General features: G+C 44.9%; 1 protein-coding gene across 1 annotated transcript; it reads right to left on the reverse strand.

The window, feature by feature from the left end:
* Nucleotides 1–4,391: 4,391 nt before the first annotated feature.
* On the reverse strand, nt 4,392–43,250 carry HRH3 (histamine receptor H3). Its single transcript, XM_054981424.1, has 3 exons — nt 43,001–43,250; nt 21,994–22,160; nt 4,392–5,276 (listed from the first exon to the last, which is right to left on the reverse strand). The coding sequence occupies exons 1-3, from the start codon at nt 43,248–43,250 to the stop codon at nt 4,392–4,394; spliced, it is 1,302 nt and encodes a 433-aa protein (XP_054837399.1).
* Between the last annotated feature and the right edge of the window lie 28,839 nt (nt 43,251–72,089).

Raw genomic sequence — 72,089 nt, forward strand, 5'->3', positions numbered from 1 at the left:
GATCAATCAGTTTCCTAGGCAACAGGGGATGATTTCCTGCAGACCTTCTGCTAACCTGGAAGTGACCTTCTGCTGATCCAAAAGTGGTGATATGCTGGCCCAGAAGTGATATTTTCACAAACCAAAATGAACTGATTTGTGAACTGGGGCAGGTTCGTGAAAGTTCACGGTTTGTGGTTCATGAACCACGAACCACCTGGTTTGTTTTTTTTCTGGTTCATGCCCATCTCTAATGTTGAGTCATGTTTACATGACATGATTTTGCACTTTTTACTTGGGATTGAGCTATGACTATTTGTCCAGAAATATTGCATCAGTTGTGTGCCCATTCAAGTAGATATTGTGCTAATTTGCATCTTTGATACTATTTTTTTTGTCATGTACATAAGAAAAAAATAAAACAAAATTCTAATCTACGGACATGCAAATAAAATAAAAAATATTGTATTTGCAGTACAGATGCCATTACATTTTTAAAGAGTATTCTGGTATCCTTTCAAACAAGACCTTGCACATTAAAATTGATCAATTGGTTCATGAGATATTTAAAGATAAATAATGTGGTGGCCATTTTGATGATGTTATCACAGCCAACCTAATAATTTCTCCGAGTGTCTCCGACCTAATTTCAAAGCAGAATTAATATCTGGCTATGCCGTAAAATTTTATGCTGTTATCCAGAAGTAAAATATTTTTACACTATTTGCTGCTTGTTCCACACATTAAAAAGCTTATACTGTAATACATGCATTATTCTTGAAAGTGTCTTAAGACTCTCCCGCTGTTTATGAGACTAGGTTTTATTCTCCACTGCAACATTTTTTAAAAATAATAAATATACTTTATTTTGAGGTATGGTATGACCTGAGACCTCCTCAGATCTCAGAAGCTGAGCAGGGTCAATACTTGGATGGGGACTGCCAAGGAGGACTCTTGCAGAGGAAGGCAATGGCAAACCAGCGAGTGGCAAGACTCTAATCTGGAGAATTGGGTTTGATTCCCCACTCCTCTGCTTGACCTTCGGTCAATCACAGCTCTCTCAGCTCCACCCACCTCACAGGGTGATTATCGTGAGGATAATAATAACACACTCTGAAACTGCACTGAGTGGCCGTTAAGTTGTCTTGAAGGGTGGTATATAAATCAAATGTTGTTTTTGTTATCATTATTATTATTAACCTCTTCTTCTCACTTGCCTTGAAATCCCCTTCCCAAGGTCATTCTAAGTCAGTTGCAGCTTAATAGTACATGCATACCTATTCCTTATTTTATTGATATTGATACTGATATTTTTAATTACTTTACTGCTTTGCACATTTTCACAGTGCGGGATACAAATACTGAAAATAAATCAGTACTATCTGTTCTGAAGACCCCTGCCTGCCCTGCTAGATAGTTGTTGTTGTTATTGTTGTTGTTTTAATCATACAGTGTTGCATGCTTCTCGGACTTTTGAAGCAATTCACCAGGTAATTCTGGAATGCTACAAAGTAGACCCCTTTGAGCTTCTTAACACTGCCATTGTGAAATACTCACCATCTCTAAATTAAAAAGTTTGACAATGATGCTTTAAAAAAACATTTAACATTGATTTTTTAAAAAAAAAAATTAAAAAATAGAAATAGGAAATCTTATTTAAGTTTTCAACTAGCCTGGATAGGCTTCCACAATCCTAACATTTTTGCATTTATAAAGCATTCTCAGTGTTCAAAGCATTGTAAATGCGTTATCATAATACTCCTCACAACGTCATTGTTTAGGAAGGCTGGTATTATGACTTCCATATTGCAGAGGGGGTACTGAGCTGGGGACGGGGCGGAGGGGGGGAATTGCCTAAGGCCACCTAGTTACTTCGTTGACAGACATTAAATCTGAATTAATGACTGTCTAGACCTCAGCTCCATTGCTTAGCCAGCCTGCTATTTATCCTTGCTGCCTGTTTACTGCAAAAACATGGTGTGTGTGTGAGAGACTTTATATTTTATGTTACTCTCATGCTAAATCTGTCAGATAAATGAGGCTCTACCAGAGGCCATACTGCAGCATCACAGGGTGTAATGTTGACGGCCGCTTCTCGCCCACAAAAGCATCGTTGCGAGAGGACAATATGCAGTGTGAGTGGAAGGGTGAGTGGTGCTTAATCCTTCCCCTGTCGGCACCTACAGACTATTTTGCCACATTCTGTGCTGAATCCCCATCTGTGGAGATGCATAGCAAGCCATTTAGGTCTGGCTACCAGAGCCTCTGGTTTGAAATTTTTGATGACTTACTGGATAATAATTCCACAGCACGTGCCATGCAGCAAAAATACACTCAAGTCTAGTGAGGCCTTAAAGACGAACACAATTACTTTTCAACTTTCATGAATTAGAAACCACTTCTTCCAATGCAATGAGTTGCCTCCTTACTGGGCAGTTGTACAATGTAAGAGGATGATGGGGGGGATATTGAGATGGGGGGCATGAAAGGTAAGAAGTGCAGTAAAATCTAATCATGAAACATTCAAATCTGATCAAGAAAAGCACAGAAACCATTTGCTAGTTACGCTAAGCGATTTAACACTGATAACGGATGGGGAATCTCAAGTTTTGCTATGATAAAATGTCTGTAGAGACTCAAGTGACGAATCCTAAGTATTTGTTCAACCGAGAGGAAAATGACGTGGAATTTTGACCCTAGAGTTTGTCTTTTCTTTCTCATAAAAACTGCATATTGAGCATCCAGTCATTGAGTCTGAAGAAGTAGACTGAGGCATTTGCTCATTTTGTCAGTTTCTAAGAGCCAAGCTACAAGAGACGAATTACACGAGGAGGAGCACATGAAGAAAGTCGCAATGTTAGTGTCGCGCACAGGGCTGGGCACAGCAGGCAGGAGGCTCACTGGTACTGCAGGGCGGAACACAACAGGCAGGAGGTCAGTAGTCCAGAAGTCAGGTCAGGTGTCAGAGCCAATACGTCAGTCAGAGAGAGGAGCAGGCAGAAGAGTAGTCAGAAAGCAGGCCGGGGTCAAAATCCAATCCAACAGCAGGGCAGGGCACAAGGCAAGGCAAGAGCGTCCAGGCGTAGAGCTCTGGTAGCAGGGAGTGGCGAGCTGAGTTGCTTCCACGCTTGGTTTCCTCGGCGTCTTCCTTTTATGCTGTCCTAATGAGGAACAGCTGTTGCCTCTCTCTCTAACAATTCAGTTCGGTGTTGCGCCTGTAAACGGGCACTCCTTCGCCTATCCAACAGAGCTGACTTATCTCTATGTTTCCTCCTTTCAGCTGGCCCCAGGTGCTCAGGTTTCGCTTTTGCCCTGGGGGAGTCTTTGTCTCTTACAGCCTCTGTGGAGGTTTCTGGCTGTTCCTCATCCCTGACAGTCTCTGCAGAAGCTCCAGGCTGTTCTTGCTGAATTCCCCCTGGAGCAGAAGCAGTGGTTTCTGACTGCTCTTCCTCTCCAATAGCTTCTGCAGGGGCTTCTGGCTCTAGAGAAGACCCTTCTGGCCCCTCCTGCTCATCTTCTGAGGAGGACTCTGAAGCAATAGGTAAAGTGGCCAGTCGAGGCTGGGGCTGACTCATGACAGTTAGCTGGGAAGCTGACTTTTAAAAAAGATCGGAAGGCTTTGTCAATTTCCCCTCTCTACAGAGCCAGCAAATGCTGCTCCTCAGAGGGTTTGCTAATTTCCTCTTTGCCTCCCAAAGACTCTATCAGTTTCACCTCCCCTTCTAGGAGACAAAGAGGAGATTAACAAACCCTCTGAGGAGCGATCTTTGCTGGCTCTGCAGAGAGGGGAAATTGACAAAGCCTTCCCATCAGTTTTAAAACTCAGCTTCCCGGCTAACATTGCGACTCCCTTCACGTGCTCCTCCTTGTGTAATTCATCTCTTGCAGTGCCATATGACTCCTGTTGATTTTTTAAAAGTGTCTTAGTGTGATACTTCTACTCAAGGGTGCCTTGAAGGATCGTTTGGGCCAACCTAGTTGGGGTACGCATCGTGGAAAGGTTTTAAGGGGCATAGTTCAGTGCTAGATCATGGATGCATGTAGAACATCCCTGGTTCTGTCCGTGGTTAAAGAATCTGGGCTGGGAGGGCTAAAAATGGCCTCTCTGAGACATCTTGGCAAGCTATTTAATCAATAAGAGATTCTCTTGCTTTCATTTCCCCCCCTGCTAAGCATCAGTATCGGTTTAGCTGTGAATGTTCAAGCGCTCCTCGTGTATGTGAAAGTAGAGATCAGAGCTTGAAACAGCATGTCTGCCTGGAACCCTTTGATCATAACGCTTACATCCCGCACCAGCATCCCACCATTAAAAACCCAGCCCCCCCCCCGAAGCTTCTCTCGTCCTCATATTTCAAACTCCCATGAAAGGAGCTGTCCCTTCTAACTTACAAATGAATCTTTTCAAGTGACTTTCAACATTTTTGGAAAGAACTGTGTGGCTGAATCTTTAATTTCTTGGGGCACAGGAGTTTAACAAAAGCTCTCCTGAAGCTGTAGTGGCACAGCGGGTACAGGACGGGGTTGATGGCAGAATTGACCCACAAGAGCCAGAAGGAGGTCTCATACCAGAATTCGGGGATGCAATGGCCATGGCAAGCCGCTCGGATGATCATAAGAAGCGTGTACGGTGCCCAACAGAGGCCAAAAATGCCCACAATAACGGCGAGTGATTTGGCTACTTTCTTGTCCCGGGTAAGCCTAAAACGTTGCGTAACATTCTGGGAGACAACCTTCATCCGTTTCTCTAAGGAGAGGGTGGATGTGGAATTCTTATCGCTCCTTTTGGAAGAGGCTTTCACTTTGTTGCTCTGAGGCCCTGCACTCTCTGTGCTGGACGCCTGGGAGTGTTTTACATTCTCACGGGCGTTTTCCTTTTGCAGGTCCCATTTTGGAACATCCAAGGTTTCTGCCGGCGTTCTCTGTTCCCACTTACAGCATTTCAGGGAGAGCTTTGTTTCTGGACTCGTTTCCATCTCCTCCATGAAGTTTTGGCTCTGGTTTTCGTGAAGCACATCCAAGCGGATTTTGGTACGTTTCTGGATGTTGAGATAAATGCTCAGGTTGAAAAACATCACGCTAAGGAAAGGGGTGAAAAACTCGATAGTGGAGGCTGTGATAAGGAAATACCAGTTGTAGAAAAACTCGGCGTAGCATTCCCCGTCAGGTATGATGCTTCCACCAGATATGTATTCCCAGCTAATAATGGCAGGTCCATACAGCAGGAAGGCCAAAAGCCACACCATTGTCATCTTGAACACAGCTTGCTTGGTGTCCCCTTGCTGGGCTCTGTATGAAACCTGCAAAGGAGGGAAAAGGAAATACTTCCATCAGCTATGGCCATAAGGCATGGAGATACAAACACCCAGAGATGAAACAGCATTTAGCCAAATGTCATTCTTATGACTTTGGCGTTTCTGAGTTAGATCTTCTCTTGCCACATACTCAAATGTTCACTGGCCCCTCATTTTTTTTCCCGAACTCTGGTCAGCTCACCATTTCAGGAGAATGTCCTGGAACTTGTTTGGAAATGAAGAACGTGGATGAAAACAGAGGTGTGACGGAATGGGCTTTTAACGACAACCACCTTTGATTTATATACCGCCCTTCAGGACAACTTAATGCCACACTCAGAGCGGTTTACAAAGTATGTTATTATTATCCTCACAACAATCACTTTGTGAGATGGGTGGGACTAGAAGAACTGTGACTGACCCAAGATCACCCAGCTGGCTTCAAGCAGGCAGGGCCAGCTCCAACGTCGCTGGCACCTGAGGCAGCTTAAGGGCTGCCTCTGTGCGCACACACACTGGACTGTGTGATGACATCACTGCGTGTGATGTCATCACGTAGGGCTGGGCGTGTGCACGGGGGGGTGCCTTCCAGCTCTCCCGTTCAGTTGCTCTGTGGGCCAGGCGCAGCCAGCCACCCTGGCCACCAGCTGCGCCTGGCCCACAGAGCAACTGAACGGGAGGCTGCCCGCTCAGCTGCCCCATGCTGCCGCTGCCAGTATGCGCTCCTGGTTGGCAGCAGTGGTATCAGCTTTGTGGCATGTGCCCCTGCCCCTGGGCCAGATCTATGGGGGGCAGGGGGTAGTCTGCCCCAGTGCCGCCAGGGAGGGGGCGCCGGGAGCAGCTCCCAGCTGCCGGAGCATGCAGGCAGCAGCACGGGCAGCCTCACAGCCCCCGCGCTGCTTTTGCCTGCCCTGGAGGGCAGGGGGTGCGCAGCAAGCCAGCCGCCCCCTGTCCTGCGGGGAGGCAAATGCTGTGGGCAGCCTCGCAGCCCCCTGCACTGCCTTTTGCCTGCCCTGGAGGGCAGGGGGTGCCCGGCAAACTGGCCACCCCCTGTCCTCTCCTGCGGGGCAGGTGAAAGCAGTGCGGGCGGCTGCGAGGCCACCCGCGCCATTCACCTGCAGGGAGGCGAATGGTGCGGATGGCCTCGCAGCCTCCCACACTGCTTTCACCTGCCCTGGAGGGCAGGGGGTGGGCAGCAAGCTGGCTGCCCCCGGTCCTGCGGAGCAGGCAAAAGCAGTGCGGGGGGCTGCGAGGCCCCCCACGCCATTCGCCTGCGGGGAGGCGAATGGGTCGGGCAGCTTCTCAACCACGCATGCTGCTTCCATCCGCCCTGCGTGATGATGTCACCAAAGTGACGTCATCACACAGTGCGGGCGAGGCAGTCAGCCAAGGGTTGCCCTGGGTGTGGGCAACCCTAGATCGGGCGCTGCTGGCGCCCTCTCTGGTGCCTTAGCACCCCGAGGCAGCTGCTGGGCTGGCTTCAATGAGCGGGCCGCCCCTGAGCAGAGGAGTGGGGAATCAAACCCAGCTCTCCAGATTAGAGTCATGCTGCTCTTAACCACTACACCAAACTGACTTTCTTAAATGAAAGGTTTACTAAGTGCAGTACCTAAAGAGTGGAAAGAGTTTTTTAAAAACTGCCTGAAGGGAGAATGATTGACAGGCTGTTCCCCCTCTCTGTGATTGGCCAGTGAGAAGGTAACAGTTGGTGCTGACTGAATTGTAAAAAGAGTTGAAGTTTGGAGTCTGAAAAGGAGGGGCCATCTGTGTGAAGAAAAAGGAAAAGTTTCTCATAACTGGGACAGCTTTAGGTTTAAAGAAGACTTTAGTTAAAGTACTTAAGTACGCCCAGAGTCTTAAAGGGGTGTGTGTGACTCTGAGGAGGATCCTAGACCTAGTGTAAAGGGAAAAGAGTGCTGTACTGAAGTCAGAACACTTAAGCGGAAAATTGAAATCTATGAAGGAACCTTGTTAAGGTAACCTAAGTTTGAAACTACCAGTCTCTCATTTTTAAGATCTGTAACTACTTACTCTAATCTTTAAGAAGATTATTGTGCCTAATGCTTGTGAAGTATTCTGTTCTACAATCAAAAGTTACCTCAGCTTTACTTTCCCTGCCTACCTATATACCAACCCTGCCTGTTTAATAAATCTGCTGTTTCCTTTTGAACTTTACCCAGGCTCTAGTGCCTTTTTGTTTAAAGAAGGCTTGGGCTCTCCCTTCTCCCCTTCCAAATATTTCAGGCTGGGATATAAGCCAGAAATATATATATTTTAAAGTGTGGGACAAGAGGAACTTAAGATTATACCCAGAGACATGCTACCAGCCGCAGCAAGCAATCTTCACCGTTTTGGAGGGAAAATACGTCTTCCAATGAAGGGAGTGAGTGGGGCTTACATCATTAACAAGGCCATACTTTGTTAATAAATAAATATGCTGAGATTGCTTATGTCATAAGGGGCATCTCAACGAAAGGTCCATTGCTTTTGAAAAACATGATATTAATTTTTATGGCACTTTTAGAGCATACACAGGCAGACTTGCATAGGACCAGATCAGAGGGTGACAGGCTAACATCCTGAGCTTAGAAATCCATGCTTCTTTCTACCTGGCAAGGCTGGAAAGCCATTCTCTGGATTTGAATACGTTTATGGGATTATGTTCCTCAAGTCCTGTCAATGGCTGCTTGTACATATGGCTTGGCTTAATAAAGTCCTGGAAGCTGCTTTCACACACATTGAATTAATGCACTTTCAATCCACTTTCAATGCAATTTAGCAATGGTTTGCAAATAGATTTTCCTCTTTCACATAGTAAAATCCACTTGCAATTGGACTGAAAGTGCATTATTCAGTGTGTGTGAAAAGAGGTAAGTCTAGCAATTATTTTCAGCACTAATAGGTACAAATGGAGGTTTAGATTCCCTGGAGTTTTTCTGCAGGTGGAAGGATTTCTGATTTTTGAACTAGTCTTGTTCTTGAAGGGGACCCCAGGAGCAGGATGTGGAGGGACATTTCAGGCTGGCACAGGAAAGGAAAGGTGAGAAAATTGTGCTCGGTGATCATAAATCCTTCTGTCCATGGGAAAAGCTCCAGGGGATCTAAGCCATAATCTTTATATTCAGAGGCAGTGATTTCTGGATGCTGGAGGCAGGCAACTGGAAAGGGCTATCATTCCTTCTTGAACTTCCCAAGAGTATCCAGTTGACTTTATTTATTTACTATTCTTCATTTATACTCAGCTTTTCCTCCCAGCGAGGATTCAAAGCAGTTCAAATCATTCTTCTTTCCTCTGTTTTATCCGTACAACCACCCTGAAAGGTAGTGGTGGAGAGAGCCCTCAAATCATAGCTGATTTATGGCAACCCCTGATGGGATTTTCAAGGCAAGAGACTAACAGAGGTGGCTTGCCATTGCCTGCCTCTGCAACTCTAGTCTTTAGTCGGTTCCACACGTTTTTAAAGTGTGAGGCCCACGCATGGAATGCTGGGAGTTTTCCCCCAGGGATCCAGATGGCTCCGTTTGCAAAACAGTTGTGGGTTGTTTGGCTTCTGTTTTTTCGGCACCTTTTCTGGGAACGCACTTTCCGCAGTCACAGTAAAGGCGCTAAAAAAACTGGAAGCCAAATGGCCCACAGACGTTTTGCAAATGGAGATGTTGTCAGCGTTCCGTGAGTGGGCTGTCCCTTTAAGGGCCTGTGGAAACAGCCTTCATTGGAAGTCTCCCATCCAATTACTAACCAAGGCAGACCCTGCTTAACTTCTGAGATCTGATGAGAGCAGGCTTACCTGGGCTACCCAGGTCAGGGAACCCTGAAAGTTAGCTTGCTTGCTTGCTTGCTTGCTTGCTTGCTTGCTTGCTTGCTTGCTTGCTTGCTATCTATCTATCTATCTATCTATCTATCTATCTATCTATCTATCTATCTATCTATCTATCTATCTATCTATCTATCTATCTATCTATCTATCTATCTATCATTGCCTTTCTTCCCAATGGGGACTAAAGATGGGCATGAACCAGAAAAAAAATGAACCATGTGATTCGTGGTTTGTCAAATTTAATGAACTATGAACTTTCACAAACCTGCCCCCGGTTCGCGAACTGGTTCATTTGGTTCATGAAAACGTTACATCCAGGTCAGAAAATCGTCACTTCTGGGTCAGCAGAAGGTCACTTCCGGGCCAGCAGAAGGTCTGCAGAAAGTCCATCCCCTGTTGCCTAGGAAACTGATCGGCATCAGGCTGTCCGCAGTGACAAACCAAAAAACGAACCAAATGAACCAGCCTAAAGTTCGTGGCAGTTCGTCAGGAATGGGATCTGACAAACCACTGGTTCGCAAACCACAAACTGGCCTGGTTCATCATGAATTTTGGTTCGCATTTTGGTTCGTGCCCCTCTCTTGTGGGGACCCAAAGTGGCTCACCTTTCTCCTCCAGTTTATCCTCACAACAACCTTGTGAGATAGGTTAGGCTGAAAGGTCACCCAGCAACTTTCCATGGCAGAGTGGGGATTTGAACCTGAGTCTCCCAGATCTTATTCAGACACTCTAACCACTTCACCACGCTGGCTCTAGCCATGTCCAACTGTAACACATGTTAGGATCCTGAACCACAAATAGGCTGATAGTAGTCTAATGGTTTATAAGCAAAGTTATTTGTATTTTGTATTTCAGGAATGTTAAAATTTGGGAGCGTGGAATCTGCTTCAAGGACACCTGTGCTCTTCACTCTGATTTTCCCTTTGATGCATTTGCATAAAAGCAATATTAATTATATCACTGATGTAAAAAGCTTTTAGCCTCTGTATCTATAGCACGCTACTTATTGACATTTGGAGTTTTTTTGTAGTACTCTCGATTAGCTCATTAGTTCCTGTGTTGAAATGTATGATGTTAAATACAAAATATTAAAGGAGCCCTAGAGAGCCTGCCTTGGTCATTAAAGCATCATTTCATAAGGGGCAGCTTCTAAGGTTGCCAGCAGTCCTGGAGAAAAAAATGTCCCGTTCCTTTAACAAGGGCTTAATTGGATGTTATTTACTTCCATCCCATGGAAAGTTTCAACTGCCCATTTCCATGCATTAAACCTCTGTTAAAGGGAGAGTGCACCCCCCCCCCAGACCAGTTGGTAATCTGAGAAGCTCCTCTCACCCCCCCCCCTTCTTGTTTCCTTTGTTGGACTCATTTACAATTAGCCAAACAGCATGGCATAGCATTTCCTAGGTTGCCCCACTATCGTTCTGGAATGTTTGGAAAATCAAATTCTCTGCATGAAGAAATCTCACTTGTCAGGAACGAAGGTTCACCCTAACTATTTTCCTGGCCTGTCATTGCCTTCCACACAAGGAGACACGTATCCTGCCACTTTTGTTGCCAGGAATCTCCTTAGACTCCGTAGAAGTCTTCAAACGATGCTGGCACAATACATGCCACCGTTTTTTATTTCCACGAGGGAAGCATTCGAAGAGGCAGCCACTCACCTGTAGCCCATAATAATGCTGCCCAGGGGAAAACTTGGCCACAGCTGTCTCTTGCATGTATAAAATGGAAAAAAATGAGAACAAGGGATTTAATACAGCAGTGGGCATTAAAAAATGGCAATTCTGTACCTGATTCTTGAGTAATTATTGCATGCAGCAATAGGCAGCTCAATCCTAAGGGGGATGGAGAAAGAGAATAGGGACCGAACTAAGGCTAGCGCCGGTGGAACTGTCTCCTGCATGGGCGTAAATGCCTTTCCGCTGGTGGCGGCACCATGCGTGCTAATGCTGGCGGGCTGCCGCTGGGAGCGGGTGGATGGAGGTGGAGAAGCGGCGCAGGGCCCCGCGCTGGCGCAGGAGGGGGCAGGGCAGAGGGCGGGGCCAGAGTTAGTTTGCTCCCTAAGACCTTCCAGAAGCGGGAATGCCCACAGCGGCGCAAAAGAGCTATACCATGAAAAAACAAGGCATAGCCCATAGGCGCCCATTGAACACGGAAAACTCAGCCCCCTCTCCGAGCGCCCAGCCCCACCCCCACGGCCTGAAGGAGCATAGGATGGGAACTATCACGGGAGCAAATCTGTGTGCGCTTCCGGCGTGGACGAGCCTCCCTCCTCGCACCCAATCACCTGCAGACGCACCCTACAAAGCATCTGCCCGTGCTGCCCATGACCTCAGGTAAGTTAGCATGTGGCTGAAAGCTTTGCCCATTTGCTTTCTGCCATGGGTACTTTGAACATGAGGCGGGAGAGAGGGTACCCATAGTGGCAGGCACTGAGTGCACTTTGGGGACTCAGTGAGAAACGTGGGAGAAGTTTGCACTCGCTCAAGGGAAGAAGGGCAAAGTCCAGACTGTCTGGCTAACAATAACCACTCAAGTTTCCTTGCAGGTTATCTGACTCTGAAGTTCCATCTCAGTAAGGAGCGAGGAAGCACTTACAGGTAAGAGGAAGATGGGGCGCTTTCTAACCCAGCTCGCTGATTTGTGCTGGCTGCCCCATCACTTGGTTAGCCTTGGTGGGGGAGAGGATGGTGGCGGCAGCCCCTGCCTGCCCCAGAGGCAGATGCCCAGAAAACTACTCCTGACCGGGTGTTTGTAACTACCTGCTCACTTTCTCCCTTAAAGGTAAAATCACCCCAAGGCAGAGCGCTTCTTTGCCAGAGGGTCTTGCATCAGCTGGTCACCAGCTGCACCTGTGGAGCTCCCGCTGCTGCTCTCTACTATGTGCATTTTCTCAGATGTTGGAGTGTGGGCTTTGGCTCGGCTGAGTTACTTGCTGCACATGTGTGTCTTTCCCTTGCAGGCACTTCGCAACTGTCCGGGAGACAACCAAGCATGTCTGCTTCAACCCCTCCCCCAATCCTCTGCAAGTGTCGTTCAGATCCAGCCCAGGAAGTGATATCTCGAGGCAGTCAGCATCTCTGCCTCATCCCTGGGAGCACAGAATGAGGGCTGCTCAAAATGTGTTGGCTACCGAGGGATGGTGACACTTTTCCCAGTTTGTTGAAAAACAACAAACTTCTGTGTTTGCATGCCTAACTGATATTGTCATTAGCCCCTCACTCAACACCCTGTCACACACGCCCACTCACACATCCCCACAAATGTATCAAGTGGCACCCCGTCCAGCCTCCCTGCCCCCTTCTTCCTCTCAATGTGGGGTGGAAATTGAACTGTGGCCCATGAATGTCTGCGGGGTGGGGGGGTGGGGAGAGGCACTGAGGACTTTCATTCTCTGATAGGCTGAGCTGCTGGCATCTGATAAGCCAGGAAGATGGTCGCTGCAGGTGGAAAGCCACTGCCAGGGGGTGGGGGATGTGTTTGCAGAAGCAGGGATGGACTTGGTGTGGGGAGGGTCTGTCAGTTCACTCTAGGGGGGCATCTCCCCAGTACTGGGACATGGCTGTCAAGGTCCAGCCCCCATTCTCGCTTTGTAGAGATGCAGTGATGTGTTCAAGTTGCGCAACAGCAAGTCTAAGCATGCTTTTCATTCCCCTCGTTTCCAAACGGCCACCCAACCTCCCATGTGGTTCCCAAAGGGCATTCCTGTCACTTATTGATGGCCCCACCTCCCCCACCTGCTTGTCCAGAACCTGGGGACTACTTAGGGTTGCCAGTCTCCAGGTGGTAGCTGGAGAGCTCCCAGAATTACAACTGATCTCCAGGCAACAGAGATCAGCTCCCTACTATCTGGCCCTACTTTTCAGGGAGGGGGAACCTTTTTCTTTGGGTGGTGGGAGTGTGCCGCTGGTTGCCCCTCGCCTGAATGTCAGTGTGGCCATTGGCTGGTGTGAGCAGGGTTGTCAGAAACGGTAGGCGGGACCTCCCAGGGGCCGCTGCATCTCACCTTACCACGCTCGGGTGCCAGCAGGACTATCCTGCAAAAGTCCATAGGGTGCTGTGCAGCGCCACCCCATTTACACCGGCGCACAAGCGATGGCGCTGCCTGGGGGGTTAGGATTGGGCTGTAAATCTGAATGCAGGCAGGAATAGTTGGGTCCTTCGTTTACTACACCTGAGTGGTTCCTAATAGTCACTGGTGAGTTCTTCCAGATGTAGCAAAGGTACATTCAAATATAGTTTCAATCATCCCAACCGCAGGTGTGAAAACTACCTTCTACTAATTTTAACATTTCTAAATGCTGTCTCATTGGATCTCAAGGACAGTAAGAAAATGAGGAGTCCCAAGAGCCTGGAATATTGATCCAAAATAATAAAGGGTTACCATCTGTAGTTTTTATCAAGGCTGGAAGCCGTAGATCCGTGCATTCAGGGGATTTTTTAAAAAAGACCCACATTCTGGCCCTCCAAGGCTTTTGATCTTGCTTTTTGTTTCCCATGAACCCTGCCTTCCAGATTACAAAGTGGGTAGGGAAAGGACAGAAGCCAGGGGGAGATTAAAAGTGACGGACAGCAATTTTCACCTAGCTGTGAATAATTTCCACCTTGTGAATAATTGTTTAATTGTTTAAACTTTAATTATACATTTCCAAAACACACACACCAGTACATGAGGAAAGATACTAACCATACGAGACAAGCTTATTTTGAGCACCAACTCTAGCACACTTCCTGGAGAAAAGGAACGTGGTGCTTACCCTAAGGCGAGGTGTTCTGATATGGATGATACTGTGAGCCGACTGCATGCTTATCTCTTCATACTGGGGAGTTTAAACTCACCGTTGAAGAATACTGGCTGACTGGAGAGGAGGTAAATGCAGCAGTCAGATGCCCTTTAGGTGTTCTGACAACACTGGTGATTCTTATCCCTGGGCATTTCTTATGTGGACAGTGTTTCCATGATCAGACCGTGTGGATGGTGCTGATAATTTAGTTTTTTCCCACATTGGCTCAGCTCAGACACAATGCAAAACTATGGTTTAATTAAATTAACTATGGTTAGTAAGATGTATTAATTATTATTTATTCACTTTATTTATACCCTGTCCTGGTGTAGTGGTAAGAGCATGGGACTAATCACAGCTCTTTCACAGCTCTCTCAGTCCCACCCACCTCACAGGGTATTTTGTTGTGGGGATAATAATAACATTGTAAACCGCTCTGAGTGGGCGTTAAGTTGTCCTGAAGGGCGGTATATAAATCGAATGTTATTAATGTTATTATTTCTCCCCAATGGGCACCCCACGTAGCTTACCTCATTCTCTTCTCCCCATTTTATCCTCACAACAACCTTGTGACGCAGGTTAGGCTGAAAGTGTGTGACTGGCCCAAGGTCAGCCAGTGAGCTTCTATGGCAGAATGGAGATTCGAACCTGGGTCTCCCAGATTCCAGTCCAACATTCTAATCATTAGGCCATGCTGGCCACTCTACTAACCAGAATCCAAACCAGAATACAAACACGTGGTTTGGCATCAATTTATTAACCATAGTTAGTCTTAACCATGATTTCATGTGACGTCTGGGTTTAATTGTTGTTGTTTTTTTAATCTCAGAGTTTGAAGAGACCACCTGGGTCATCTAGTCCAACTCCCTGCCAATGCAGGCACTGCAACTATGAGCAGAACTACAAGTGACAAAAGGCACAGATTGGACACTTGTCAGCTTCCCTCAAGTTTTGATGGGAAACGTAGGCAGCTTGGCGGAATGTTGGACAAGTGACAGTTGAAAAGTCCAATGGACAGCAGTCAGAGAGCCAAGCTGCAAGACCAGGATGCCTACATTTCCCATCAAAACTTGAGGGAAGCTGACAAGTGTCCAATCTGTGCCTTTTGTCACTTGTAGTTCTGCCATATAATATCTCAAATAGGTTTCCGATTGATGCTTTAAAACCTCCACGATTAACCACCTCACAAGGGAAACTGTTCCACTGTTGAACTCACCATACCATTAGGAAATTCTTCGAATTTAATCAAATCCCTCCAGCACCACTGTTTGGTGCAGTGGTTAAGAGCAGCAGAACTCTAATCTGGAGAATCGGGTTTGATTCCCCATTCCTCCTCTTGAAGCCAGTTGGGTGACCTTGGGTCAGTCACAGCTTCTCAGAGCTCTCTCAGTCCTACCCACTTCACAGGGTGATTGTTGTGGGGATAACAACAACAGGTTTTGTAAATCGCTCTGAGTGGGAGTTAAGTTGTCCTGAAGGGCAGTATATAAATCAAATGTTGTTATTGCTATTTTTATTATTTTCACTCCCCAGTCACAGAGATGCATGGCCAGAGGGAAGGTGCCTGGCCCAGAGGAAACCAGCAATTGAGAGATCATCTGCAAGCCTGATTCTGGTTTCAGACTAACCATGGTTAAAATAAACCACGGTTTTGTGTTCTGTTCAAGCTGAGCCGTAGGCTGCATTGCTTGATTCTAGTTCTCTGCAACAGGTTCAGCTGACTGACCCCCAAATATTACCCTGCTATGCTGGAGATGCTTGCAGATAAACAACTCGAGGGAATATCTACAAGACACCCTGGATTCTATTATCTGAGCAATCACCACTTACACTTGCCAGTCTTTGCCGGCTGGAGCGCATACGTACATTTGCCTGAGGGAAATAATAAAGATGGCTTTCCCGATTCTGATTCGAGCAAATCAGAGTTTATTTGAAATTCATTTGTGATATGTGAACTGAACCTCACATCTGCTCTATAGAGATACCTATACTAGCCTTCCTTACAGGGCTGTTGTAAGGATTATTGTAAAATCTAGTTGACTTTTCCATGGAAGCTCGCTGGTTAAACTTGGGTTGCTGATTCTCTCTCAGGCTAACCTACCTCACAGGGTTGTTGTGAGGATAAAATGGAGGGGGAAAACGATGTTGTAAACTACCTTGGGTCCCTTGTGGGAAGAAAAGTGTAGTATAAATATAATAACAACAACAACATTCAATTTATATACAACTTCAGGACAACTTAAGGCCCCCTCAGACTGGTTTACAAAGTGTGTTATTATTATCCTCACAACAATCACCCTGTGAGGTGCGTGGGGCTGAGAGAGCACTGAGAGAGCTGTAACTGACCCAAGGTCACCCAGCTGGCTTCAAGCAGAGGAGTGGGGAATCAAACCAGGTTCTCCAGATTAGAGTCCTAAATAGCTGAATAATACTTCTTTCTTTCCTCTTAGGGGGACCCAACGTTCTCCCTTCCCATTAAGATTCCTGCAAAAATCCCGTGAGGCAAATTCGATTGAAAGAGAAAAATTAGCTCAAACTCTCCTGGTGAATTTTGGGGGAGAGGAGGAGTTTGAACCTCTGTGTCCCAGATCCCAGTCCCAACACTCAAACCACTACACTGTACTGCTGAGTGCAAAATGTTTTGAATATTGGATGTGGCGTTTAAATTTTATTATTGTTTTCTTTTATATTCTCCTTCCAGCTGCATTGAGAATCCATATAAAAACTGTGATTATAAATCTATTGTTCTATGTCAAATTTATCTGTTAGGATCATTTTGAATCTTCCATTTTTTATACACACACCTATTTATTTGTTTTATTTTATTTAGAACATTTTTATACACCTCTCCAGGAACCTGCCTGAGGCGGCTTACAAAATAAAAATAATAAAAGCGAAACATTAAAAGATGTGAATTAAAATCCAACATTAAAAAACCCAGCCACAACATTAAAAAAATAGGTCAGAAAAACATTCACCTCTGAGCAGCATAACAGTTTCCAGATTAAAAACACACTAGAATGGTGTTAAAAGATCAACCTCTTAATTAAATCCTGGGTAAACAGAAATGTTTCGCCCTGCGACCTAAAAGAAAGCAATGCCAGTGCGCCCCTAGAGAGCCTCAAGGGGAAGGACATTCCATAAGCAAGGTGCCGCTACAGAAAAGGCCCTGTCTCTGGCTGCCACCCACCTTACCTCTGAAGGTAAGAGCACAGAGAGCCAGTCCTTAACTGGCAGGCTGGACAATATGGGACCTAAAGCACCTAAGATGCTTGAAGTGTACATTTGAAAATGTAAAATATGAAGAATATCATCAAATGTTTGCAAACACATTAAGGTACACTCAAGGAAGAGCTGTGATAGCCGGGACCTCCCTGTTGTATTACTTTGCGGGGGGGGCGGGGAGACAACGTTTGGGGGGAAAGACAACACCATGCAATGGCCCTTCCTGAATGTGATACATGATGACTGTCATGCCTGCATATGGGAAATTGAGGCTTGAGTGTATGACTCTCTTCGAGGCGATCAATATTCTCACCCTTCTTGGCCTCACAAAGTTCAGGGAAGGCTCATATTCCTAACTCCTAAGATACTTTGCTACAAAGTCCTTGGGGAAAGGGCAAGACGAAGATGCAATAAATGAATAAAATCTAGTGCAAGCCAAGCCTCTGATTAGATCATAGATCTTTCCCTGGGAAATTGCTCCCGTTTTTACATGACTTTAAATATCTCTGCTTATCTCCCGGCGAGATAATTGAGTTTTTAACATGGGCAGGTTAATCCATTAAAAATATGGTCTGTGCTCTTTCAAATGCTCCATCATCTTTCGTTGTACCATGACTTTGAACTGCTGTTAAACGTTTCATATAAGCCCTCCCCCCCCCCACCTTTTCCTTCTTTTTTGAGTTGGGGAGGTAGTCTTAATTTTCACATGCATCAATAATGTATTCTCAGCTAGGGTTAGGGGTATGCTGAAGCAAACGAATGAAATCCAGTTTCTCGCACAAAACCCACAATTGTCTCCTTCATAATAATGTCAGCCTTTGGGAGTTTCAAGGTTACTTTCTAGTCATATTATATAGACAAATTTGAAATCAAGTGGACAATCTGACAAAGGCTCCAAATTGAAGACAACCACGGGAGGGAAGTTCTGTAATCAGTGATGCCGTCCAGGCAAGGGGTTTGTTACAAACAGAGCACAAAATTGGTTATTACAATGGGGAGCAAAAGAAATCACCCTGTCAAGAAATTTTCAGTGCCCCAAAGAAACCAAAGTAGAATGGACAATTTCCTAGATATTAGTTCTCCCACTATCTGCTCAAATCAATGTTTATCTTCGCTATCTAATGATAAAGCTCTTCTACTAACTGATTCTAGTATTATATTGTCGAAGGCTTTCACGGCCGGAGAACGTTAGTTGTAGATTTTCCGGGCTGTATGGCCGTGGTCTTGGCCAAGACCACGGCCATACAGCCCAGAAAATCTACAACTAATTATTCTAGTATTATTAATGAGACTAAAATATCTCTTTTTTTCAACATTTAAGTTACTGGAAGTAGATTTTTCCAAAGATTCTGTCCACGGCCTCATTCTCTCTCATTTTTTTATTACCGTTAACTTTGTATCCTTTCTCACCTACCACTCCATTCTTTGTTAAAAAGACCTCAGCAGACCAAATTTTACAATCAAGTACAGTGTAATACACAAATCAAATACAGTTGCAAGCTTGGCCTCTGATAACTGTGGATCTAAGTATCTTACTTTACACTGGTAAATATCTCCCCAGTGAAACTTACGTGTGTGTGGTGCCCTCAAATCATAGCTGACTTATGGTGACCCCTGGTGGGGTTTTCATGGCAAGAGACTAACAGAGGAGGCTTGCTATTGCCTGCCTCTGCAACCCTGGTCTTCGTTGGAGGTCTCCCATCCAATTACTAACCAAGGCTGACCCTGCCTAGCTTCTGAGATCTGATGAGATCAGGCTCACCTGGGCTATCCAGGTCAGGGCCAATGAAACTTACATGTCAGGAAATAGATCCAGAGGAGTTAGCCGTGTTAGTCTGTAGTAGCAAAATCAAAAAGAGTCCAGTAGCACCTTTAAGACTAACCAACTTTATTGTAGCATAAGCTTTCGAGAATCACAGTTCTCTTCATCAGATGCATGTCAGATGCATGTCAGGAAATGGCGTTCATCGTGTGTCCATCAGAGCATGAACGAAGTAGGGTTGCCAGCCCTGCACTAGCAAATAATGGGAGATTGGGGGGGGGGCAGTTCCTGGGAAGGATGATGTTTCCGGGGAATGCAACGTCAGTTCCAGGAGATGATCAAGGAATTTCCCCATTCCTTTGATTTTTTTTCTCCTTCTCCTCAGATTATTGAGGGTGAGGGACTGTTCCTCACATCATTGTGGACAGAAGGTTCTCCTCTGCCACTGGGCAAATGGTAAGTCTAGGAAGAGGTGAATTTCTCACCTATCCGGAGGGAAGTGTATGTATATGTAAAAGAAAGTGTACTTTTATGTGATGGAGAATCAGGGAAAACAAGTATCAGAGGGCCAAGCTAGAAGTGACGAGTTACACTTGAATGTGATCGAGTGGAGCGCAAGTGAACAAGGAGGAATACATGTGAGGGCCAAGCTACACATGACGAATGACACTTGAACGGCAAGTGGATTGAGTGGAGGGCAAGTGAACAGGGAGAAATACACTTGCCGTTCAAGTGTCATTCGTCATGTGTAGCTCGGCCCTGAGTCTGTTCACTTGCCATTCAAGTGTAACTCGTCATTTCTAGCTTGGCCCAGAGGTATGAGTTGGCTGAAGTTTCTTGAGGTGCAATCTCTCTCTCCCTGGGGATCTGACACGGAGAGAATATCAACTGACCTGTAGGAATACCTTTTTGCCTCCACCACTAATCTCCTCATGTATACAAATAGGCAAACAGTATAAAAACACCGTATGTTAGCAGTCACACCCCTTCTCCCTATTAAAAGGGCAGCTTATGAATATGAAACATCATAAGCCTCTTCCTCATTTGCCTTAAGTGCGAAACACTGCCTGGTCAGGCAGGAGAGATGCCAACCCTGGCTGGAGCTGGAAAATTACCAGAAGGTGAGTCAGGCTGACTAGTTGCCCTTCCACATCTCGGAGAAGCACTTAAGAAAAACAAAGAGGTTTTCCAAAAGTTCCTGCTTTATCTCATCAATGCCCTTCTATACCTTCATCACCCCTTTTTCTTAATCTGAGCTGTTCAGGGACCTGGTAAGCGCTTCCCATCCTGCAGTCGCAGGACATCAAGCACCCTTCTCACCTATAGTCCCTCCCAGATATGCATAATCCAGCCTTTCCCAGTTTATTGTTTCACCTCTGGACAAGCCATTAAGCTATTGTTTTGGGAGTAGAAGATGCAATTCTGCCCCAGGATGAGTTTTGCTCTATAACTAGGCTGCTTTTCAGCCATACGCCATGTGTGTGTCCTTGGATCCTATGCACACACTCAGACACATGTCTGACCTGCCTTCTTCCTGCCGCGAAGTGCTGGTCAATCAAGCTACTGTCTCTACACACTACCTCTCTATCCTAGACTGGTAAATATCACCCTAACCTGAATCTCTCTCTCTCTTCCTCCCTGATCTTCTAGTTAGCCCTGTGAGTTTGCTGCATGTGATTTTCTGTGTGTTTGCCTTTCCTGTTCCTTTAATAAAAACCATTCCTGTTGAGCTCCTGCCTGGTTTATTCAGAGAGTTCTCTAAGGGAACCATCCTGGTATACATTGGTAGAGATATCCTGGTTACTCCCTCTCGCTTCATCTCCTTGAATGATAATTCCCCCAACTCACAAGGAGACAACCCCCACCCCCACCCCACTTAGGGTAACACATAAGTCTTCAGCGCTCTCTTCTCCAAAGGGAACAAGACCAGGAAAACACGGACCCTGGATCTTCTCAGAGTAACAATACACTATCTATCTACTAGTTTGCATCATCTGTTTGGAGAGCAAAATTTGCAACATATATACTCGTTTAGAATTATTCCCATTATTGGGAAACAGCATCAAGTAAAGACCACACTTTAATTTCTAATTTATTTATCTGGAAAAAACCTCTTTCCGCTTGGATCTGGAGTTATTGTTACAAGAAGACCCGAGGCTTTCTCCTGACAAATTATCTTCTCAGAAGGGAAAGTCTTGGCAAAAAAAGTATTAAATCAACTTGGGATCAACAAGGGATTTATTTGGAAGGGTATCAGTACAGACTATGATTCCGTCAAGGAGCTCCTTAATCTCTGTGTTGACAGCAGCTGTGCCAAGGAACCGGGAGAAGAAAGAGGCTGAATTGTTCTCCTAAGCTTCAGTTCAACTTTTTATTTCCTTTTAACCTGGCCTTGCTGTCAAGGTTTCTAAGCCAGGCCTAGAGATTTGCGTGACCCTGGGCTTTTTTTCTGGGAAAAGAGGTGGTGGAACTCAGTGGGTTGCCCGCGAAGAAAATGGTCACATGACTGGTGGCCCCAGTCAAGATCAGGAGGCGGGGCCACCAGCCATGTGACCATTTTCAAAAGGTTCCGGAACTCCGTTCCCCCGCGTTCCTGCTGAAAAAAAACACTGGCGTGACCTATATCCTCAGGTTCACAACCACAGCCTACCTAAACTTGAGCTGAAGAGGCTGATTTCCAGTCTCCATTTCCAGCTCCTTCAACAGAATTCCTGGCTCCTGACCTGAGCTCCCCTTGCCTCTTTCCTTGGACTGTCTCCTTGCCTGCAACCTTGGCTACTCCTGACATCACTTCCTGTTCTTCCCAATGATCGTCAACCTGCTCGAACTGCTTACCCAGTTCGTGGTGAAGCTTTGCAAGTACATCTGTCTCTCTTGTTTCTCATCTGTCCTGCTACCCATCTCTGATGCATCTCTTGCTGGGGATACCACCTTTTGCGTGCTGGGCTCCCTCAAGCACCCGTGCGTATGGTTACAGCATAGTAGGAAACATAAAATTTCCAACATTTCATAAAAGATTCAGAGAAGAGCAGGAAGAGATGATTGCTCTAGTTAAATCTGGGGCTGCCAATAGGCAAACAGCAATAGACCATGCAATTTTATGGTCTGTCAGCTCTTTGCAAGCTGGGACTCACCGCTCTTGTCACGGAGAGGAATCTATCGTAGCTGATCAGCACAATGTTGAAGACAGAAGTGGTGCACAGCAGGTAATCCATCACCAACCAGAGCTTGCAAAAGCTTCGTCCAAAGGTCCATTTCCCAGTTAGGACATAGGGTACGTACAGTGGAATACAAAAGGCACCTGAAATCAGAGAAATAGATTTATGTTTTCAAGTTTTGCTCTGTTAAATCTCTCATAGACTGAGCACAATTCAGGGCACACCCATGAATCTGCCTTATACTGAATCTTGGTCTGTCAAGGTCAAGGTCAGTATTATCTACTCTACAGAAGCCTAGTTGGTTCAGGCTAGCCCTGTCTCTTCAGATTATGGAAACTAAGCAGGGTCAGCCCTAATTAGTACTGAAATGAGACACCATGAAGGAAGTCCCAGGTTGCTCCCAGGTTGCTACACAGAGGCAGGCAATGACAAACCACTTCTGTTTCTCATCTTGAAAACCCCTGGGGTTGTGTCATGATCTGGCTGTGCCAGGAAGGCCTAGCAAGGCCTCAGAAGCCTGTTAGCAGTGGAAGTAGGCCTGCCTACAATTCCCAGGAGCCCCTGGGCCGTTTTGGCACCCTTTTTGGCCAATCAGAACACAGGGGGCTAGTGCTATATAAGCCTGAGAGGGGCAAAGTCTGTGTTCTTTCTCCCAGGGAGCAGGCCAGAGGGGGTTTCTGCTAGGGAGAGAGGCCGTCATCCAGGTAGGGTGAGAAGACAGTTCAGTTGTGCTAGGGCCTTTTGTTTATTTTGCTTTCACCCATCTATTGTTGCTAATGCACCTTGCTTCTTTTTGTTTGATATTAACTGACTTCCTTGTAAATAAAGTAGTTTGTTTGTTGTTACTCTGCTGGGTCCTCCTGCCTGTTTATTGGCCAAGCTACTGAGGTCAGAAGGGTTGGGAGGGTACTCTGGGCCTTCCCAGAGTGGTGGCAGCATATGGTGGCTCACCCTACCTGAGGCATGACAGGTTGCCATAAGTCAGCTGAAACGTGACAGCACTTTACACAGTTATAAAGATGTGCCCTGATCTAGATGGCTCAGACAAGCTCAATTTCATCATATCTTGGAAGCGAAGCAGAGTTAGGTCTGGTTCATGTCTGGATGAGAGACTAGCAAGGAAGTCCAAGGTTGCTACACAGAGGCAGGCAATGGTAAGTCTCCTCTGTTCGTCTCTTGCCTGGAAAACATGGGGGTCACCATAACTGGGATGCACCTTGACAGCACTGCATGCACACATTGCATACTCTGACTGGCCGTCGGTCTCCAGGCTTGCAGATTGAGTCTTCCCTATCACCTACGACCACATCCTTTTGACTGGAAATGCTGGGGATTGAACCTGAAACCTGCATCCAAATCTGATGCCTTCCTCTATTCATATTTGCGCCCTAGTGGATGATAAAAACTGGGTGCCATGAACGGCAATGATGTCACCAACAATCTAGTCGCTGAAGGGGACAGGCCAGTCACAGTAGACTAACAGTCAGTGTGATGGAACTGGGAGATCATTTGTCCTGAAGGAAAAATATTTTACACAGGATCCCAAGAAGTCTTGTGGTAGGGAGAGGAAAGAACTGGGATGGCAGGAGAGCTGAAGATTTGGAGCTGGGGCTGGAGAAGAACTTCACAAAGGGACAATGGTAAAACACACACACACACAGAGGCACTTCTGTTCTACCAGAGATTTATCCAGCTGGCCCAGGTCCCAAGTTACTACAACCTAATGAGGAGTTCACTTCTCTAACTGCATTTCATTGCCACCCCTTCACAGAAGAGCCTGACACATATTTGCACAAGCTTGCCACCACCAGAAACATGCAGATACGCTAGCTTCGTCTTTCTGGCAATGCAGGGCAAAAGCCTATGCATGTTTGAGCACCATTGAGCATTTTGAGACTTACTTCTAAGGAGATATTCCTACAATTTTGCTGTGAATCCCCTCCATTTGATTCTATAAAAGTAAAAGAACCACAGCCCTTTCCGGGCCTCCTGCATCAATCTGTTATTCATTTTTTATTACATTCTGCTCTGACAACAGGAGCACATTTTAGGAAGCTAACATAATTCAGATTCAGGCAGGCATTTCCCCATTTTCCTTTTGTACATTGCAAAGCATGGGGAGTAAGTTAGGCTTTTATGCTCTGGAAGAGTGACAAGCCGACACAGCAATCTTGAAAGAGAAAAAAATATATAACTTATCCATAAAAATACTGATTACAGAAAGGAAACATTGAGTCAAGCAAGAAAAACTCTGAGCAAACGATAAACAAAAGAACAATACTCTTTCCCTAGGTCTATAGATCAAGATGGGTAGCCATGTTAGTTTGTCTGTAGCAGTAGAAAAGAGAGTCTAGTAGCATCTATAAGACTAACAAAATTTGTGGTAGTGTATCTATGAGTCACAGCTCATAGATAGCTGAAGAATTGAGCTGTGACTCACAAAAGCTCATGTTTACGTGTTATGTACCATCAAGTCGCCTCTGACCTATGGTGACCCTATGAAGGAAAGACCTCCAAAACGTTCTATCATTAACAGACGTGCTCAGATCCTGCAAACTAGAGATCGTGGTTTCTTTTATTGAGTCAAGTCATCTCATTTTAGGTCTTCTTCTTTTCCTATTGCCTCCCACAATTGTAAGCAGTTGGCCTGGCCTCCGCCCTCTTTAATAGCTGTTTAATATATAGCTACCTGTGATATAAAATCACAAGGCCCCTGGATTAAATGTAGTTTGGATTGCAAACAGGAGAATTCCAGCTAGCAGTTGCTGAGTCCCGCCTGGGAGATCCAGGCTTGAATGGAATGCCACATGTAAATGCAGGGTGACCAGCGGTGATTAGTTTACAGTCCTCTCAGATCTGAATGGAATCCAGAGCAAGATATGTCTCACAGTGTCTTCCCACTTAGCACATTCCTTTCCCTTCTTCCATAATGAGATCCCCAGGCCATGATTGAGGAGAAATCAATTAGCATTCATAAGTTGTTATAATTCACACTTTGGAAAGGTACATTCCCCAACTAATTTCATCAACTCAGCTCTGGTGGAACCCATCAACAGAGTGTCACTTTTGTGCAGTCCCAGGAGAGACTTTGCATTCTCTTTTACAAACCCCGTAAACGACAAACCAACAATAAGGAGCCACAATGAAATATATAACAAAGTACAAATCAATTTAGTCGTGTATACTAAGTATAATAATAAAGTATGTTCATACAAAAATGACAGTACAATCAAACATTCTTAACAATGTGACTAATTGCTTCACAATAGACCATAAACCCTCAATGAGTTCCACCAGTGAACAACACTTGTAAATGATTTTTCATGCAGTACATTCCAGGTGCATTCCCCTAGTTCACTGGAGTATCTAGCCACAGATGGCAAAGCATTGAGGGCCCCTAAGAAAAACTCCAAGTTGGGGTGGGTCGCACTGTGGATGTGAAGTACCCTATGGGGAATCCAGTCACACCGGGTTGATGGCTGCACCGCCCGCAATTGTCTATTGTGAAGCAATTAGTCACATTGTTAAGAATGTTTGATTGTACTGTCATTTTTGTATGAACATACTTTATTATTGTACTTAGTATACACGACTAAATTGATTTGTACTTTGTTATATATTTCATTGTGGCTCCTTATTGTTGGTTTGTCGTTTATTGTGTCTAAGGAGCCACCTCTGGTTCTGTTGCTTTTACAAACCCCGGCAGCAAATTATCAAAGTAATCAAACCTTTGTTATTCCCAAGAATTGACCATTGGAGTCTTTGTTCCAACAGTTGGGAGGGCTCTCCTACCTCGAGGCAAGCTTTGCCCTCCAAGAATAGTGCCCTTGCCCCATTCAAATCGCACACACTTACTGAATCCAAAGTGCTGCTCCCTTGAGGTTACACCCTAAGCCTCTTGCTCTCCTGGCTGAGGATGCCGGTGTTTGAAGCTCTCCCTCCACAGACTTTCCTGTTCGCCAGATAGGTAATTATCGCCTTGCAAGCCCTCAAATCTATTCTGCTTTCACCACTGCTTTTCTTAGGCCTCTTGTGTGCTTGTATGCAATCTTGTATGTGTGTGTTTGAATTTTGCTCCTTGAATAAAACTAACCTTTAATTAAGAACACTGACTTTGTGTGCCTCCTTGGGAAACGACTCCGTAAATTACTGGTGGAGATTCCATTGTTACCCCTCTTGTATAGACATCTTCCTTGCCGCTAATTCCCCCACTTATTCACAAGGAGACCTATTCAGGTAACACTTTTCCTAGCATTATTGACTTTTCCAGAGAATCTTGTCTTCTCGTGATGTGACCAAAGTACGATAGCCTCAGTTTTGTCATTTTAGCTTCTAGGGAGAATTCAGGTTCGATTTGATCTAGTGCCCACTTACATACGAAAGCTCATACCCTACCACAAATTTTGTTAGTCTTATAGGTGCTACTGACAAAGTGAGCTGTGACTTGTAGATGCTACTGGACTCTTGCTCTTTTCTGTTCCTAGTTCTAAACTTTGATGCTGCTTTAAGAGAAAGGGGAACTAATACTCTTTTTTCTTCCTGTCTTATCCAGGGTATCTGTCCTAGTGAAAAAGACCACCTCTTTCCACCTCAAATCTCAGGTGATGATCTTTTGGAATTTCTCAAACAAAAAAATTGCACATGAAACACCCACACTTAGTAGGAGATTCGGGTCTCCTGGTTCCAGGAGATATTGGTGAGGGTACAGTCCACCACAACCTTTGGTTTCATTGGCTAATCACTGCGGATGTATCAGTTGACATGCTTCTAGCCTAACAGGTTCCCTGCTGAAGTCTCATCTTGGACAAAAAAATCGGTGTTTACAGCTCTAGTTCTACCTGTAAGGGCAGCCTTGGAGCAGTCACAGAGTGCAACACTCCTTTCTCCAAGTTGTCGATTTATAGAGGATACCTGTGGATAGTTTTGAGGATAACATGGAGGATGCTTTCTGCTGTGAACTCCTTGGAAGAAGGGCAGGAGAAAACATGTTAAAGAAATAAGTAAAACCAGGGACTGGGATCCTGAGTTAAGAAGGAAGTAACAAAGCAAAGCAAAAAAAAAATTATCACTCTTTTGCTGAAATTATCAGATTCTTTCATTAATTGTTGCATAGAACCGTTGAGCCAGAAGTGGTCAAAGGTGATTGTATTCAGTGTCCTACCCAGTTTCCCTTCAGCAAATAGAGACCGCATTGTACAACGAGGAGCAGAGCCAACGATTTACATGCTTTGGCCAGCGTTGCTTCCGAGCAGGCAGAACTGGGTGGAGCTCGCACATGTAGCTGCCTTCTAGTGAGTCAAACTATTGCTTTTTCAAGGTCAGCGCTTTCTGCTCAGGCTGACAGCAGTTCTCCGGGGTTGCAGGTAAAAAGTTTTTCACATCACCAACTACTTGATCCTGTTAGCTGGTTAAACCGGGCGCCATCGGCTTACAAAGCAGATACTTTACCACTGATCCACCCTACTCATAATTACACTGCTCTGAAAATGAGCCAATAAAGCAACTGGGGTTCACTGTTTGAGGGTCAGGGTAGGACTGGGGAAACCATAGTTCAGGCCCCCTATGATGGACCCCCCCCTTCACTCTCCTCACTGTGAGGCAGAATTTCCCACCAAAATTCAGTTCAACTGCGTTGACTGAGCAGCCCCAAGAAGTATGTTAACATTTGTGGTTTTGAAAGTCTGTTTGTCCCACCCTGACAGGCAGATACAATTTTGGCTTGTAGCCCAGGCCAGGAACTTGATGGGGGAAAGCAGGAGCCCTCTTCCTTCTGTCCTTGGAAATGACACTAGAGACTCCATAACATTCAAAAAAGAAATAACTTTATTTAACAGGCAGGGATTGAGTAAGTGCGGTCAGGGGATTGAAAGCTAGAAGCAAAATGTGGTCGGTATTACAGAATACACTTCTTGTAACAGGCAAAATAGCATCCTTGAAGCTTACTTTCATATATTCTTGGTTCTTAACAGTGAGAGGTGTTTTATTAATTTAGTCATAGCTATAGCGTTCCTTCAGAAAGTTTCCTGTGACAGTTCAGGCTTCCTGGAGTTTGTCTCAAACCATTTCCCCTTCACAACAGACCTGCTGTCAGTTCCTGTCAGGTAGACCCCTCAGACGCTCTCCAGTGAACACACATTGGTTCCAATAGAAAAGGCTTTATTCAGGATTTTACAGTTCAGGTCTGATCTCCATCATAGAGTGAACATTCAAAACAAGAAGACAATATTACACTTGAGTTTTCCCGCGTTCCAGCAACGGTTACGTTTCGGTGTGCAGGAGTACACTGGTTCTGTGAGAACCCGTTATAGTTATGGCTAAGCTGTTGAGTACACAATACTGAATTCCCAGCATCTGGGCAAAGTAACAAAGGCAAGCGTTTGGAGTCTCCAAGGTCATTTCTAGCCTGGAGATGCACAGTTCCGTAAGATAACAGGAGGCCCATTCTGCCTGGAGGAATAAGTTATAATATGAAAAGAACATGGCTACTGAAAGAATACAGCAGGTTAGACATTCAATATACTGTGGCATCAGTGTCAGAATAAACAAACAAATATGGCATGGATATACAGAGGCATGATACCTGGGGTCCTCCTCAGAGCCAACCCCTCTTAGAAACTGGGCAGGAATTAATCTTCTCCTCAGAAGATATCATATAACCTTTTTTCTTTTGGTTGGAAAGGGAGTCTCAGCCCACTTGTCAGGCTTTGGCCGGGGCGTAGCTGCACAGGGCATCGGTGTACCTGAACTTTGGTCCTTGGCTGTGGACAGGGACTGCCCAGTTCTCCGCTCTGTGGATGGAGGTGAGGTATACATCACCCTTGCTCCCTCTCTACCACTTGCACACCTGCTCAACCTGTCAGGGTCCCAGCAGCAGCATCCTACTTCCAGCCTTCCATGGCTTCTACCTTCCATGCCGCCGCCGCCGCTGCCACCACCTCCTTGCTCGCTCGCTTGCTCGCTCTTCATTCTCTCCTTCATCTCCCTCCCGCCTACACACCCCATCCTGCCCTGTGGGTGGAGTTCCCTTATATTCCTTCACCCATTCCTAGCTCCACCTGCCAGCCACGCCCCCAGCACCCTAGCCACGCCGTTGGCTGTCCTAGGCAGTCACACCTGTGGTTGCTTTGCTGGCTGCCTTGGCTTTCTCTGTTAAGAGCCTCAGGCAGCCCCATCCGTGGCTGCTTTGCTTTCAGCGCTGCCTAGTTCTAGCTGATTCCTTCTAGCCTGCGTGCAGGCTGGGGCGTGGCCCTGTGCTGCCCTTCCTCTACTGCAGGTAAGGCTGCTGACTGTCTTGCTGCTGGCTGGCTGGCTGTTCCTACTTCCTGGGCTTTCTCCCTCTGGTCTGATCCCCTCCTGGATGTCCTCACTCTCCCTGTCTGGGTTCCCAGCCTCCCAGCAGAGGGTGGGGCTAGCTGGCTTCCACCTGCCCCGTCTAGCCCTCTGAGGCTTGGGTGCTGCCTCCCGGCTGTCCCCCTCCAGTTCCTCTAGGCAAGTCTCGGGGCTGAGCCTCAGACCCCGGACACCACTACACAATCACTCTTGCCAAATCACACTCCCAGTTCTCTCATGTTTGTGTAAAGGGTGCTCCAGTTTATGCTGACACTTATACTTTGAGTTCTTGGAATTCTTCCTCAGGACAGTAATACTACAGTTAAGGCAAAAGTGTTTTCTCCCTTCCTATAAAAGGGAACTTGTCTGAATTTCTTGTCAGACTCCCTCACACTAAAATCCTGTTAGACTCCCTCACACTAAAATCCTGCCTTCAGACTGGTACTAATAGACCAATCAGAGAAAAGGGAGCAGCCTGTCACTCGAGCTCTCCATTCCAGGGAATCGTTGACCCTTCCCCTCCCAGCACTGTGATTTTGCTGAACTTCTGCAACCTGCTGTTAAGTGCAGTCTGTCACATCCCGCCTTAGTCATGAACCTTACTGAGTAACCTTGAGGCACCTGGCAGCTATTCACTCTCAGCCTACCTGACTTCAAAGGGCTGGAGGAGAGAAGAAGCATGTGCTCTGCTCTGAGCTCCTTGGCGGAAAGGGTGAGATAAAATTTTGATAGATAGGAAAGACCTTTTGGTGGCAATCTAAGCAGACAACACTAGAGACAATGGAAAATTCCTTGAACCTTTTAATGGAAGGCAAAGATTTCCTATGACTTTTTGTTATCATGATGAATACAGAAGAGTTTGGGAGAAGAGTGGATGTCACAAGAATCCATATCAAAAACTCCCACATAGTCAAGTCAAGTCTCACAACGAAGGGAATAACAAGCAATAATCTAAAAAAGGCAAAGATACTTCTACATATACCCCTCCTAAGTGGGTGGAAAAAATGAGAAAAGAAATGGCTGTCTGCAGTTATCTGGGCTGTACCTGTTTCAGCCTCACAGCAGGAGAAACTTTCCATTCTGAATGCATCTTCTGATGTAAAAAAATTAGGTCCAAGATAAACATGTTTAAGTTCCAAAAATGTAAACACACATGTACAGCTTTGAGAATTACCCTACATCTCTCTCCCTCTCTCTGTTTTCAAATTTATACTTCCTTCTATTCAAAATTCACCTGGTCTCATGTACGTATAAGACGCATATCTCTATTCTGTGTGCCATCCTATAACACCTAGGGGGCTGCTGCCCAAGAAGACTGGCTGCCAGAAATGCTGCTTGCTAGGAGCACCCTACGCTTAAATTTCAGGAAAATTTATCATGCACATCAGCCACCCATCAAAACTGGCTTAATCGGTCTCATTTTTATCCTGACCTTTCTGTAGAGCTGGAGGCAGAAGACATGATACTGCCCTCCTCTATTTTACTCTCATAACAACATGTGTGGTAGTTTAGGCTGAGGGGGGGATTCAAACCTGGAACTCTCAGATCCTAAGCCAACTCTGTAACCACTACACCTGTCTGACACAGGGAGCTTTGACCCTTTTAAACTTATATGCTGAATCTCTTTAAATTGCTACCGGACTCAAATCTCACTGCACTGCACCACACCAGCTTTTCACATTTTCCATATGTTTATGTCTCATGTCTTTACTCAGAGTGTGAGAGTAGTTAACAGCCGAAGCAAATAAGGCTTCTTGGTGCCCACAGAGAAAGTAAACATAACTCACAAGTTACTACGCTTTTCCCAGTGTGAGAACTACCAAATCCAAAGGTCAGTGGACATCAATCACGTTAATGTTAAAAGTAGCCAGGCCAGCATGTGTTCATTACAATGCACTCATTCAAATGCACCGAATGTAAATAATTCCGTACATGAAATTAAGTAAAGGTAAAGGTAGTCCCCTGTGCAAGCACCGAGTCATTACTGACCCATGGGGGGACGTCGCACCACGATGTTTTCTTGGCAGACTTTTTGTTACAGGGTGGTTTGCCATTGCCTTCTTCAGTCATCTACACTTTACCCCCAGGAAACTGGGTGCTCATTTTACCGACCTCGGAAGGATGGAAGGCTGAGTCAACCTTGAGCCGGCTACCTGACTAGCCCAATTAGACTAGCCCAAATGCAGCAACTGATTAAAACAGGTAAGTTCAGAGGCACAATAAAGAAGAGATCATTATGCATCAATTAATTCAATAATTTCTCAGTCCATCCTGGTGTGACCCTGATGACACATTAGGAGTGAAACCCGTTTTCTGGAAAATGATACCTCTTCCCTTTGTTCAGTGGAGTCAAACAGGGCTGTATTTAGCTCCCCGTTTTAAATTACTGTTGGAATATGTGGCTGATAATTTTGTGGCTGATAATTTTAATCTCCCCTAGATAAACGACTGTGCTCTCTGATTATTGCTAAATGCAGTGAATATGCTACTTGTTTCATGGACTCCAGCAAGCATTGAACTGTTATGGTTTAGGATTCATAAATACTGTGACGTTAAGCTAGTTATGAGTGTTTTGTTTTCCGTGGTACTTAACCATGAATGACTTTTGCTGGACTGGGGCCTCAGTATTTGCCAAGTCAATAACAGTATGAATAGAATCCAGAGGGAAACATGACCACAGAAGTTTCTAGCTTTTCTTAGTTGGAATCTTTTTGTTTTCCCAGTGTCTGGGAAGTGGTATATACACACTGTTCCCTTGGTTAATAGAATTAAACCAGCAGCTGTAAGAATTAATACATTCATCAGTCAATATGGTGTCAAATTAATGTCTCCAACCATAACAGTCTTTAAGGCAGAGATAGAGAGGCAGGTTGTCGAGCGGTGGTTGAGAGGAATGAATGGTTGAGTACGCCCCAGATTTTTCTCAAACAATTGTTGGACCTTCAAAATTGGATCTTCCTTGAGTTTTACTTTTACTTTACTTCTTACTGTTTTTACAACTTGCGTCTTAAACAGCAGACCCTTATCCCATAGGAAGAAAACCTAAAAATTAATATCATGTAACTGAACAACAGCTGCCAAAAATTTCGCCACACACAGAGTAGTTTATCTTTGTCTCTGAGAGCCAAGCTACAAGAGACGAATTACATGAGAAGGAGCACGTGAAGGGAGTCGCAATGTTAGGCAGAAAACTGAGTTTTAAAAGAGATTGGAAGGCTTTGTCAATGTCCCCTCTCTACAGAGCCAGGGAGATGGCTTCTCAGGAGATTTGTTTATCTTCTCTTTGCCTCCTGAAGGCTCTGTCAGTTTCACTTCCCCTTTTAAGAGGCAAAGAAGAAGATCACTTCTCAGGGGGTTTGTTAATTTCCTCTTTGCCTCCCAGAAGAGAAGGTGAGACTGACAGAGTTTTGGGGAGGTAAAGAGGAAATTAGCAAACCTTCTGAGCAGCCATCTCCCTGGCTCTGTAGAGAGGGGAAATTGACAAAGCCTTCCAATCTCTTTCAAAACTCAGCTTTCTGGCTAACATTGTGACGCCTTTCATGTGCTCCTCCTCGTGTAATTTGTCTCTTGTAGCTTAGCTCTGAGTAGCCAAGATGATTTCACTTCTGGAAAAAGAGAATACTGATTGAATAATGGAGAGATCAATTCAGCTCTTAATTCTGAAAATTCAGGACAATCAAGGAATATGTGGTCTATAGAGTCAATTTTATTGCTGCCGCAATTGCAGAAACTTTCTGAAGTCCACTGAATCTTCCTAGCGTCACTGCTGAAGAAAGAGCATTCAGTTGCGCTAGCATAAAAGCCCTTCTATACTTCAGGATAGTTAATTCAGATAAATAATTTTGTGTTTTTGTTAGAGTTCCTTGAATTTTGTTGTTTATATTTTTGTTTTTAAATATTTATATCCCCCATTATGGCCTATGTAAAAGAACATAATTGTCCGTTAGAAACACAGAAACAACTAACAATGGCTAAATGATAGATATCAGCAAAAATACTTGTGGAAATCCAATAACCACAGCAGATAACATGGAACTAGTTAGAGGAAGAAATATAATTTCTGCACGCATGACACAAAAGCTTACTTCCACCCCCATCCCCCACACACCAATAAACGAAAATGGCAGAGTTAACAAAAAGCCCAAATGAACAGAAGAGTTTCCATCTGACGTCTCAGACTAGATAGGCAAGATGCCAGGTGAACACCTGTGGGGTTCCAAAGTCAATGCATAGTGGCAGAAAAGCCCTCTCTGGTGACTACCTACTTCACCTCTGAAGGTGACTACGGGGCCTGTGCGAAAGCTCTTGGCTTATGGGCAGATTATCTAACGAGAACAGATGCTGCTTGTTTTATAAGTGAAAAAGAATGAAATATAAGTGAACCCTTGAGGACATTGATTTTATTCAAGAGATGTGGCATAAAGGGAATAAGGATCTGGTAAAATGAAATTCTGCAGGAGGGCACTTTCTATGAATAATGTCAAAATTGTAAGTGCTTGTAAAAATGTTAGGCAGTTTTCTTTTTCCTCCACCTTCAAACTATATTGTTTATTGGCTATATCATACTGTCTGTATCTCATTTTTATCTCACTTTGAAATCCAGGTTATTGGATCCTGTAATTTGTGAAATCTAGATTACTGGAAGTGTTATTGTTTTTATTTATGTTGTTGTTGTTATTATTATTTCATTGTTCTAGAATTAGTTAATCCAATTTTACGGCAATGTTCATTGTGTGTATTATACTGGTCTTTGTTGCATTGTTCTCTGTAATCAGCCTTGAGTCTCAGCACAAAAGGGGGATGATAAATGCAAACAAACAAACAAAATAAAACTTCTTCTAGAATGCAAGCCTGTCTCCAATTGTTAAGCTAAATCACAAATACCATGAAAGATCTCCGTCTCAGTAGAGTCTTTCTTTGTTTTTGCCACAACGAAAGGCAAGGCTGCTTGAATCTCACGTTCTGTTTCTAACAGTGAAATGCCACAGCAAATCTTGCAAGCTGAGCATATGTACACATATGCGAAACGCCTTCTACTGGGTCCAACTATTCATCTATGAATGCCAAGAGTTTCTACTCCAAGTGTCAACAGAGGCCTTTTATGGTTCCTGGGATCTTCCATATACAACTCTTCCACTAAGCCATGACCCCATTCCATGAGTCTTCCAAATTTAATTATGCAGTTAATGCAATTAAGCACTGAGAGAGATCTGCTCAGTCTTTCCTTGAAAATATTTTTAAAGGGTCCGTGCATCCCATGTCAAGGAAACTTTAAGCAGGATGAAAAGGATATACAGATTTGTGCAGATGGAAGTATTCCCTAACATATACACGAACCAAGCTATTTCTGGCTTCATAGATGAGAGCTGCTTCTTCGAACTGAGCCTGAGAATGAAGAGGCAGCCAGTGTGATTCTCAAAGAACTGGGTGAATGTGCTCATGTTTTCCAGCCCCAGTTGAACATTGGTCTCTGCATTCTGTATTATCTATTTTTAATTCAGATGTTTTTATAGATGGGCAGATCCAATCACCCTGACCTGGATAGCCCAGGTGAGCCTGCTCTCATCAGATGTCAGAAGCTAAGCAAGGTCAGCCTTGGTTAGTAATTGGAAGAGAGACCACCAGTGAAGACCAGGGTTACAGAGGCCGGCAATGGCAATTCACCTCTGTTAGTTTCTTGTGAAAACCCCATCAGGGGTCACCGCAAGTCAACTGTGATTTGAAAGCACTCTCTACCATCACTAAAAAAGAGTCCAGTAGCACCTTTAAGACTAACCAATTTTATTGTAGCATAAACTTTCGAGAATCATGTTCTCTTCGTCTTATACTACAATAAAATTGGTTAGTCTTAAAGGTGCTACTGGACTCTTTTTTATTTTGCTACTACAGACTAACACGGCTAACTCCTCTGGATCTATCTACCATCACTGTGTCCTCCTCGCTGTGAGGTGGATTTTCCTGCCAAAATTCAGTTTCCTTGCTTTAGCTGAGCTACCCCAAGTAGTGTGTAAATATTTGTTGTTTAGAAAGTCTGTTTATTGTCTAGAAAGTCTGTTTTTCCCACCCTGGTATGCAAATATAATTTTGGCTTTTAGCCCAGCCCAGGAACCTCATGGAGAAAAGCAGGAGCCCTCTTCCTTTTGTCCTTGGAAATGGCATTGGAGATTATATACATTCAAAAAAGAAATAACTTTATTTAACAGGCAGGGATTGAGTAAGTGTGGTCAGGGGATGGAAATGCAGCATTAAAATGTTGTTGGTATTACAGAATACACTTTGAGTAATAGGCAAAATTGTATCCTTGAAGCTTATTTTCATATATTCTTGGTTCTTAACAGTGAGAGGTGTTTTATTTAATAATTTAGTTATCGTTACAGTGTTTCTTCAGAAAGTTTCCTATGACAGTTCAGGTTTCCTGGAGTTAGTCTAAAACCATTTCCCCTTCACAATAGACACAGGGGTCCTCCTCAGAGCCAACCTCCCCTTAGAAATTGGGCAGGAATTAATCTTCTCCTCAGAAGATAATAACTCTTCTTCTTTTGACTTGAAAGGGAGTCTCAACCCACTACCCAATCACTCTTACCAAAACACACTCCCAATTCTCTTGTGTCTGTGTAAAGCATGCTTCAGCGTATGCTGACACTTATACTTTGAATTCTTAGATCGAATTCTTCCTCAGGACAGTAATGCTACAGTTAAGGCAAAAAAAGTCCTCTTTCCTCACTCCAAAGGGAAATCTGTCTGACCTTTTGTATCAGACTCATTCAACCAAAATCCTGTCAGAAATCAACTGACTAAAACAACCAGAAGAACCTGACTAGTTCTAAGAGACCCAAATAAATATACTTTTTTATTTTTAACAAAGTGCAAGTGCTGTAAGTGCAAGAACGTATAACATTATATTATTACCATTTCAAGTATAACAGATTCTCCTATATAACCAATGCTATAAATATAGTGACCAGTTTGTCACAGCAGCTTTTCTACTGGAGCAAGAGCCACTTAAATTGGAGGAAAGCACCACAGGCTGGAGGAACCCTTCCAACTTTGCTGAGCAGAGTGGCTGTATGCACCCCAGCATCTTTTCATGTAGACATGTTTCCAATCCGATAAAATAACAAAGGACAAAGAAACTCGTAATACAGCAGCATAAAATCGACTAATCTGCCCTCCCCAGAACTCTAAACCAGATAAACCAACAGCAGCAATTTAAATTACAGAGCACTTTAAAAAAAAGACAAGACAAAAAAATCAACAACAATCAACAAGGGAGACAACCGCTAAGCAATTTAATTACAAGCCGATTAAATGTTTTTAAAGTTTTTGATGGGCCCTGATAGTTGTTCAGTGATTGACACCAGTGCAGAGGGTGGGAGCACTTTAAAGGTGGGAGGCAGCTACCAAAAGGCAGTGTATGTTTTGACTACTGTCCCATCTCTGAAAATGGGGGAACATAAAAAGGACTTGAGATGCTGGACGCTATGCTGGGGCAGGACCAGAAAGTGATCCTTCACGTTTCTTAACCCGAGGTCAAGTAGGTACCTTGAATCAGGACGGAACTGAACAGATAGTCAATGGAAGGATTTAAGCACAGACATTACGTGTTACTTATAGTACAACACAGTTGGCAACCTTGTGGCTGCATTCTAAACTCTTGACGTTTCTGAATGGTCTTCAAGGGAAGCACCACATGGAGTGCATTACAGTAATCTGATCAAGGGGAGACGAGAGCATGGATCTCTGTGTGGCAAGATCACACTTCTCAAGGAAGAATCACAGCTGGCAAACCAGCTGTGAACTACTGATGAAATCTAGGGTTCCTGTCATAAATCCAGCTTCCCTGAGCTATGAACCTGTTCCTCTGTGGGGAGAACCATCCCAGGTAGGCTGTCCCACAATTCCACAGTCAGCAGCAGCACCAAGCAACAGAACCTCAGCCTTATTTAGACCAAGCTTCAGTTTATCAGCCAGCACTCAGCCCATTACTGTATCCAGACACGGATTCAAAAAATTGACAGCCTCGTCTGATTCAGATAGAAAGGAGAGATAGCAGTGTTTATATCACATTTAACTTCCAAGCGCTCCCTGTGGTTTCATGTAGATAATAAAAAGCTTCGCTGGAACAGTATTTTCTGGTGGGAAACTTACAAAATATGTTTTAACTCCAAATGCAATTTGCAGGCTGTGGTTAAAAATAAAAGATCCCAAACCGAAAATAAATAGATTCCTGGGGTTCTTTTGCACCCCGGGTGCGTTTGTATTTACAGAATGAAAACTGTGGGTGGTCCGTAACTGTACTTTTGCACCACTGTTTACTAATGTGCGAGTGACAATGTCCTAAAACGATGATGTTATCGAGTCACTTCTGTATGTATTCTGTATGTATGCTGTCCAAAATTCTGTCTGCACCTAGGGTGGAAATTTAACCCCAGCATTGGAGGCCACGTTGTTAAATGGCACAGAAGAGAGAATTCAGTCTTATGGAAAGCAGAACATAACTGCCAGGGGGTTGAACTCCTACTGGCCTCACACTTTGGAATGGAACCAGTAGGAATGGAACTGCAAGACAGCAGCACTACCAATACCCATCCCGACCAAAGAATTCAGAAGAATACTAAGGTAAGTGGTATTAATCGCTGCTGGGAAGTCTAGCAGAATTAACATGGACAGACTTTCTGTCACATGCCTGGGGAAAGTCATAGAGCAGTCATTTCCATTGCAAAGGTGGGCTTGAAACCCAAGTGAAACGGGTCTAGATGATGGATTTCATCTCAGACTTCTTGGAGCTGTAGCACGAGTGCAGTAGAACCTGTAAGACTAACAGCATTTGTGGTAGGGTAGGAGCGTTCGTGAGCCACAGCTCAACTGTTAGTCTTATAAGCACTACTGGACTCTTGCTCTTTTCTGTTGCTACAGACAGACTAACCTGTCTTGATCTATCTTCTTGGAGTTGAGCAGCTGTCACGTAACTACTGGCAAGAACTTCTAAACCATTTTCAAAAGGAGCTCAGCAAGGAGTGTATTGTTGGAAGACTGAAACATTAGTAGGACTGAAGGATGTATTGGAGTCACACAGACGTGATTGACTATTGTTAGATCCTCCCCCCACCCAAACAGCTGCAACCATGTTGTCATTGATACAAAACACAAAAGCTCATGTGAAATCAACAGCTGCCTGTACACGTGCATTCCCTGCCGTGGCTCCTGTCCTATGGATCAGCCTGCTTGAGGAGGTCAAGAGAGCCCCCACTCTCCAGGCCTTCCACAAACGATTTAAAACTGAATTATTCAAAAGGGCTTTTTACACAGATATTGTAGGGAGATGATCTCAAAGAGATGCTTCGTTAACGAGTTAGGGACCATAGATGCCGCCACTATGTTGCTGTACATACTATTTATTGCTTTAAGGTATGTGCTCCTATGTCTGAGCTCACTTTGTAGTTCTTTGTTGTCCTAGAATTGCTTATGTTCTGTTTCAGCATTTCTTCAAGTTCAAATTGGGTTTTTTTGCTAATGTTATGTCATTGTAAACTTGCATTTATTTCCCCTATGGCATTGTTTATTGAAATGTCCTTGATACTGGCTGTGCTAATTTTACACTATGTAATCTGCCTTGAGTCTCAGTGAGAAAGGCGGACTACAAGTGACATAAATAAATAAATATAAGGCGCACTTCTAAACAGAGGCACTCACTTCTAAGCCAGTTGGCATAGATGGGGGTAACTCTGCTTTAGGAGTTGCACTGCCAGCCACAGTGGCTGCCTAAGTTCCCAGATGCGGTCACAAACCCAGAAGCGCCTTCAGGTTGACAGCAGGTGACTGTGGCTGGAAAAAGCAGAAGGGTGAAGAGGAAAAATAAGAGGTGGCTCAGCTGAGTATATGAAATCAGAACAGGTTCTCCAAGCATCGAACTCTGATCCTTCCAATAAAAATAGAGCCAGCTTGATATTTTCACTATGAAGGAAAGGTACACATCGGGGTTTTTTTAAAAAAAGCAAGGAGGGCATCTCTGTTTAAGAGAAGCAAGCACACAAAAGGTCTGCAATCTCAGCCTGATTATGTTTCTTAAACCCCACCAGGATTAAGGAGCACAGGGGAAATCCTGGCTTCTCCACCTCAGTATTTCAGAGGATATAGTGATTTAAAGCACCTGTTGGGATCTACTTCCACTCACTAAACTACTGCGTTGACATGCAATGAGACAAGGAGTGTAATCAAGCCAAAAGCACAAGTATCTTTGCTTTTTTTTTAAAAAAAGTGTTTCCTGTTGCTATAGTTATTGTGAAGTTGTTGTTTTTTTAATCACGAGAGATGTTCTTAAAATACATTGCTTTTTGGTATTCCAGAAGAGAGCGTTGACCCCTATTGAGTGTCTCACAGGCAATCTTATGCAGAGATACTCCGGTCTAAACCCACTGCAATCGATGGACTTAGACTGGAAAACCTCTGCACAGGATTGCGCCATCACCCTATGCCATGTAACTGAAATCTGAGATAGTTTGTTGAATACTTCCATGGAGCCTGGCTGCACACAAGAACTGCAGCAGCGAAGAGCCATGGCTTGTTTTTTAATTACTTTCTAAGTGCTGCTTCAAGCAGTACATGCTTGCAAAAACAAGAGGCATCATGCGGGAAATAATAGGATGTGATTTAGAGATACACATATCTGGCCGTCAGAAAGACTCACGGAATGCAAAATGCTTCAGAGTTCTGAAGTGTGGGGGCCTATCCGCGAGGCAGAGAGGCACACCAAGACACTCTTTGTAGGCAAGGGGATCTACTAAAACAGCTCTTTGCTAGGAGTGCAGGGTGTGGATCCCACCAAGTTCTCCCCTGGTAAATAAGGAAGGAGGGGTCTCCTTGGACTACCAAAAAGGTTATGCTGGGAATTATGGGACCTGCCTGGACAAAAACCACGTGGGTTGGGGGCAGTACTAAGGAGGGGAACTGGGCAAGATTGAGTGGAAAAGCTGGTAGGATCCAATCCCAAGAGTCTAACAGCTCGATCCTAACCAGTTATACACTTCTAAGCCGTTTGATTCCCCACTCCTCCACTTGAAGCCAGCTGGGTGACCTGGGGTCAGTCACAGCTTCTAGGAGCTCTCTCAGCCCCACCCACCTCACAGGGTGATTGTTGTTGTGAGGATAATAATAGCATATTTTGTAAACCACTCTGATTGGGTGTTAAGTCATCCTGAAGGGTGGTATATATATCGAATGTTATCATTATTACTATTATTTGACTTCAGTGGACTTAAAAGGCTGTAAATCTGCTTAAGATTGCACTGTAAACAGTGCTATTACTAGGCAAAGACATAACTTGGCTTTCTGTACTTGCGTTTCCCCCTTTTTGATAATGCTCTTCAATGCGATAAAATTATTCTTTTGTTAAGCTTATTATACCCATGGAATCATCTCATTGTTTTTCATTATGCTTGTAAATGACTTGGCAAGAAGCTAGTCCGCAGCGTTCCCTTTTTGGTTAGCACTTAATCCACGTTGGCATATCATCCATCTAGTTTGGCATCAGTGGGGAAATCTGCACTGACACCCACTTTGCTTAATCTCCATTCTCCCCGGCAGTCTGGCACAACCATCAATCTGTGTTTCAGGGACCGAATCCTGCCATATGGAACTTTGCCTCATGGTGCAAAAGGCTTTCTTTTGGGTTTTGCTACCCTAAGGTGAAATCTGGGCTTCAAAAAAGCAAATGGAAAATTGAGAAGAGTGATTATCTTCAGTCAGCCAGAGATTTCACTCTTCGTTGGAAAAAGCAAAGACGAAGAAATGCTCCAGGTTTCATCCAGATATGAAGTCACCCGAAAGAGTGAACCACAATAGTAGGTGGGGGCTGTGAATGGCTACGCACTTCTGTCACTCATCAGTAGCCTTGTTTCTAGAATGTTCGCTTTTTGTCTGATTCCCGTTTAATTGCTTTCCCCCTTAACTTAACCCTCCTGCAAATCTCACACCCCTCTTTTCCAAAACAAAAAAATCTCTACTAAGATTTTGCTTCTTCAACCCCCCCCCCCTTTCCGAACTAGCATATCTCTGATGCTGGTCTGCTTTTATGAGAATATTTGTGATACATAATCAACAATCTTTAAGTAAATGGTCACTCCTAACAACAGCATTGAAAGTCATATCATCACCTTCTCTGTTTGCAAAGAGAGCTGCCCATATGGGAACACCCTGGGAGTCTAAATAGAAAGGAAGGAAGAGGATAGAGTTCTTTATTGATGGTAGAGAAATCTTACAGAAAGATAGCAAGAGCTCATACTTCCCTCCAAGATCTCACGCACATACAACAGACAGGAGCCAAGGGCTGCGGACGCATGCTGTCCTCATGTGTCAGTTAAAGAGAAGCATGAAGAAGCATGAAGGAGCCAACTCTTGGGCTTGGAGTTTGACTGGCTTAATGGAAACAAGCCACCCAGGGAAGCGAGAAGGAGCTGATCTTGGAAGATGGGTATCTGTCCAATGCAGTTTCTGCACCACCACCACCCTCGGTCCTTTCATAATGTGGGAGACCACTCTTCACTACAGAAAGGAATATGGAAAGGGGACTTCCTCCAACCCCAATCTATAACTCTGATCCCAGCAAGGGCAATTTAACACACATGCACACACACACACACACACACACACATTTTGCACAGTACATATTGCTTTAGATTACTGTTGTTTGCCGTTAGTATCTTTATGACAGAAAGGTGGGAGAGATCCTTTATTTGGGAGGTAATTACTTATCAGCATAAAACAGGACAGATCCAGCAGCCATCCAGCTATCAGTAGGTATTTTGCTTGTGCCTTTGTACGCACAAGTGCATGCGCGCACACATTTCGTTGCAAGGAAGACTGGCTTGCAACAGCTAATTTAAAGTTCTTGGACTTGAGCGGGCTCAGGCTGTATTCCTAAACACTCCTATTTGGAACAGAGCCTTTTTGATATCAGTGGGGCTTATTTCCAAGTTACTAGTCAATCTTCTGAAATCAATGTAGCCATGAAATTCAAGTAGTATTGCTGACTCCAGTTGCAAAGTGGACCGAGAGCAGGTTCCACCCTCCACACCATGGTTACAGGGTGGAAAGAAAATTCCCAGTGAGTTTGATAATCATGACAGATAAAAATCCCACCGTCTCACCCACCTTTGTTACAATAAGACTTTCTTCCCCTCTTGCATAAAGTCAAAATATTTTTTTCTGATTCTGAAAGGCATCAGCAGAAGTATCTGAAGAAGTGAGCTGTGGCTCACGAAAGCTCATACCCTACCACAAATGTTGTTAGTCTTATAGGTGCTACTAGACTCTTGCTCTTTTCTATCAACAGAAGCGTTAGCCTTCCTAAATACAACGGGGAGATTTATTTCAGATCTATCCCAGATCACCCGCCTTAATTTACCTCTAATTCCTCTCCAGAAGAAGTGAGCTGTGTCTCACGAAAGCTCATCCCCTACAATAAATTGTGTTCGTCATATAGGTGCTGCTGGTCTCTTGCTCTTTTCCTCTCCAGAAGTCACTGGCAGAACAGCAGGGAACGGTCCACCCCAGGCTATCCCAGCTATTCTCCACCCCGTGTTTTTTCTTTTGCCCTCACCCACCTCCCTCAAAGTACGAGGACGAAGAGAGGTGAAACCGAGGTGGGGTACTTTACCTACTAGGAAATCGGAGATGGCCAGGTTGAGAAGGAAGTAATTGTTCTGCGTCCGCAGGCTGGAGTCCACCACGAACGCCAGCATCACCAGCGCGTTGCCCACCACCGTGGCCACGATCAACAGAGCCATGAGCACGGCCAGGGCGACGGTCCCCAGGGTGGAGAAGTGGCCGGCCAGCTGCTCCCCCGCCGCCGCCTTCTCCTGGCTGCCGGAGCCGTTCAGCGGCCAGGCCACCGAGGAGCTGTCCATTTCAGCACCACGCGGCTCAGCGGCGCCAGCCGGCGGGGGCTCTGCGCACCATAGCCCGGAGCGGGGCTGGCTCGGGCGCCTTGCCGGGGCTGGATCGCGGGCGGGCGGTCACCGAAGCGGGCGCCTCCGCATCGCCGGAAAGGACGCCCTCTCGGCAGCGGCGGTGGCCAGCGACGCCTCTTCTTGGAGCGCTCGGTGGGCGGCCGGCGAAGGAAGCCCGGCGTTGTTCGCCGGAGTCCTTTTGCGCCTCTGATTGACAAAGGGAGCTTTGGCTCTCGCAAGCTTATGCCCTGCGGATCGAGATGGGCTTTAGGGTGCCACCGGGCTCCGATCGTCCTCTTTTGCCTCTATGGGTTTTACCGCTGACTTTGACTTTGGGAAGTAACTGGAGTCTTTTTGTGCCCCTGGAGTCCTTTTGTGCCTCTGATTGACGAAGGGAGCTTTGGCTCTCGCAAGCTTATGCCCTGGAAATCTGGTTTGGCTTTAAGGCGCCACCAGGCTCCGATCTTCCTCTTCTGCCTCTATGGGTCCCTTTCCTGAGTATGACTCTCGCAAGCTTATGCTCTGCAGTCCAGGTTGGGCATTAGGGTGTCACCGGGCTCCGATCTTCCTCTTCTGCCTCTGTGGGTCCTTTTCCTGGCTTTTCCTTCCCATCTCTACTTTTCCTTGTTTTAAAGAAAGGAGAAGAAGGAGAAGCAGGAAGGACGACTGAGCAGGGCAACTCTGCTCGGTTTGGGACTGTCGATCCTCGCTCAGCCTTCGAAGGGACTGTAGGCAAAACACACGCGCGCAACCCGCCGCCAACGTTTGCCTCCAAAAGGTGGAGCCACTTTTCTAACCCAGGAGCTAAACGCCTCTGCCAGGAGAGCGTCAGCGCCGGACAAGCGCTTGTGGGCAGCTCCGACCTGAGCTCCCAGACGCCGTCCCCCACCACCACCCCGAACCTGATCTTGTTTCTTTCAACCTGCCTTTCAAATGCTGCCCGGCAAACTTCACTCAGGGGTGCAAATGCAGAGAGCCACGACCACAGCGAGGCGAGCTACCAGATTGGGGTTTGGGGACAATTAGAACTGATTGCATGAATAATCAGCGAGGCTAAGCCTGGAGGAAATTTGCTAGGAAATTCGGAACGTGTGTGTGTGTGACAGAGAGATTCCTGTTGAAATAATATGCCTTTCCCTCCAATTACAGGAAATGGTACCTAATGATTCAGGTACCTGTTGTCCTTCTGATTAGAATTTACAGAGCACTTTTTGATCTGCAAAGTTCATTAGTTTTTATTTCATCACTTGATCTTACACATACCTGTGGGGTGTGTTTTTTATCTTGTTTTATGATTTTATGATGATTTTATGATTTTATCGTTTTTATTATTTTAATTATTTTGTTGTGATGATGGTGATGATGATGATGATGATGATGATGATGATAATGATGATGAACTGATGGACTAAGATTGACAAATAAAATGGTGACTTGCCTCTAAATCAACACAGTCCATAGCAGAACTGGTATCTGAATCCCATGCCTTTCACGTTTTCTTATTTCATTTTCATCCCATCCATCCTCCATGGAAAACAGGACAGCTTATGATTCAAGACCAGTAGCAACTTAAAGACCAGCAAGATTCCCAGGGCATAAGCTCCCTTTATCAGATATATCTGGAAATCTGGTTGGTCTTTAATATGCTACTGGACGAGAGTCTTGCTCTTCTACTGCAGACCAACACAGCTGCCCACCTGAAGCTAACTTCAGGACAGCTTACATGGGTCTCTCCATCATTTTATCCTCACACAACAACCCTCTGAAGGAGGTGAGGCTGAGGGAGAGACCGGCTCGAAGTCAGCCAGTTGGCTTCATGGCCTTCCAGCTCCTAATCCAACTCTCTGACTTCTACCCCACACTGGCTCTGGATTTAGGTATGGTTTGCTGGGCTACTGTGGAACCTCAATAAACATTAGAGACTTACTGAGATTTCTGCTAGGGACAGGACCCAGAGTCATCCAAACAATGTCTCATTAGATCAACCGTGGATAAGAGAGTAATTTCCGAGAAGCCCAGAAGTCTTCTCTAGGTTGGAAAGGAGAAATCTCTTTGCTCCATCTGTGACTGATGTTCACAGAGGTACAGAAATCTTCAAATGTGTGGTAATCAAGGATGCCTCACCAGACAAGCAAGAGATTACTGGAATACTGGTCAAGTGCTGAGGTGGGTAGAATGGGCACAGAATTCAAAAAGCGACACTAAAATGTTTTATTTTGGGGTGCTAATTTTTTGTATGCAGGTATTTTACCAACAGGTATTTTACCTGGGGGATGGGAACAGTAAAATAATGACCTAAGTTACAGTCCAAAGTGGCATGGCCCCATTCCACCCCCTTATTCTGTTGCATGTGTAGGGCAGGCCTAAGGACAAGATTGATTGATTGATTGATTGATTATTTGCTTGCTTGCTTGCTTCATTTGTATCTTACTTCCCCCTCCACAGTGTCTTACACCATTCTCCTCTCTTCCATTTTATCCCGACAACAGCCCTGTCAGGTAGGTTAGGCTAAGTGTGTGCAGAAGTCCCAAGATCTCCCAGCAAGCTTCTCTGGTGCAGTGAAGATTCGAACCTGGGTCTCCCAGTTTCTATTCCAACACTCCAATTCCTACACCACACTGGTTCTCCATGGGTCAACGGGTGCCAAGGTCACAGGACAGGTCCTAAACAAACAAGGACCATAACTGGGGCATGTGGAAACCAAAGCCACAGAGGTGAACTCAGGCAGGTATGGTTTAAGGCTGCAGTGGCTCAGGGATACGTTCTGGTTTTTATAAGAGTTGAGAACCCAGGTAATGAGTCATTTGAGGTCTGATCCAAGCTCAGACATGAAGCTGAGAGAGTACCGTGGGGGCAGACTCTGCTATCAGAAGCATATCCCTAAAGCACATGGAAGTACAGAGCTGTACTTTCTTATGCTTTGATCCATGTCCCACACCTGCAAATATGGGTAGCCTAATCTGCATATTATATAGGAAATACACTAAATTTGAAAATAATGTACACCATTACAAGATTTTTTTAAAAAGAACATTTTCCTTTATTTTAAATTCCACATATATAAGCTAAAAAAGAGGAGAGAGAAGAGAACAAGCAAGTGTGTGGAGTCTTCCTCTGATGTATTATCCCGGCTGGAATTTAAGATCTGCCTCCCAAGCCCTGATCTCTGTGCTCCTGCCTGCAGAGGGGAGGCGAACGGCAACTAGAGACAGGGCATTTTCTGGGGTGGCCTTTGCTAACTTAGCCTAACCCTGAGCTCCTTGAAGAAGGAAAGGAGACAACTGTGATAGATAGACAGACAGATACTCCCTCTCCCTCTCCCTCCTCTCCCTCTCCCCCTCTCATTTCTTGATTATGCCAGCCAGTACTAAATCTCTCAGTCCCATATTGTGCTTTGTGATCTAGGTCCACAACTCTGCACACATGCCCCCCTTTTCAGACGTGGAAGCTCCTGGGACAGGCTATGGGGCTAGATGGCAGACTGGGTGCTTTGTATGCAGAAGGGGATCATCAAATGCACAGCCAGAGAAGTCTTGAGCCTGGGAAGATCTGACATAAACAGGTGGCTTTTTGTCGGAGGCTGGGGTTTCTAAAAGGCGAGCTAGCTGTTGCCTTCAGCATCTCTGCTGGGCGTCAAACTGCACTCTTCTGTGCTAAGGGGAGTAATCCAAACAAAGACCGCTTGGAAGTAAGTCTCATGTTAGTCAGCAGGACTTACTCCCAGGAAAGCATCCTTAGGATTGCAGATTTTCTCTCTCTGATTGCCCTTCCTTCCAAAACCTAAACCATAATCCTATTTCCAGGTTTTAGGATGTAGATGTCCTAATTCAGACATAGAAGTCTGCCGGGCATTATATGGGTTCTGTTTTTAAACCTTTCTTCCCTCCTGGAATTGGCCTATCCCATAGTTTGTCCCCAGGCAATCCCTAGAGGAATAGTCAAATCGGTCTAGCCAGGGCTTTTTTTCTGGGAAAAGAGGTGATGGAACTCAGGACCACACAATAGCATCACTTTGGGTCAGCTGGAACAAGGGGGGAGTTTTTTTAAGTTTAAATCGCCCTTGGCGAAAATGGTCACATGGCTCGTGGACCCCCCCCGATCTTCAGAGAGAGAGGAGTTTAGATTGCCCTCCGCACCAGTGGCACGGAGGGCAATCTAAATTCCCCTCTCTCTGGAGATCAGGGGCGGGGCCATCGGCCATGTGACCATTTTCAAGAGGTGCTGGAACTCCATTCCACCGCGTTCCATCTGAAAAAAAGCCCTGGGTCTAGCTTAGATAAAGTAGACCGTGCTTTTCACCTTAGTAACAAGCATCAAGCCAACATCTAGAAGAAAATGGGAGTGAACAAGAGATTGAACATTGATCAGCTAATCTGCTGATATTTTCAGTATTCTTCTTGACCGTCCATATCAGGTTAGAGGACCAGTTACAGAACTGGTGCTCTGAACTAGTAGGGAGATTTGGGATTCAAGTGTTTGCTTAGGTATGAAACTCACGAATTCACTTGGAGCTAGATTCATCTTATCACTTAAGGACAGAATTGCAGAGGAGGTAAGACAGGAGTTATCTATGCCAACTTAACCTTCTTGATGCAGGTAAAGTTTTTGGTGAGTAGCTGTGTTGGTCTGCACTAGAACAGCAGGATTTGAGCCCAATGGCACCTTAGAGACCGACAAGATTTCTAGAGTATGAGCTTTTGAAACTCAGAGGTCCCTTCTTCTGATAGTATCTGATGGTATCTGAAGAAGGGAGCTCTGGTTCTTGAAAGCTCATACCCTGAAAATCTTGTTGGTCTCTAGGGTGCTACTGGACTCGAATCCAAAGATGCACATGTGATAGATCCAGGTAGGAAGTCATATTGCTCGACAGTAGAAGAGGAAGTTTCTAGTCCAGTGGCGTCTGAAAGACCAGCAAGATTTCCAGGGTATACGCTTTCAAGAGTCAAAGCTCCCTTTGTCAGATATATGTGGTAGATAATTAAATACTATTCTCTCCAATAAGTGTGAAACTTCTCAATTCCACATTGTGCTTTGCAGGGCTTTTTTCTGGGAAAAGAGGTGGTGGAACTCAGAGTCGAACCACACGATACGAATTACACGAGACTGAGCGAGTGTCAGGAGTCCTGTCTTACCCCAAATGCCCATGGCCAGCATTCTATCGATGAGCACGTGTCCTGGTCCAGGCACGCATTCAAAATTTTCTGCTCCAGTGTAGCTGCGATGGCGCGTGTACGCGGTCAGCAATGCAGAGTGTCCTTATTTCCTATATCTTCCGCTTCCTATCTGTGCAAAGTGGAGATGCATGATGGGATATCTTGGAGGTACATGGAGAAAATCCATGCCACTGTGAACACGGGTTTGATGGAGGTCCTGCAGTCCTGGCGTGTGTAGTTGAAAACAACATTGGAACACGTGTAAGTAAGTTTTTGTGTCATTCGCGTGTAATTTGTATCATGTGGTTCAGCTCTGAGTGGGTTGCCAGCACAGGGGGCAACTCTTGGCAGGAGGTGGTGCCCCTGGTACCACATGTGCGCGTGCAAAGTACACACATGCTCCCAGGACCAATGACATCACTTTGGGTCAGCTGGAACAAGGGGGGAGTTTTTAAAAGTTTAAATCACCCTCAGCGAAAATGGTCACATGGCTGGTGGCCCCATGATCTCCAGAGTTTAGATTGCCCATTTCCAAGAGGTTCCGGAACTCCATTCCACTGTGTTCCAGCTGAAAAAAAAGCCCTGGTGCTTTGAGATCTAGGTGCACATGCATGTTTTCAGTGCTTTTGCAGCAGAATTTGTGGCGTAGCGGTAGAGCATGTGCTGTGCATACAAAAAATCCTAGCTTCATTCCCTGGTATCTCTAGATTGAAAAGATCTCAGGGAGCTAGTGCTGGGAAAAATCTTTTTCTGCCTTCGACTGTGGTGAGCTGAAGCCAGCAGTTAGAGTAGCCACTAATTAGTTAGAAGGTACAATGGCCTGACTCAATATAAGTAATGTGTGACTTTAAACACCTTCCTAATCCTATCCATTGTGGTCTGAATACCAGAAAGCCCTATAAAGGGCTGGATATAGGGGCAGGCAATTTAGAGTTCGCAGGGGTTACCTGTCAGAGTTTGGGGCTATTTAGCCAACTGTCCAGCCTGACCTGCATAGCCCCGGTGAGCCTGATCTTGTCAGATTTCAGAAGCTAAGCAGGGTCGGACTTGGTAAGTAATCAAATGGGAGACCTCCAATGAAGACCAGGGTTGCTATGTAGACGTGGGCAATGGCAACCCACGGCTGTTGGTCTCTTGCCGTGAAAACCCCACCAGGGGTCACCATAAGTCAGCTATGACTTGAGGGCACTCTCCACCACCATCCAACTGTCCACTCAATAGCTAAATCCAAGAGTACAAACTAAAGGCCTGGGGTGAATATTCTAAAGCTGTCACCTACTATGTGTGTTTAAAGTGCTGGCAAGTTGCAGATGACCTATAGCAATACCAGTGAGTTAGGCAAGAGATGTCCAGAGGTGGTTTGCCATTGCCTTCCTCTGCAGAGCAACCCCTTCTTCCTTGGTGGTCTCCCATCCAAGTAGTAACCAGGGCTGACCCTGCTTAACTTCTGAGATCTGATGAGATCGGGCTAGCCTGGCCATCCAGGTTAGGGCATCACCTGCTATGGCACATGTTAATGCAAGTTGGTATTATTTAATTTTATTTATTTACTTTGCATTTCTATTCTGTCCTCCCCACGAAGGGTTCAGGGTGGATATGATATCTTTTATGTTAGTACATTCATAAAGTTAACAACGCTTCTCTAAGAAGAAGCCATTTGGGTTTTTTTTTTTGCTTATATATGGCATGGAATACATAAATAATACAGATCTTAGTATACAAATTTACCGTCTTATATGATGGGGATAAATCATGCATGGAAATTAAGCATCATGGCCACAAAATGAGCTACAAAAGCAATAAAAGTTGTTCAAAACGCTGCACAAACGGGAGAGTTCCTGCTAAATTCTCTTCAGGTTATCATTTAGTTTAGGACCAACCTTGGGACATTAACAGGGATGCAGTACTCAAGGCCTAATCCTTCACTTTAAATAAAAATCAGAATCTCGTCCACCCGGACCGCATAGAATGCATTGTTCTACAGTTTTGCATCGAAGGCTGCTTTCACACACATCGGATAATGCACTTTCAATGCTCTTTAACAATTGTTTGCAACTCAGTTTTCCTCCGTGGAAGAGGAATATCCACTTGCAAATGATCACTAAAGTTCATTGAAAGTGCATTTGAATGAAAGCAGCCATAGTAGCCTTACAATTGATGATGATGGATCTCGCCCCCCCAGCTTTAAATCTCCCCTTTCATCCTCTCACAAAATTCACAGGTAACAGTGATGGATTTTCCAACTTCATTTTGTTTTGTCCAACCCCCCCCTTACTTTACTAAGAGCGACAGAGATAGATTCTCAGTTGTCTATTTTTCCCCCCTGCAACAAACGGAGTGCTGTAATTCTAATCAGAAGCAGAAAGTGGAGAACACAAGGGGAGAAGAGAGAGTGAGTCTGAGTCGGTGGAAGGAGGAGGAGGATGCAGAGAAAGATAATGGAAAGCGTGTGACAGAAATTTTGTCTGCAAAATGTTGGACACCGCTATCAGAAGAGAGTGATGAGGGAACCAGCAATTGAAGAACGGGCTTGAAAGGCGCCTGTTGACCTCTTTTCTCTCTGTTAGGATCATCAGTCTTGTCTGCGAGCTAAAGATTTGGGACATGATCTTGCTTTTTTTCTGTTTCCGCTCACGTTACTGCTCCACTGAAGGATTGCTGGCTTTTTCTGGATAATATTTCTGAAATCCCTCCAACCAAAATCCTTATTCGGATTTGCATTCACTTCAGCTCCTGTTGACCATTGTAGGCTTTTGTGTATCAATCTTTCTGCCTCTCAACTCAAACCTATTTTCTCTGTTCTCAGTCCCCCCAACCCAGTTTGCTTAATTTTTCCTTTCTTCGCATTTTCATGTCGCATCTCTGTCGTTTTCTCTCCTGTGGCTTCCTCTATTGTTTCATCATCAGTTTAAACCTCTTCATCTAATGTTCAAGAGTCTTCGTGGTCTGGTCCGGTCTCATTTATCTTTGTTGCTGTCTTTCTCCTCTTCTCCACAGGCCTTCATTCACCAAACACTAATGTTCTATCTAATCCTCCACTCCTTTGAGCTGGTTTTTTTTCCTGTGGCAGACTCTTATGCATATATCTCTGTCCCTTTAGAGGGCTGGTTGCGCTGCCTTCTTTTATCCCACATTAAGTAAATATGAACAACTCATTTACTCCTTTTTCTCTTTGATCTTCTATAATATCTTTCGCTTTCTTTCCTGCTTTTCTTCTTATATTTTATTTATACCTGCTTTTCTTCCCAGTGGGAGGCCCAACAGTCTTCCTATATGATCCCACCCATCAGTTAAAAACATCCTTGGAGATCACTTTCTGCAGCGAGGTGGTAAAGCACCATAGACAGGGCTTTTTCTGGCGGGGGTGACTTTGGACACACTGCATAGAGGCTCACCTACTGCCAACGTTTCTGTCCTTTAGACACTAGGCACAATTATTTTTTTCCTCTTCCAAACAATTGTTCTCATGGGATCTTGTTATTTATTTTACACCTGGAGTTTTGAGTCATTGTGGCTGGGTCTTCCTGTTTTCCCCCCCCTTTAATTGAGGATTTGGGGTGAATATTGCTGCTTTTAGTGTTTTGTTTGCCTTTCCATGACTGCTTTTCAGGGAGATAGATCAAGACGGGTAGCCATGTCAGCCTGTCTGTAGCAGTAGAAAAGAGCAAGAGTCCAGTAGCACCTACAAGACTAACAAAATTTGTGGTAGGATATGAGCTTTCATGAGTCACAGTTCACTTCTTCAGATATTCACTTCTTCAGATATCGAAGTGAGCTGTGACTTACAAAAGCTCATACTCCACCACAAATTTTGTTAGTCTTATAAGTGCTACTGGACTCTTGCTCTTTTCTAGTGCTTTTCATGGTTTTAATGTTGCTTCTGCAGATTTTTTATCCTGCTAGATTTGTGACTCTATTTCTATTTTTACATGTCTTAATGACTGTAATAAGTAGGGTTTCCAACCTCCAGGTCGGGGCTGGAGTTCTCTCCAAATTACGACTGATCTCCAGATTACATACATCAGTTCCTCCGGAGAAAATGGCTGTTTTGGAGGATGAACTCTATGGCAGTATACCCCACTGAGGTCCCTCCTCAAAACTCTGCCCTCCCCAGCCTCTGCCCCCAGACCTCCAGGAATTTCCAAACCTTCTGTTAGCAACCCTAGTTGTAAACTACCTTGGAAATATTTAATTGAAAACATAGGACATAAATATTTCAATTAAATATTATTTATTTAATTATTTGAGTCACTGAGACTCAAAAGCGGATAACACAGCGTGAGTCAGTACAGGCAAATGTCAAAGACATTTCAATAAACATGGAATGGGCATATACCGTCAACTTTGCAAAGATTTAAAAACCAGCAGAAATCCAATACGGAGCGGAAGAAATGTCGAAACAGAGCATAAGCAATTCCAGGACTGACATATTAAACAACGTAGGAACTACCCAGTCGGATTATACTTATAGCAATAGTAGTGACGTCTGCGGTCCCCCCTTATCCCTTTACTGATTAATATTCTACAGGCTGTGCTTTCAACATTTCTGCTTTAGTCCAACTCAGCACAGAGTTTTCCCCTTCTCCCTCATAGCCCTTTCCTTCTTGTTTGTGCTTCTTTAGGTTGTGAGTCGGTGGAAAGGGAGCTGTTTGTACCTTGTGCGTTACGTGCTGTCACGTTGCCTCCGACCTATACCATGCCAAAATATATCATCCTTATCACTGATGATGATGGTGACAACATCAATAAACCGAATCACGTTCTTAATCACTGTGTTGGATTTGTTGCGTCATGGATGTCTTCGGGGCTTTTTTGCTGGGAAAAGAGGTGGTGGAACTCAGTGGGTTGCCCTTGGAGAAAATGGTCACATGGCTGGTGGCCCTGCCCCGTAATCTCCAGACAGAGGGGAGTTTCGATCTGGAGATCAGGGGGCAGGGCCACCAGCCATGTGACCATTTTCAAGAGGTTCCGGAACACCTTTCCACTGCGTTCCTGATGAAAAAAAGCCCTGGATATCTTTCTTAAGATTTGGATTTTGGTCAATGATTGAATCTTTTGGCCAACGGGAATGAACTGAGACACGGACTATGATATGGAGAGTGGTTGGTTTCATAGATGCATAAAGTTAACATTCCCCATTGATACGGCACAGTAACGGGATCCAAAGTGCTTCCAATACCTGATCTTCTTGTAACATTAACCCTAAAGCAGAGTAGGATTGTTATCTCCACAAGCGGAGAACCCACAAGGACTTGCAGGGGTCACTTCCCCCCGCCCCGTATCCCTTTTCTCACTGTTTCTGTCCTCCCAGCAGCCCCCACATCTTCTACTCTTTCAATGCTTTCTTGTCTCCTTCCTACTCACCAACTCACCTTTCTTTTATCTGCCCCACTCCCCATCCTCAGCTTTATTTATTTACTTCCTTCCTTTATACTCCAGCTTTCTCCCTAATGGGGACCCAAAGCAGCTTACACCAATCTCCTCTCCTCCATTTTATTCATTTTATTTTCACAGCAACGTCATGACATTGATAAATTAGGCTGAGAGGGAGTGACTAGTCCAAGGTCACCTAGAAAAATTCCGTGACAGATTAGGGGCTGGAAGCCAGGTCTCCCAGTCCTGGTCTGAGGCTCTAACCACTACACCGACACTGGCTCTCAGCTGTCTCCATTTTTCTCCCCCCGTCAGCTTCTTCCTTGGAAAAGCTGGCCAAATTGCAAAAGGGTTGGGGTTGCAAGTTACTCCAGCCTGGACAAGTTGCGCAAGTTGTGTAGAGGCTGCCATGGGCCCAGGCAAGTCATATGGCATTGACATACACCGGGATGAGTTGTGCAAATTCCATGGCAGAAATTGACCAGCGGTTGCAGTTCCACCTGGTCCTGATGCATCTACTCTCCAGTGCAGGGGTGAGGGTAGCAGCAGCAGATAACCTGGAAAGTGCCCTTCCTCTGCCTTTTACTGACAAGAGACCAAGGCTTGAAGGCTGGCAATACTGTTGTGATTGCAAAGCAATGGCCACTGAAGGCATATGTTTCTTAAAGCTACGGGTGCTGCTTCTATTATTTTGGGGAGGGTTAACCCCCCAATCTTTTTTTTGTTTTTTAAGATTTCATATTCTTCTGCAAACCTGGGCTTTTTTCAAGCATGTAAAAAGAGTGGTTATGTCTGTTCATGGCTCCAGTGCCTAGATTTAAGTATCCACAGGTGGGGCCATGTTGAGAATTAGATACATAGTTATTGTAGATGAAGGATCTGAGGGAGAGGGGCTCAGATAAGTTTATGGTAGGAACAAGAAAGGCTTTCCTGATTCCTAGTCCGGTGGGTCTCTATGGCAGCATGCCATACCAACTATCATCTCCCTTGCTTCTTGGCCAGAACAACATAGGGGCTTGTATGGGTGAACAAATATTTCAAACCCTACAGATAAAACATTTAATGCACCTCTATTCTGGTGTTTTGCAGTAGAATCAGTTCATTCAGCTGCCAGTCTCAAGAAGAGGAGCTGTCAAATGAAGAGTAATGAGATGTGCATGGATGTGTAGAACACTTCTCCCCCAGTGTTTTGGAAGCTCCCAGGAAAGATGCCTATTCCATTCGTAAGCCTGTAAACAAAACAGCCTTGGTATTTACTATGGAAGAACAGTCTGCTACAGTGCCTGCATCTTGCTGGCACTGTTGGTAGCAAAAAGAAGCATTTCTGTATCAATGTGTTGGTGGAAGGCTGACAAGCTCCTGGGCTTGTGAGTCAGGGCTGGCATCAGGATCATGCTAGGGCCCAAGGTTTCTGGCAAAACCCACCCTCTGCCCACTCACTCTCTAGCACTCCACCACCCGTGCCCCCTGCTGCACGCACTGCCCAGTGCCACGAGGAAAAGTCTGCAGGAAACAGTAAACATGGGCATTGGGAGTGCTTCTGAGCAGATAAAGGAAGGACAGGAGGCCATGAGTGTTTAGTAGCGGGGAGAAGAGAGGAGGGGGCCCTGGGAATGGTTTGCTAGACACTCCCAACCTGGAACCCGTCTTATTGTAAGTGAAGACAATGTCTCACAATGACACCACTGATTTGTTTTTGTTATTTGCACAAGTATCATACTTGTCTTCCATTAATGTATTTTTCTTTGTTATAACAACAACAACTATGCTTATATACCATTCTTCTAGACAGATTAGTGCCCCACCCAGAGCAGTGAGCAAGTTAGTGTTATTATCTCCACAATGCAGCTGGGGAGCTGGGGCTGAGAGAAGTGGCTTACCCAAGGCCACCTACTGAGCTCACGGCAGTAGTGGGATTCGAACCAGCAAAGTGCTGATTTGCAGCCAAACCACTTAACCACTTTGCTACAGCAGCTGTCAGTAATAAAGTTAATGTTTAAAAGTACTTGACAAATGGACTTAGAAGAGAGTAACTCAGTTTAGGATTGCGCTGTTAAATACCAAGTGGGGGGGGGGCTCACAAGAAATAAAGGAAGGGGGAACAATAAGGAAACTTCCCCTCCAAAAAACTTTTCCCCCTCCAGGATTCTCTAAATTCTCAAAGACAGATAAGCTCCCCTTTTAACTGGCTTTCATCTGCTCTCAATATTCCATCCATTTAGAGGAATATTTAGTCCTTTTCAGGACAGTTTTTAAAGGGTCTAAGATCAGAGCCTCCTCTGAAATCAGGCCTGGCCCTGGACTCACCTTGCACTGGCCAGCATGGGAGAAGGTCATGCCTGCCCCAACTAGCAAGCTGTAGTTTGGGCTCTTGACAGCTCTGTTGCTGCCTCCATGAGCAACTGATGATAGCCCAAGGCCAAGGAAGAAGGGTGAGGGTGGGGGGAACCCGCTCCATTAATTGGCCTCACTTCTAGCCTTCCAAGTGTCTTCCTCTTCTTGCAACTGGTCAGGAGGACAAACTGGACACGTGCAGCTCACTGCAGTAGGCCTCATAAAGGAAGAGAGCAGTATCATCTCTCTTTGTACGCTGTAGGAGAGAGACAGAGGAGGAGGAATAAGGTGATGAGAACCCCTTTCTTTCTATCAAAGGCCCTGCAAACCCAAGGCGGTCTCAAGCTAGGCACGACAGAAGGAGATTCACTCTGATAAGATGGTCTGGATACCGCTCCCCGCAGCCTTTCAGTTAATTTACAAAGTCACATTTTTGCCCCCCTACATGCAGAATCAAGCCTGGCTCCGGACTCACTTTGCACTGGCCAGCATGAGAGAAGGTCGTGCCTGCCCCAAATAGCAAGCTGTGGTTTGGGCCTACTGACGAAGGTTGAAGGAGAAAGCACCAAAGTAGGATTACAGCTGAACATCAAGAAGACAAAAGTAATGACTACTGAGGAATTGCACAATTTTAAAGTTGACAACGAGGAAGTTGAAGTTGTTCAAGATTTTCTATTCCTTGGCTCAATCATCAGCCAACAGGGTGACTGCAATGAAGAAATCAGAAGAAGATCGAGACTTGGAAGAGCAGCTGTGAGGTAGCTAGAGAAGATCCTCAAAGATAAAGATGTCTCTCTGGGAATCAAGATAATCCAAACTATGGTATTTCCCATTACTATGTATGGATGTGAAAGTTGGATGGTGAAGAAAATCGATTCATGGTGCTGGAGGAGAGTTTTGCGGGTACTATGGACAGCCAAAAAGACAAATAAGTGGGTACTAGACCAAATCAAGCCTGAATTCTCTCTAGAAGCTAAAATGACAAAACTGAGGCTATTGTGCTTTGGTCACATCACAAGAAGACAAGATTCTCTGGAAAAGTCAATAATGCTAGGAAAAGTAGAAGGCAGTAGGAAAAGAGGAAGACCTAAAACGAGATGGCTTGACTCAATAAAAGAAGCCACATCCTCCAGTTTGCAGGATCTGAGCAAGTCTGTTAATGATAGGACATTTTGGAGGTCTTTGCTTCATAGGGTCGCCACAGGTTGGTGCTGACTTGATGGCACATAACTGTAATTATGCATAGTGATCCTTAAGCCAATAGCAGAACTCTGCCCTCATGGTGGAAAAGTTACGACCTTCTGCAGTCATGTTACAACTTGGACAGCGGGTGTCACTGTCTACTTGGCACCAAAGTAGATAAGCTAATTAAAAAGAAAAAGGGATGCTAAATAAACATAAATACAGAGACTACGAACCTGTTAGTAAGCCTCTGATTGACTAATGGATATAGACGCTTGAGTAGACTTTGAGAATTCTCATGCGTGACGACAAACAGTCCAAAACATTTGGTATCATGATTAAAAAAAAAAGAAAGAAGTAGCATTTATTTATTCCAATGCAGTTGGGACTTTGTTTAGGATCCCACTTTCATAGCACAGTTTATGCCCAGGTACACACAATTAAATAAAAAATATGTGTGCCATCTATGCATAATTACAGTATTTACTCCAAAGCAAGACTACGTTTTTTTCTAGGTATCCAAACAAAGCGGGACTAAGTCCAAGGAGACTATAGAGACAAATCATTCATCACCAATAATCACATTTATCAAATACCAAAATGGTAAGTGCAATTATACATAGAAAATAATACTTTTATCACAGAAGTAACCAATTGCAAACCACCAATCTTCAAATATAAGCAATGCTTCACAAAACAAGGTACATTTTATATAGAATTGTCCATTATAATCCACCAATCGTCTTTTTCTGTTCTCTGCAGGCAACAAGCCTTTGTGGACGAACTGATCCCAACTGACAGATAGTAATATTCCTGGAGGGCTGGCAATGGGTGCACTAGCATTTAAAACATCCTGTTTCACACTACTTCTTCACCAGCCTCTTTTAAGTGCAAAGTAATAAATATAAATCACTCAGCAATAAATATCAATCAGTTTCAAAGCATTGGTGTCAATTTCACACAGTTCAACTTTTTTCTAGGGATGCCATTAAAAAAAGAGGGGACATCTTACATTTCCATACAAGTTACCAGGGCTTTTTTTCTGGGAAAAGAGGTGGTGGAACTCAGTGGTGGAACTCAAGAGGACTGCACAATGACGTCACTTTGTGTCAGCTGGAACAAGGGGGGAGTTTTTTAAAGTTTAAATTGCCCTTGGCGAAAATGGTCACATGGCTGGTGGCCCCGCCCCCTGATCTCCAGACAGAGGGGAGTTTAGATTGCCCTCCGCACCGCTCAGTGGTGCGGAGGGCAATCTAAACTCCCCTCTTTCTGGAGATCAGGGGGCGGGGCCACCAGCCATGTGACCATTTGCAAGTGGTGCCGGAACTCTGTTCCACCGCGTTCCCACTGAAAAAAAGCCCTGCAAGTTACAGTTATGTCCAGTAAAAGTTTTTTCTTGGTGTATAATTTTTGTTATGCGTGGTTGTCTTATATTCAGGGTTGTCTTCCTTTTGAGTGAATATGAGGCTATCATACTTGGCCACATTATGAGAAGACCAGACTCTCTAGAAAATTCAATAATGCTAGGAAAAGTAGAAGGCAATAAGAAAAGAGGAAGACCTAAAATGAGATGGCAGAACTCAATAAAAGAAGCCACATCCTTCAGTTTGCAAGATCTGAGCAAGTCTGTTAACAATAGGGCATTTTGGAGGCCTTTCTTCATAGGGTTGCCATAGGTTAGAGATGACTTGACATCCAAAAAAGATTGTGGATGGGGTTTCGCTGTTCATATTATTTCTGTTTCTTTATATGGGGCCTTTTTTCCAGAAATAAATAGGAGTTTAGTAATAAACTCCTAATAAAAAGTATATTATACTATAAAATAATATACAGCATACATAATACTGAAAGAACTTCTACCTATTAATAATTACATTGTGGTTATTAATATGAGGATTCCTAGATTATCTTTAACATCATCTTTTTAAGAAAAGCCAACCGGCTCTGTGTTTGATCTAGAAAGTTATTAATGCTGCCCGTGCTCCAAGTTGCAAATCTACTCACAGCTGAGCTGTGGAAACCCCATAGATTTCAAAGACTTCTGTAGAAGCTGTTTTCAAATTTTCAAATATAAAAATAAAAAACAATATAAATAAACACATCCTAAGAGTCAGTGAATTTTTGCAATATTATTTTGACTTCCACAAAGGAAGGGCAGCACATAATTGCAACAGAAATAAAAAAATCTTGTTTCTAGACATCATGGTTTAGAAGATCCATCCTTATTCAGTCCTTCTCTAAGGAGTTCAGGGTGATAAAAATGTCTTTCCCCTTCTTGTTTTTATCTTCACAGCTCTGTGAAGTAGGGGTGTGTGTGGGGTGTTTGTGTGAGAGAGAGAGAGACTCAGGCAGGCAGGCAGGCAGGCATTACCCATTGAGCTTTCCGAGCAGGTAATATGAACTCAGATCTCCACACTCCTAGCCTTATACACTACCAGCTATAATACACTGAAAAGTAGTTAATCCATAGGCAGACCGTTTCTTTCATTCTTGCAATGAAGTATTTTATTCAGCACAGCCACTTGTTCCGCCGCTCAGTGTTTGTGTTCATGTTCTTGTACAACCCAGCTTGCAATTGTTATGGTGTTACTTCATTCTTTGTCGACTGCACAGCATGTGAAAACAGGTAAGGCATGCCAACTGAGTCCCTGTGTTGCCAGTCTCTGCTTCTCCGAGTGGCGGGAAGGTCTAAGGACAGCTTTGCAAGGTCAGATTCTTTGGGAGGAGGATTTCCTTGCAGTCTTGTGGTACCTTTCCCAATAAACCACTGGCTTACAAACTAACAAGTTGAACGGAGCAGGATGCAAGCTTGCTTATAAGCAAAAATATTAAGCTAACACCTCAATAGCCAGGCACGTATTTCTCCAGGAAAAACCTCATAGCGAAGTTTTTCAGGAAACTTCGGACTCTTTCTTCCTTTTCCATCCACATGAAAATTGGGAGGACCTGTTGCTACTGTGTAACCATGGGCAGCTGGAGTACCTTGGCTTCTGCTTTTGTTTGCACAGATAGTGAGAGGAGCAGCAAGACAACAAGACAAGAGCGTGCAGTGACGGCCAGGATTTGTCCACGGTTCTGACCTTTGACTCGTTCCTCAAATTAGTACAGCACACGGTGCTCCGCTTGCAGGGACAGCCCAAAGGCTTTCTGTGCCCTAAGCAGGCTGGTCCGAGTGACCCACCACCAGCCATCTGGCCCTCCAGAGTGCCCCCCTCACTGGCCAGCGCAAGCACACACTGAGGGACCGATCAGCTGGATGGCCTGGGGTTCCCTGGCTGTTGTGCGCTCTGCAAGCAAGTCTGCTCTGGTCTCCTCTTGCAGGAATCCTCAGGCAAAACTGGTTAGGCTTGTGAGGCACCACTGAAGGCTAGGAGATGGTGCCCATTGAACCAGGTGACTCACCAAGGCAGCCTTCCGAAGCCTCAGCCTAAATGAGCTGGCTCAATTGCACTTGCTGGCATTGTTGAAGTACCGACGGCTGCCCTGGGCTTTGGCCAGGATCCTGCAAAGAAGTACTGCTCCTAGGGCCCGGGATGGGATTGCTTGCAGCCAGTCTGGCATTTTGCCTCCTTTGCACTGCCTCAGCCTAGGCCTTCGACTGATGCTGCTGTTGTTGAGGGACATCCGGTCCTGAGAGGTTCTGGCCCTGGGTTCACATCCTGTCTGGTGGAGGCCTGCTGGTTACCTCAGAGGCTGGTGGCCAATTCTCCCTTGCAGGCTCTGACAGGGGGCCTCTGGCACTGCTGGAGTGTGGGCAGCAGGTGCCTCAGTAGTATCAGGCCTTTCCTGAGCCACTGGTAGCAGTGTGAGGGGAAAAAAACAGTATTATTTGGATGCGGGTGTCAAGAATAGCAAAAATATTTGGTATTCCTGATATTCGGGTCTGATTCACTATTCAGATCCAGTTTTATCCGGAAATTCCAAATATATTCAACCATTATTCCCTATGGGGGAAATATCTGGGGGACAGGAGGGGCCATTTTTCAAGAAAAATCCACCAAAATTGTAGGGAACCTAGCCCTTCCTGTCCACTAAAGACCCTCCAAAGTTTGAAGAATATTGGACCCCATTCTGTGGGCCCTGAAAAGGTGCCCCCGTCTACTCTCTATTGTTTTCTACCAGGGTGGAGGCGGGAGAATTCCAGGGCAAAGAGCTTTAACCAAACATACCAGGGCAACACCTGGTCGAAAGCCAATCCCAATGCAAGCTGAACCAAGAAAGCCCAAGAGAACCAATGTCTAACTAGAGAATCGCACCAGAACAAAATCCAGAGGAATTAGCCATGTTAGTCTATAGTAGCAAAATAGTAAAGAGTCCAGTAGCACCTTTAAGACTAACCAACTTTACTGTAGTGTAAGCTTTCGAAAACCACAGTTCTCTTCGTCAGATGCATCTGACAAAGAGAACTGTGATTCTCGAAAGCTTATGCTACAGTAAAGTTGGTTAGTCTTAAAGGTGCTACTGGACTCTACTATTTTACCAGAACAAGAGAATCTCAACAGAACCAAACTGAAGCAAAGGACACTCTTGCAAGCCCAACAGAAACAGCGTCACTCACAGAAGCCAGGCAGAACCCAGGGGCCAATGTGGGAACACCACAGAACAGAACCATGTACCAACATCAACCATCCAGCAGAAGCACTAACATACAACACGCAGCTACAGATGCCTCTTTCAAGGAAGGCCCCAGAAAGTCAGAGGGAGGGATAATTTGGGGTAACCCAAATTCTCTTCTTTCTGCAGTCCGCACAGCCTACACTGTCACTCACTGGCTCAGAGAAGCCTCAGGGTAGAGCTGCAGATACTGCCCTTCATCGCTGGCTCTCCTGTCCCCTCTCACACCTTCAAAGAAGAGAGTTAACAGTTCACAAGCACCGCCCAATAGCATTCACTAGCTTTATTTGGGGTGTTTTTGTGGGTCTACTTCTGCTTCTTTTAATTTCACACTTTGGCACATAGGTGGTGTCAAATTCTCTTCTTAGTGTCTCTCTCAGAATCTTCCTATTCCAGTGGTAAGAGAACAACTTTTTTGGTGCTGCTGTCCTTAATTTTCTGCACAGAATTGTGCCAAGGTCCAAGGAGCACACTGGCTGGGCTGGTGGGTTTTTTGGTGTGTGTGTGTGTGTGTGCATGTGTGTGTGGTGGGGGAGAGATTCCAAATTGGAGTGAGCATATTATAATGTGCTAACTAGATACACTGTCCCTCCTGCTGGTTTTCTACCTAAATTTAATATCGGGAAGAGTGTTTTCCCCCACAGACTGACAGAGGATGCAGGCACAAAGTGTGTGCTCATGTCACATAGGGCCAAACTACAAGTGACGCCTGACACAGGTTGGACACTTGTCAGCTTCCCTCAAGTTTTGATGGGAAATGTAGGCAGCTTGGCGGAATGTTGGACAAGTGACAGTTGAAAATTCTGTTGGACAGCAGTCGGAGAGCCAAGCTGCAAGACCAGGATGCCTACATTTCCCATCAAAACTTGAGGGAAGCTGACAAGTGTCCAACCTGTGTCATTCGTCACTTGTAGCTTGGTCCTCACTCTGGAAGTCTGAAGAGCAGCAAGTTGACCTTCAGGAAGACCAACTGCTCAACTCTCCAGGGGAGCATGTGAATGTGATGAGGGCTGACAATATCACACGCATGGGAGAAGAGGCGCTCATTCTCCATGCTCATCAGAGGGCACAAGAGGAGCCTCTGAGCCTCGAGAGAGAGGTCCGTCCAGACTGCCTCTTTCCTGGCCCAGTAGCTCAGCAAACAAGTGCTACGCAACGTGCAGGGCTCTGAAAGGTAGTCCCTGACCGTTGCCTCCACCAGATCCTGGCTCACACGCCTCACATTCCCAGAGGGGCCAAGCGCCTCTCTGAGCAGAACCACAAGTGACAAAAGGCACAGGTTGGACACTTGTCAGCTTCCCTCAAGTTTTGATGGGAAATGTAGGCAGCTTGGCGGAATGTTGGACAAGTGACAGTTGAAAAGTCCGTTGGACAGCAGTCGGAGAGCCAAGCTGCAAGACCAGGATGCCTACATTTCCCATCAAAACTTGAGGGAAGCAGACAAGTGTCCAATCTGTGCCTTTTGTCACTTGTGGTTCTGCTCTCTGATTGCCACCATCTTCATGGACATCTCAGGAGTGGTCGTAGGGAATCTCTGCTGAGATGGGGAGGTATGGGGAACAGCAGCGCTGGTCTCCCACTCCTCCTCTTCTGCTGGCGGGTGCCCCTCCCAGCTTGCCCATGCCACACCCATTCAGAGAGCTCCTCTCTCAAGCTTTCCAGCCTGCTTGATGCTGCTGCCCTCGATGTGCAATTTGCTTGCGGCCACCAATATGTACAACTTGTTCTTGGTCAAACTTTGGAACCGGGACTTGATGCTCTGAGCGGTGGTAAAAAGGAGAGCAGGGGGCAGGGGATCCCTCACCCCAACCAGGAAGGTCTGGCAATTCTAATAGATATTAAAATACAGAGGGATACCTGGGCTTGACCATGAGGTTATAGAATTTGGGGCTGGTCAGGAGGAAATCGTTGATTGTCTGTTCATTTCTTGGAAACCCACCTGCAAATAAGGCCGCCCCTCAAGCTGGTGATGGACCGGATCTGTCAGTTACCCCCTTCTTTCCTCCTTTCTTCCATATTCAATCCACTCAACCAAAGGTTTTCTTAGAAGCAACGGAAGATCTTCCGATGGGCCAAGCGGAGTTACACAAACATTTCAGCTGTTAAAGTTCTGCTGCATCTCCCCTGCCTTCCTTGCAGTTCCTCATTCTTACGGGAGCCAATTTTAGGTTTTATTTGTCCAGCTAATCCCCTTCTAAGCACAACTTGATTTAATGGTCTCTCCTGCGACTCATGCACGCACATATTTGGCTGTTAGTCCCTGCGAGCTCGCAAATGCTTCTCACTACTTAATATGATTTCAGTTTACAAAACAGAAGTTTGGCTGAAAACTCATCTCTTTCTCTCCCTGAGGTTCACCCTGGCAAGATGGAATCTCCTCATCAGTCCTTCTAGGTGGAAGACTCTTTCCTTCTTATTTTTTGCCAATGTTTTGTAGAGAGGAAGTAAGATGCACATTTATTTGCTTTTTATTTCATTTATGGTCTGCTTTTTTCTTACTGAGGCTCAAAGTGCATTGGACAGTTCAGAACAATGCAATGAAATAGCATGAGACAACCAACACAGAATGCAATAGGACATAGGTAGGTAAAGGTGTAAGCACTGAGTCATTACTGACTCATGGGGGGATGTCACACCACAATGTTTTCTTTGCAGACTTTTTATGGGGTGGTTTGCCATTGCCTTCCCCAGTCATCTACATTTTACCCCCAGGAAACTGGGTGCTCATTTTACTGACCTTGGAAGGATGGAAGGCTGAGTCAACTTTGAGCCGGCTACCTGAACCTGGCTTCTGCCGGGATCGAACTCAGGTCGTGAGCAGAGCTTGGGCTGCAGTACTGTAGCTTACCACTCTGTGCCACGGGGCTCTTCACAATAGGACATGATTCCCCAAAATTAGAAATGATTCAAAAATGTATCTGACATAATATGTCATAAAAATGGACATACAAAAAAGTAATGGAATAACAAAAGTAGAAAGTAAGGCAGTAAGAGCAAGCTAATACATACAACAAATAGTGGGATAGATTAGTCAGGTTCCCTTTAGAAAAATGTCCTCCATTCAATTATACTATAGCCTTATTGTGCTGCAAGAACGCTGGAGACAAGCCATCAGGGGGTAGCCTAACCACTTTCTGTTGCAAAAGAGGAAAATAGTTTTTATGCCTTTAATGGTTATGTAGAGCTTTGGCAACTGAGGCTTATTGACTGATTGATTTGTTTATTTAAGAATTCTTATGCCGCCTCTCCAGAGAACCTGCCCAAGTTGGCTTACAAAAGAAAACATTTTAGAAAAAATAAAACATTAAAAATTCTTAATTAAATCTCAGCCTAAAGCTAGCACAAGCCAGAGTGGTGTACAGGTTGGCATGTCAGATGAGGATCTGGGAGAGCCAGTTTCGACTCCCTGTTCTGCCATGAAAGTTGGTTGGGTGACTTTGGGCCGGTTGCACCTTCTCAGCCTAATCTACTTTGTCATGAGTAAAACGGAGGAGAGGAGAATGGTGTGAGCCATTTTGGGTCCCCGTTGGGGGGAAAGGTGGGGTATAAATGTAGTAATAAATAAATAAAACAATTGGTATATAAAAACATTGATGATTAAGTATCTATAATGAATGCCAGTTTTCAGACAAAAGCCCGTTACTAAAATGGTGGGAAAATTCACTTCTTAATTAACAGCCTGGGTAAACAGAAAAGTTTTGGCCGGGTACCTAAAATAGAGTAACACAAGCACTAAGCAAGCCGCGAGGGAAAAGGTCATTTATTCCACGACTTGAAAATGCCCTAACTCTGGAAGCGTTGTCATAGTTGGGGACTTGTGAAACTGGAAAAAGGCCTTCCCACAAGGGAAGCAAAGGCTAAAATCCTCCTTACTATACATCTGCTAATGGTACAAAAGCTCATTCTGTCTCACATGATTTCATCTCACCAGGGCTTTTTTTCAGTTGGAACGTGGTGGAACGGAGTTCCGGAACCTCTGGAAAATGGTCACATGGCTGGCGGCCCCGCCCCCTGATCTCCAGACAGGGGGGAGTTTAGATTGCCCTCTGCGCCACTCATCACATTTCAAAATCTCTCCTCTGTCTGGAGATCAGGGGGCAGGACCACCGGCCATGTGACCATTTTCTCTGAGGGCAGCCCACTGAGTTCCACCACCTCTTTCCCCAGAAAAAAAGCCCTGCATCTCACCCTTCCTCCAAAGAGTTCAGGGCAGCATACATAGTAGAGCTGCTAACTCTGAGTAAGGAAATTCCTGGGGGTGGAGCATGGGGTGGTGGGGTTTGGGACAAAGGACCTCAATGAGGTCAATACCATAGAGTCCACCCTCCAAAGCTGCCATTTTTCTGCAGGGGAACTGCTCTCTGTTGTCTGGAGATCAGCTGTGATTCTGGGAGATCTCCAGACCCCAACTGGAGGTTGGTAACCCTGGCTTTCTGCAAAAATGCAAAATCAAATTATTCAAAAGGGCTTTTTACTCAGAAAGGAGGGCTGGATTGTAGGAGGGGGTCTCAGGTGCTTCACTAATGAGTTAGGGAACATAAAGTTCACCACTATGTTGCCTTGCATATTATCTGTTGCTTTAAATACTGTTGCTTGATACACTACTACCTGTGCTTCATGTTGTCTAATGTCAGTCCTAGAACTGATTATGTTCTCTTTCAGCTACCTTAAGAAAATAGGATTCTCAACCTCCAAGCAGGGCCTGGAGTTCTTCTGAAATTACAACTAATTTCTTTTTTTATATATATATAAGATTTTTATTCTTTTAATTAGCTACATTAACTAACAATACATAGGAAATAAAGGGGAACAAGGGAAGGAAAAAAAAAATTAAAAACCAACAACAACATATAACAACTACACTACACAAAATGCTTTCCCTTCATACTGCCATTATTACAAAACTTTGTATGATATTGATGGAGTGGTTGACCTTACAAAATGCGAATTACAATTCAAATTCAAATTAGGTTTAAGTTTTCCTCCCTCTCCTGGGTCCCGGACGCAATTCTCTCTGAACAACTGCAGCCGCAGTGCTTTCCTCCCCCCCCCCTCAGACTTCTCCTTTTCTTCTTGCTTGGTGCACTGAAATTCCGGATTTTTGTCCTCAAAATCCCTTAGTTGGTCTTCTGATAATATCTTGTAAGCTTGATCTTTGTAACTGAACCAGATTCCTTCTGGAAATAGCCATTTATACTTTATTCCACGTTCCCTCAGAAGAGCTGCGAGCTTTTTATATTTAAAACGCCTTTTCCGAACTAAAAATGGGACGTCTTTCAATATCTTAACTTTATTGCCCCAAAAGTCCAGATCCGCATTATATGAATTGTATAGGATAGTGTCTCGAATCCTTTTAGATGAAAAGTCGATGATGATCTCGCGAGGCAGCTGACGCTTCGTTGCATATTTTGAAGAAGCCCGGCAGACTTCCAAAATGGCGCTTTTAACTTCTTCTTTAGTTGCCTTCGTGGGTGTCGCCAATAATTCCGAGACCAAACCCCATACATCCTCATTTTCCTCCTCTTTCACGTTCTGGAGGCGCAAAATTGTCTGTGTTCGTTCCACTTGTAGCCCGATCAGCTGGTTCTCTACCAGCTTTAACTCTTTATTCGTAGTCTTCACGAGTGACGCACTTTCCCGAGCAGACTTCTCTGCCCCCCCCCCGCTACTTCCTTGATGGTTTTCACTTCGCTCTCAATTAAGCCCACCCTTTGATCTGTTTCGTTCAGCTTGTCAACAAAGGGTTTTATGGCTTCGGTAACCGCCCTCCGCACCATTTCCTCGAGCGACTCTCCCTTCCCCTGCAGGGCAGCCGAGACTGACTTGCCCAAAGCAGGACTCTGCTTTTTCGCTGCCATTTTGGGGGGGGGGACCGCCAGCCAAATTCTGAAACTCCGCGAAGGGGAAGAACGTGCCTTCTTAATTTCAGATCCCGCCACTCCTTCGCATGCGCTTGTAGTAACAGAAGGGATTCGCTTACTTACAGGCTTCCGCCTAGTTCTGCTCTTTGCTGTTTTCCATGGCCCGGCAGCACTCGAGGCGCCGCACACGTCTGCCGGCCTCCATAGGGACAAACAGGCAATTTACCCCCCGATTTGATTTCCGGGGGGCTCTTCCCGCAGCGTCCCGGACCCTCACTCCCTACCTGGGAGTCTTGGGGGGCTAATCTTCGCAGATCAGCTGCCCGGCTAGGGTGCTCGGGCGCTTCCTCCCGGACCTGCGGAGAGGAGCGTCCGACATGGCCGGGAAAACGAAACCGAATCTCTGAAATTACAACTAATTTCAACATGACAGAGATCAGTCTCCAAGGAGGAAGTGGCCATTTCACAGAGCAGACTCTATAGCATCACATCCCTGCTAAGCTCTGCCCCTTCCTCTCCCAAACTCCACCCTTAAATCTCCAGGAATTTCCAAGAATTTCCCAAGCCAGAGCTGGTAATTCCATATGGAAGTGGTAGTGTTGCATGGAAAGATGCATTCCAAAGCAGATGCAAAAATGATGTGATGGTTGGTGCTTCGTATTGCAGCTGATGGATAAGTCATCTCAGAAAGTCTGTTTCCAGGACTTTCGCTGTTAACCAACAGACATTTCGGTCAACTTTATCACCCTCCTGCCGCTCACACACAAGTCCCTGTTTACAATGCATTTTCAAACCAGGGAAAAGACAGACTGAAAGGGAAGAAAAGAGGGAAGAAAATGAAGTCATCAGTGAGAAGTGGATGAAGAAAGCAGGCAACAGAGAAAGAGGAGAAGGAAAGGAATGAAGACCTAGCTCACCAAGATATTCTAGCTTGGAGTACAGTGCTCTACAGGAGGGGATTAGGATCTCTTCTTCAACTATGTCAGCTGCACCCTCCACACACACTGCAGGCCTGTACTTTAAAGACATGTAGCTATTAGTTCTTTAACTGCTTGCAATAAACTTGAAGAATGAGCTTTCTTGGTTACAGAATCCTGGTTTTAACTTGCAGAGATACCAGTGTCAAAACTAGATCCTGGTTGTAGTAGTGGCCTAATTGTGGTATGTTTTCCTTCCTCCCATCTCTTATTTATCGATTTACAAATGTAATGAGTCCCAAGGAGAATTCAATATGGTGGCAGCAGCAATTTCATAAAACAGCCATCGAGTCCCAGTGAAACCACACGATATCACAAAGACAAAAGAACCCCATCTGCATTCAGCTAAAAAGACGCAATTTCATGAGCCGCGTGAACCCAGAAGCCCCTATGTAAACAGAAGAAAAGTTTTCAATGGAAGGTACACAGAGAAAGGGCTTTACATATTTTCCATGGAAGGAAAAGCTGAAGAAAGTGTTCCCATGCACAAAAGCCTTGCCATGACGCCATAGCAGATCTCACAAGACAAGAAGAGATGCAATGCAAAGTCATATCAGCTTATTGTAATACCACTTCTGGAATTACACCTCCCGTTTACCATTTGCCACAATTTCCCACCAAAGAAAAACGAGACGACAAAAAGGCCTCCCGAAACTTTTTGGAATGATATATTGGATCTCATAAAAGAAATAACAGGTTACAGAATCCCTTTTGACCCCAAAATTTTATTTTTGAATCAATGGAACAATATTGAAATTCCACCAATTAGAAGAGAATTAATCAGTAACCTCTTAGTGGTAGCTAAGAATCTGATAGCCTTAAACTGGAAATCAAAGAAGGTACCCTCAACAGACAAATGGCTAGGGAAAGTATGGGATCACTACATTCAGGAAAAAATATATGATAGATTATATCAAAATGAACACTACCCAAAAGAAACTGACTTTATAGCAAAATGGTTACCATTTATTGAATGTATAACTATTACTAATCAACAACCCCCTAAACATTTATTCTTTGTTGCACAAGACTGAAGAAATGGCTACTAAGTTTATAAAGCTTTAGTTTTCTTTGAATTAGCAAATTGGTTTATCATTCACCATCTCTCTTCTTTCTTTTAGTACAAAACTATGTATAGAATCAATAGAAATGACAAGTGTATATCTATATATATGAATATGGTTGTTTGTTCATTTGCAGTTGTTTGTTAACTTTGTTTATTGGATTTGGAAATTTAAAATAAAATATTTAAAAAAAAGAAAAGGCCTCTCATATAATGAAATTCCCCTAGTCTCTATGGTAAAGACTAGGGTAGGCAGCCTAGAGTGTCAGCTAAACCTGACATCACATCCTCCTCTAATGCAAATGTCCAGGCTTTACCATGGAGACTAGGGGAGACAGCCTAGAGTGTCAACCAGATGTGATTATGCGCCGTCCCCAAACTCCGCCCTCCTCAAGCACCGCCCACCAAATCTCCCAGAATTTGCAGAGGCAGTGTTGGGAAGTCTGTATGGTATAGACAAGTGGTACCTACATTTGTTCATTCATTCATCTATTAAAAGCATCCGTACCTGACCCTTCCATCCTAATATGGATCTGAATGACAGATGATAATCAGTTCAGAACTAATATAAATAAACAATATTTAAACAAAATCAACTTCCAGTAAATAAAAAAGCCTCCAACAGCAAAAACAAGCATAATTAAAAACAATTTGTCTCCATTATAAAGGATCTTTTAACAGCCTCCAGGCACATTGTTTTGTTAGTTTGTTTCTATGCTGTCTTTTTTCAGACTCCTGCCCAAGGCAGCTTACAATTAAAAACCACATTATAAAAATAAGACATTAAAAAACAAGCCTTTTTTTTTAAATGTCATTATAAAAACAAGCCATTAACTCCTGCTAAAATCTAATTACAAGCCAGAAACCGGTCTGATGAAAGAACATCTTCGGGATACAGAAAAAAACCAGTAAAGAGTCCAGTAGCACCTTTAAGACTACCCAACTTTATTGTTGCATAAGCTTTTGAGAACCACAGCTCTCTTTGTCAAATGCATCTGACAAAGCAAGCTGTAGTTCTCAAAAGCTTATACTACAATAAAGTTGGTTAGTCTTAAAGGTGCTACTGGACTGCTGTTTTGCAACTACAGGTTAATACAGCTAACTCCTCCAGAAAAAAAAAACAGAAGTCATTCTAGAGTCAGGACCTTCTCAAGTTTCCTCCACAAGCCTCAAAGGGCTGGACTGCAACTCAATTTTCTGCTAATGGAATAGGAGCAGGTTTTTGACCATGATCCTTCCCACTATAGGCCACAAACTCACCCTTTACACCGTTGCTGAGAGTCGGTGGGCTGCAGTGTGTGTGTGGTGGTGGTGGGGACAGGAAAGTTCCATAGTGTTGATAGAAGTGCTTTCTGTTAGCAGACCATTTAACCATAGATACACATCACCAGGGATCATTTTGTAGAAAAAGAGCTGGAGGAACTCATTAGCATAACTCATTAGCATATGCCACACCCCTTGCCATTACCGGAAATGTGTCATTCGCATGACTGATTTGCATATGCCACACACCCTGACATCACCTATCCTGGCTGTTTTGGACCCAATCCTGGCCACTTAGAGCCGAAATTGGGCCCCAAATGGCAAAAAGGGGCTGAAAATGGCCAAAAAGGGGCTCAAAATGGTCAGGATCGGGCCGCTGCTGAACGGGAGAGTGATCCACCACCCATCAGAGGCCCAGTCCAGGCCGTTTCAGCCCCAATCCAGGCCAAAACGGGCCCCAAATGGCCGAGAGTCAGGTGGGTGGGGCCACCTGACATGTGACCTCTTTGGGGAACTACTAGAACTGCGTTCCTGCGCGTTCCCCCTCGAAAGGAGCCCTGCACATCACATTTCAGAGGAGAACTTAGACCCTCTAACGATGTTCTCCAGGCTCAGATGGGTCCTTGGAAATCCATAGAGCTCAAGCCTCCTCCTGTAAACCCTTTTTGCCTTTACTGTGTTTGTTTGTTACATAAGCAGTTGGCTTCCCCCCCCCCCGCTTCAGAAATATATATAGGCGATGCTGTCAGCACCCCCTTTCGAAATCTTCCACTCTCCTTCTTGTCAAAAGCACCATCTGCTGATCTTGACGGACATTTAAAGTCAGAGGGAGACGGCATATGTGTTCAACCATCTCTTCATCCCGCGCAAGATGCCAGGCCCGTTGACGAGCGCCTCTCCCTGTGATTCTCTTCCCACCAATTTGGTCGGGTTTAGCTCTATCATGTTTTGACCAAGGTGCTCTTTCTGCGCTGCTG

Source organism: Eublepharis macularius, chromosome 5 (genome assembly GCF_028583425.1).
Source record: "Eublepharis macularius isolate TG4126 chromosome 5, MPM_Emac_v1.0, whole genome shotgun sequence".
Taxonomy (NCBI): Eukaryota; Metazoa; Chordata; class Lepidosauria; order Squamata; family Eublepharidae; genus Eublepharis; species Eublepharis macularius.

Bases quoted from the DNA above. Each gene is read 5' to 3' on its own strand.
- HRH3 (XM_054981424.1), bottom strand. From the start codon at position 43,250: ATGGACAGCTCCTCGGTGGCCTGGCCGCTGAACGGCTCCGGCAGCCAG. The intron at 22,161-43,000 runs GTAAAGTACCCC...CTCTGATTTCAG, and splicing joins CATCTCCGATTTCCTAGTAG to GTGCCTTTTGTATTCCACTG. The intron at 5,277-21,993 runs GTGAGTCCCAGC...CCTCCTTTGCAG, and splicing joins TCCTCTCCGTGACAAGAGCG to GTTTCATACAGAGCCCAGCA.